We start from the raw sequence: 61031 nt of genomic DNA on the forward strand, positions 1-61031 counted from the left end.
CAGGGGGTCCCAGGACCAGGATTGAGAACCAATGGTCTACATAACCTATTTCCAACTGCTTTAAAAAATAATAGTAAAATCAAGTGATGATAATGCAAATAATAATAGTCTTCACTGCAGGACTGTCAGCATGAGGATCTGCTGGATTGTTCTGGCTGTGACTGTCACTGCAGGTAGGAGATCAGGATTCTCTGATTGTTTCTTTCTTTTGCATTAATAAGCACATGACCAGTGGTGCTGCTGTGTCTCAGTCTGTCTCTGCACTGTGTCTCTCAGTCTCCTCAGATCCCGTCTCAGTGTCAGTGAGAGTCGGGGACTCTGTCACTCTGCCCTGTGATGGATCAGCTTGCAGAGGGACTCCTGAAGAGCAGCTCTACATTAAGTGGCAGACAGTGGATCAGGATGTCTATGTGTTCAGGAGAGGCACAGTCCACCCCGGCCCTGGGTTTGAGAACAGAGCTGAGGTTCCCCTGGAGAGGATCAGACAGGGGGACTTCTCTCTGACCCTCCAGCACACACTGCTCTCTGATGGAGAGATATACGAGTGTTTCTGTGAGGGAGAGAGAAAACAGGATGTTTTTCTTGGAGATGTCAGTCTCACCATCACAGGTAAGAGTGTGAACGTCTCAATTTTCCTGTCCTAACCTGTCAAAACTCACAACCTAGTTCATATTCATTATAAGGAACTCCCAATCACATTTAATGTTTCAGTATTAAATAATACAATGTGTATTTTATGTTAATACAATAACATAAGTCAAGGGAGTCATGTCAGTCTCTAGCGCTCATAGTGTTGTTTTCTGTCCTTGTTTTTAAAACGAAATGCAACACTATCCCACAATCGCTCTGCCTCTTCCCACAACAAGGATGGGTTTTATAAAATTAAATAAAAATTATAAAATAATATAATGACTTAAGAGAAGTTTTGATATGTTCCACATTGTCCTGTCCTCTCTCTGCAGCTCGTGAGGAGAGCAGCTCTGTCTCCTATGGGCAGCCCCTGAGCCTCCGTCTGTACAGCAGGGCAGCTGTGACAGTGCGGTTTAACCCTGCGGGCGCTGGAGCCTCTCTCCCAGTGTGTGCTGTAGAGGGCGGCACCGTGACCCCTGACCCTGCCTATGGGCCCCGAGTCTCAGGGCAGGAGCAGGAGGTCACACTGTCTGCACTGACCTTCACTGACCAGGGCTCCTACACAGTGCTGGACTCCCAGAGCAGAGAGACCATCAGCACTGTGAACGTCACTGTGACAGGTAGGACAGGGGCTACACTAGATTTCTCAGCTCCAGGTGTTCATTGTCATTAACCATGTTCATTTTCTGTAAAATACATATATACATTATGATTTAAATGGAAGTCAGTCCTGATCTAAAATTAATCTATTCTCATTAAATCCCAAATCAGATTTGTTCGAATTGCTGTTTCCAGCCGTATTGATGGCCTCCTGTCTCCTAATGTCTCTCAGCTCACAGTGACGCCCTCACCCTGCCGTCTGGCACAGACCTGTGCGTCTCTCTGCTCACTGCAGAGCCGGTGGAGGTGCTGTTTGCTCCTGTGGGAGACCAAACCTCTGTCCCAGTGTGCTCTGTGGAGAGGGACACTGTGTTCAGACCCGGCCCCGGGTACCAGCCCAGAGTGTCAGTGCAGAACGGCTCTCTGACCCTGCGCTCACTCACAGCAGCTGACCAGGGAAACTACACACTGAGGGAGTTAGACAGCAGCAACACCATCAACACCGTCTCTGTGTCTGTCACTGCAGAGGGTAAGTGTCCCTTTAATAACACTGTTATACACTGTATAGGGTGTGTCTCAGATCTGGTCCTTGGGGAACATTGACCTGATTTTACCTTTTAATTTATTAAAACATAAAGGCAATGTATTCGTGTAATTGGGTAATTTGAGAGTTTGGGTGGAACAAACAGCAGCAGGACAGTGAGCCCCAGACCCGGTCTGAGAAGAACTGCACTGTGTGACCAAACAACACTGGGACTGGAGTCCAGACTGAGGGCCCTGACATCAGTGCAGAAATGTGCTGAATGGACCTCTGTGCTGCTGTCCCACTGAGAGACCTCTACTGCAAGTGACAATATTAATTTTACATTTTTTTTCTTCTAGAATCACTGTGGGTTGGCCTGGTCACAGGGATCACTTTGCTGATCTTAGCAGTGCTGGGACTCGCTCTGCTCTATTGGTACAGACGGTGTCGTCATAAGAAAGTGCCCCAGGTGCACAGTGTGCAGCCCACAGACGAGGACTGTAATTCAGACCAGGAGGGCTCAGAGAGCTCCGCCCTGAAGACAAGCAGGCCAACCCGAGACATAGCCAATGGGAACAGGAGTTTGATGGGGAGGGAACACATTGTGTAGATTGTGTCTGTGCTGTGTGTGTATTTCTCACTGGTGCTAGTGGTCTTATCAGATTGGAAGAGTCATTATTTTCTTGTATTTTCCAAGATCAATGTGACACCTGTGGCTATATTTGTATCATCTTGTATCATCTGTACACTTGGAATTCATTTTTATTTTCTAAATCACTGCAATTGTACATATTTTTTAAATTATATATTCACAGTACACCTATAACTAGTTTCTCCAGGGCTGAGGTGCTGGTGGCTTCCGCTCCTGAGACCCACTGCAGGACCGTGGGGATGTAAATATATATTCACTTTAGTCACAGTTGTGTTTTTAATGATTGTTTTGTATTGAACCTGAATTGTGCACACTCACAGAAATGTGTATTTAAATGTGATGCCTTTTGAGACAACTAGATACATTTCTTCCACTTCCTATGGTTTTGTAAAATAAATGCATTCTCGTTTGTTTTATATGAAGTGTAGTGTGTGCGGGTTTGTGAGCCGATAACCTCACTCTGCATGAATTTGTAAATTCCCTCTGTTATGAATGTCTCATCTTACTGCAGAATTACAGCCACAGCCAAGATGTAACAAGATTATTGATTTAGTTCTACATATAAATTGTCCCCCACTTCACTTTGCTACGTGTATTGACCTCCTATAGCTGAGTATTTTGACTCATTCTTGTTTTGCATGTGATGTAATCGCTCCACACAGCCCTCTGAAACAGCAGCGATCAAGAGAGCAATTTTAATTAGATCAGCTTTTCGTAGGGAACGAGTACTGAGAAATCACAAATATAATTTGTTTCATTCATGTTTTGCCATTTGAGCGCTACAGATTCAGTCGTCAACGTATAATGTACCTAACTTGCTTTGACAGTAACGCAGACTCAGTTCAAAATACCGGCAATGCTGCTGCTACAAGGTTATATGCAATTTAAGTAACAGGTAATCCTATCGTTATAGTTTTATAAAATACATTTTTATCCATAAAGTCATTGTTGCTGTACAGATCCACATCAAGGCACATCAGGACCAAATGAGGCAGATTTTGTGAACGGGAAATCATTTCACAGCATTAATGTACAGATGCTTATGACTTTAATGACAATTTGAACGACAATTAGACCTATACAATGCCTCTTCTAGACAGTAGGGTATCAGATTTTGGATAATACTGTACACCATCCATGACTTGACCTCAGTTATTCCTATGATTTGTGAATCCACCTGCCTCATTTCAAATATTGAACCCAAGTGCCCAGGCTCTGTGCATGATTCTACATTGTGTCAGAGATTCGAGGAAGGTGTAGGAAACAAACTTATTTGTCAGAAATCATTGCTTAAATATTTATTTTTTGAAGTGATCTAATAGTGTTCATGTCATAGGTCAATGTGATGGGATGTCCTGTTAATTTGGCTAAAAATGCAGATGCAGATTAATTAACAGATTAATTAGTCCAACATAATACTAAAGTATTATACATTTAAAATCAGACACCCAGATAAGAACTTCATAGAATTTATACAGAATATCATTTAGAGATGTTACTGAATTGCGTTCCTCAGACAGGGTAGAAGTGCCTGACTGCTGGATGTGTACAGCTTTTCTGGTGATAAATTCTCAGTCGTTAGGGGGGCTAGTTTTGTGTTGTTGATGAACCGTGCCGCTCCTGCAAACCCCCACCGCGGTGCTGAGAGCAGGACGTGCTGCTTGTGAAGCCCCTCCACTGCAGTGTGATCCTGTCAGGGCATCAGTGGGATGACTGTGTGAACTGTTTCGGTGAAGCAAATTCTTAATAAAACGTTCAAATATTCAACTGTGTCGGTTTGGTCTTTATAACTCACCCTGTTATTATGGTTATTTATTTATTTATGTATGTATTTTCTATTTATTTTTTATCGGTTTTCTCTATTTCTAGCCCATCTCTCTTTTTCTGTGCCTGATTGTTTTGTGTTAACCCTATCTCACTACAGACTTGCTGGATTCACGCATGATCCGGTGTGACTCTAGTGTGACTGTGTCTCCCTGCGCTTGTCTTTCGCTGTCGTCTCTAAGGTTGCTGCTCCCTCTGGCCTCTGTCTGTATTGTGTTTATGTGCTGCTAGGTAGGTCTCATTACTTGAGATGCTGAGACTGGAGATTATTTTTCTAGAACAAGTATAAATCTACTTAATGAATACACATACCTAATGAATACACATACTTAATGAATGATACATATTTAATATGTCTAAAGTTACTTTAGTATTTTTTAATTTATGTTTTTCTTAACATCATGGGGTGCATTCTTTATTTCTGTAAGAAAGTTACTACTATAAGGCCTCTGTTTGACCTTGGAGAGTTATCTAACTAGCAAAGAGAGCTGTGCTCAGTTAAATGTCAGTTATTTACTGTATTTCTTAAGTTAAATAAGTGTGGTTTAGTTTCATTTACTTACTGTCATTATTAAAATTGTGTTTTCGTTCTTTATGTCTGTACATAAGTTACTAGTGTGTTGTACTGAAGTCTGTTCAAATGTCTTACTGTCAATACAACCAAGACCATTAAGGTCTTCAGACTGCACCCCCAAGCTATTGTAATGTGTAAATTATATAAATATACATACACACATAGGTTTTTGCTTAAATCATATTGTGTATTTACTTTTTGCATGGATTACATTAGATATTTATTTAAAATAATTTGATGTTTTGTTACTAATATTATTACAAATGCTGATTTTATTGAGTTGTATTGAAATTTCCCAGTTTCTACATATATAGTCTATGCTTCTTTTATAACATATATATTCTATAATTCTTCTTTATTTAAGGATTTCTTAACTTAACTTAGTAACGTTACATTTCATTTACATTGCACGCTGTTGTGAATACACACACACACCTTTAAAACTTAATAATTGTATTTATTCAATCTTTACATTGTATCTGTTCTTTAAATAATACATTTGATATATTCTGAAATGCAAGAAAATATTGGTCTTGGGTTGGTGTAGTATTTACTGAGATTATGCTGATTACTGAAAGTTTTAATTTACATTTTCTGTATTACATTTCTTTTCATTTTGCTCATATTCAGGATTTTCTAAAGTTCAGTCCATCTTGTGTCTCTCAAGCTGTCCACAGCCCCCACCGCTTCTACAGATCGCTATCTCTCAACACTATCCGGGGCCCGGGGGGCCCATCGCCTCAAATGTAAACAGAGCCGCTTCTGAAATTGAAAACAGACCCCAGCTGTCATCAGTGCCCTGTCAACTCCGCCCCCAAATATACAAATTCTTCACCGATCCGAGGTTACTAAAGACGTAGACATCTCCTCGCCACCCCCACTAGCTCAAAAAGCTCCAGACTGACATAACCCTTGTCCATTTGAAAGAGGTAACTGCTTTGGCCCTGTTGAAGAGACAGCCTCGCGGATCTCGCTTAAGTAGAAGTATCTGTGTTACTAAAGAATCGGGAGGGCTTTAATAGAACTCTTTTGGAGCTTCACTCGCGTAGGGAAAAATATCTATGTTTTCTAAAGAATCTGAAGGGTATACATAGCGCTCTTTTGGAGCTTCACACGTATAGAGAAAAATAGCTATTTTACTAAAGAATCAGTCTGGCTTAAAGACAAATCTTTTGGAGGGTTTGAAAAACAGTTGAAGACCCCCACCACCCTGCACATTCCTTCGGTGCCCTGTCAACTCCACCCATCAATATGGTAATTATTATGTGACGCGGTACAAGCACCCCCACCCCCCTAGGAAGACACCCCCCCCCCCCGAGTTCAACTCAAGCTTAGGTCAAAGGTCAAATCCCCCGCATCCCCCCCACTCCGAAAAAGTGCCCTATATTACTACTGAGGCGCAGCTACACCTAGCAGACACTGAGCATAAGGCAGGTTGTTGCCACAGCTAACTGGAAGGTAAGTTTCTGTACTTCTTTTGGAGAAATACCAAAATAAAGATCAGACACCTTAGATATGTATTCCACCAGCTGCCTCTCCTTCTCAAAAGGAAAGATCTGTCTTTTCTTAATGTATCCAAATGATGCTGTTCTTCTCTTTATGTCCTCTACACTGATCTTTTTGCAATATCGACATGTGACAACCAGCCCCAAATTTCATGTGACAACTTGCCTCAATCAGACTGTTATGCTAACTTCATGCTGACTACCTGACATGATGTAGCACAGCCTTCCAGACAAAGAATCAAAACATAACTGAGTCCTTCCTTTATTCCAGTTCTATTTTTTGAAAACCCCAATGTCACAGAGTTTTATTACTAACGTAGTGGGACACCTTTCCTTTCTTGGTGGTAAAACATGAAAGTTGTGCTCACCTCAATGTTTTGTGACTTTCAGTTGTAATAACACAGTCATTGACCTCAGATGAAGGAGACACACTTTTTGATGTTACATTTTTGTGTCAGAGCCCTCTAGACTGGTAGATCAACTTAACCATATGACAGCCAGCTCTGTTCTCCCGGTTATTGTTTGTAACCGTTGATGTAGGTGGTTGCTGGCACACCTGTGCTGAAGATAAAGCCAACACATGCTGTTTCCTGTCTGGTTTGCACTAAAGGAAAATGGCTACTGAGTGAGAATACTACTGAGACATACTGAGAGGATATTTGGGTTGGTGAGTTGGGACACGGCTTGATCAGCAATCGCTGTGTGTCTTATTCTTGTGTTTGGTCATCCTCCCACCTCAGACTTTCTTCTGTGATTTACGTTGGTGTGTTTTATTGCTGTGCATCACACATGCACTGCTCACTTTTAATTTACTTTAGCTCCGCAGTGTTTAAAAATAGGATTGCGTACCCCTGCCTAGTATTTTAAATGACCTTCGTTGTCCAAATTGTCTATCTGGTTTTATTCTATTACTGTTCAGAGTATGTGAAAATTGAGTATCTGCAGTAATTGTGCCTTAGGCTTTTCAGTGACATGTATCTATTTATTGATTTACTTACTGAGATCTGTGTACAAGATTATCAATTTATATTGCTGTTTTGGCTTCAAACCTACTCACATCTCCTTATGAGATTATAGATGTGTGTGTATTTATAAATATGTTGTTTATTCACATTATTTAATATTCATTCTATGATACTGAATTATTTGTGGCTCTCTGGTATTACCCTGTTATTTCAGACTCTTGAATCAGTAAATCTGTTTTGCTAATGTAAAGTATTGGATCTTTTAGGACACTGTAAGGACAATATATTAATGGTGTGTGTATAATAAATAAGTTATTTGCCATAATTGTTGGCTTGTTGTCCTGCATACAACCCTGCAGTCACTCTTGTCTCACCCAGTTTGAGATCTAGGAGGTCATGAGAGGTCACTCACCTTTTTTAAGGTGGCATAGTCATTTGCATATTCTAAATCATTTGAATATATAAAGAGTAGCATGCTTCACTACACTTACAACTTCTGCTTGTAAAACATTCTTACTCTGATTCGTTGTCTGGCTGATAGAGGGGTGTGGACTGGCGTACTATCATTTGCCATTATCTATGCTTTCCGGGATCGGCTCCAGTGATCCACATGGATAAGCGGTTTCGACGATGGATGGATGGATGGATGGATGTAACAGACCTTAAAAACAGATGGAATTATGAATCCTTGATTCATGCTGGGACACAGACAGGTTCATATTCAACAGCTTGTCCTGCTGGGTCTTTTAATAATAAACCTAATACACATTTAAGGAAAAGCCCTGCAAAGTTGCAAATTCAGTTATATTTTACCTGTGACTGTGGAAAATAAATGAGAATCCACAAAAACTATTAGTTTCCCCACACAGACTTAAACCTATTTCATAGTACTCTATTCAATACAGTCGTTTTAGGATTGCATAGGATTATTGTATAATGAACCCTCGTATAAATCCCCTCTTCCTCTCCCACTAGCCATCTTTCTCTCTCAATTACCTGTGACTCCACCACCCTCTATCCTCCTCCTTCACCACCACAAACTTAGATCTGCCTCGATCCCAATCTTTCATATTCGATATATATCTTTCCTTGCATGTGTCTGCCATTTCATTCTGATCAGTGGTTACAGGACCCATTTTCTCCGGACTGTGTGACTAAACAATAATATTCAAAGTAATAATAGTCTTCTCAACAGGTGTCTCAGCATGAGGATCTGCTGGATTGTTCTGGCTGTGACTGTCACTGCAGGTAGGAGATCAGGATTCTCTGTCTTACTCTATCTTTTCCATTAATAAGCACATGACCAGTGGTGCTGCTGTGTCTCAGTCTGTCTCTGCACTGTGTCTCTCTGTCTCCTCAGATCCTGTCACAGTGTCAGTGAGAGTCGGGGACTCTGTCACTCTGCCCTGTGTTGGATTAGCCTGCAGAGGGACTCCTATAGAGCAGCTCTACATTAAGTGGCAGACAGTGGATCAGGATGTCTATGTGTTCAGGAGAGGCACAGTCTACCCCGGTCCTGGGTTTGAGAACAGGACTGAGGTTCCCCTGGAGAGGATCAGACAGGGGGACTTCTCTCTGACCCTCCAGCACACACTGCTCTCTGATGGAGAGATATACGAGTGTTTCTGTGAGGGACAGAGAAAACAGGATGCTTTTCTCGGAGATGTCAGTCTCACCATCACAGGTAAGAGTGTGAACGTCTCAATTTTCCTGTCCTAACCTGTCAAAACTCACAACCTAGTTCATATTAATTATAAGGAACTCCCAATCACATTTAATGTTTCAGTATTAAATAATACAAAGTGTATTTTATGTTAATACAATAACATAAGTCAAGGGAGTCATGTCAGTCTCTAGCGCTCATAGTGTTGTTTTCTGTCCTTGTTTTTAAAACGAAATGCAACACTATCCCACAATCGCTCTGCCTCTTCCCACAACAAGGATGGGTTTTATAAAATTAAATAAAAATTATAAAATAATATAATGACTTAAGAGAAGTTTTGATATGTTCCACATTGTCCTGTCCTCTCTCTGCAGCTCGTGAGGAGAGCAGCTCTGTCTCCTATGGGCAGCCCCTGAGCCTCCGTCTGTACAGCAGGGCAGCTGTGACAGTGTGGTTTAACCCTGCGGGCGCTGGAGCCTCTCTCCCAGTGTGTGCTGTAGAGGGCGGCACCGTGACCCCTGACCCTGCCTATGGGCCCCGAGTCTCAGGGCAGGAGCAGGAGGTCACACTGTCTGCACTGACCTTCACTGACCAGGGCTCCTACACAGTGCTGGACTCCCAGAGCAGGACCATCAGCACTGTGAACGTCACTGTGACAGGTAGGACAGGGGCCGGGCTCTACTGGAGATCAGGGCTGTGATGAGAGACAGGACTCGGGCTGATGTTCTCCTGTTTCATCCTCTCAGCTCACAGAGACGCCCTCACCCTGCCGTCTGGAGCCTCGCTGTCTCTCCCGCTCTACTCTCCTGGGCCGGTGGAGGTGCTGTTTGCTGTTGCAGGAGAGGGAGCCTGTGTCTCAGTGTGCCCTGTGGAGAGGGACACAGTGTTCAGTCCTGGCCCCGGGTACGAGCAGAGAGTGTCTGTGCAGAGCGGCTCTCTGACCCTGCGATCACTCACAGCAGCTGACCAGGGAAACTACACAGTGAGGGAGTCCAGCACAGACCACACCATCAGCAACGTCTCTGTGTCTGTCACTGCAGAGGGTACGTGTCCCTATAATAACACTGTTATACACTGTATAGGGTGTGTCTCAGCTCTGGTGCTTGGGGCGCACTGACCTGATTTTATTTAATTAAACTTAATTGAACTCACAATAATCATAAGCAGACATTTTACATTATCTGAAACAGTTGAACATTAGAAGTTAGATATAAAATGATAAGGCACTTGTATTCAATAACATTTTGTAAGATTAACAAATTAAGAAGTCAAATTATGCAAATTATGAAATTAAGTATCTGAATACTAGAGCCAGCAAGTCCTTGGGGCTTGGGTTCATTAATGTACCTGTTCAATGGTACCCACAGTACAAAGCAACGTACACTTTTATAGGGCTACACTATATCATGGCAAATGTTCTTTATTAAAGCAATGTATTAGTGTAATTGGGTCATTTGAGAGCTTAGGTGGAACAAACAGCAGACAGTGAGCCCCAGACCCGGTCTGAGAAGAACTGCACTGTGTGACCAAACAACACTGGGACTGGAGTCCAGACTGAGGGCCCTGACATCAGTGCAGAAATGTGCTGAATGGACCTCTGTGCTGCTGTCCCACTGAGAGACCTCTACTGCAATACTCAGTGACCAAAGTCATTTTACTGCTTTGTTGTTTCTCTTCTAGAATCGGTGTTCCCGGTTGGCCTGATCACAGGGATCTTAGTGCTGATCTCAGTGCTGGGACTCGCTCTGCTCTGCTGGCACAGATGGTGTCGCAATAAAGAGCGTGTGAGGATCACCGAGCCCCAGGTGCCCAGTGTGCAGCTCACAACCCAGGACTGCAGCTCAGAGCAGGAGGGCCCAGAGATCTCCACCCTGATGAGGAACAGACACACCCCGGCCAAAGCCAATGGGAACGGGAGTGTGATGAATCAGGTGGTAAATTCAGTCCTTTAGAAACTATTGGAGCAATTATCTCAAAATCTACGGCCTCCTGAGGGAAGAATTCCCTTCTCTGACTTGCTTAATTGATTAAACGCTCCCATGTGTTCCCAGTATTTAGAAACTGGTGATTTAGGGTGACCCACAAGATTAAGTGGATTGGGGCTCTCCAGGACTAGGGTTGGACACCCCTGGTGTAGATTGTGTTTGTGTGTGTATTTCTTCCTGTTTCTAGAGGTCTTATCAGATTGGAAGAGTAATAATGTTCTTGTATTTTGCAAGATCAATGTGGCACCTATGGTTATATTTGGATATATTATAACATATAACATAACCAGTTTCTCCAGGGCTGAGATGCTGGTGGCTTCAGCTCCTGAGACCCACTGCAAGACTGTGGGCATGTAAATATGTTCACTTTGTCACAGTTGTGTTTTTAATTATTGTTTGGTATTGAACCTGATTTTCCTAACCCTGTTATACAGTGAGGGAAAAAAGTATTTGATCCCCTGCTGATTTTGTACGTTTGCCCACTGACAAAGAAATGATCAGTCTATAATTTTAATGGTAGGTGTGTTTTTACAGTGAAAGACAGAATAACAACAACAAAATCCAGAAAAACGCATTTCAAAAAAGTTATAAATTGATTTGCATGTTAATGAGTGAAATAAGTATTTCACCCCTTCGACTTAGTACTTGGTGGCAAAACCCTTGTTGGCAATCACAGAGGTCAGATGGCCACCAGGTTTGCACACATCTCAGGAGGGATTTTGTCCCACTCCTCTTTGCAGATCCTCTCCAAGTCATTAAGGTTTCGAGGCTGAGGTTTGGCAACTCGAACCTTCAGCTCCCTCCACAGATTGTCTATGGGATTAAGGTCTGGAGACTGGCTAGGCCACTCCAGGACCTTAATGTGCTTCTTCTTGAGCCACTCCTTTGTTGCCTTGGCTGTGTGTTTTGGGTCATTGTCATGCTGGAATACCCATCCACGACCCATTTTCAATGCCCTGGCTGAGGGAAGGAGGTTCTCACCCAAGATTTGACGGTACATGGCCCCGTCCATCGTCCCTTGGATGCGGTGCAGTTGTCCTGTCCCCTTAGCAGAAAAACACCCCCAAAGCATAATGTTTCCACCTCCATGTTTGACGGTGGGGATGGTGTTCTTGGGGTCATTCCTCCTCCTCCAAACACAGCAAGTTGAGATGATGCCAAAGAGCTCGATTTTGGTCTCATCTGACCACAACACTTTCACCCAGTTCTCCTCTGAATCATTGTTACCAATTGTTTCTTTGGTGACTATGGTCCCAGCTGCCTTGAGATCATTAACAAGATCCTCCCGTGTAGTTCTGGGCTGATTCCTCACCATTCTCATGATCATTGAAACTCCACGAGGTGAGATCTTGCATGGAGCCCCAGACCGAGGGAGACTGACAGTTATTTTGTGTTTCTTCCATTTGCGAATAATCGCACCAACTGTTGTCACCTTCTCACCAAGCTACTTGGTGATGGTCTTGTAGCCCATTCCAGCCTTGTGTAGGTCTACAATCTTGTCCCTGACATCCTTGGACAGCTCTTTGGTCTTGGCCATGGTGGATAGTTTGGAATCTGATTGATTGATTGCTTCTGTGGACAGGTGTCTTTTATACAGGTAACGAGCTGAGATTAGGAGCACTCCCTTTAAGAGAGTCTCAGCTCGTTACCTGTATAAAAGACACCTGGGAGCCAGAAATCTTGCTGATTGATAGGGGATATACTTATTTCCCTCATTAACATGCAAATCAATTGATAACTTTTTTGAAATGCGTTTTTCTGGATTTTTTTGCTGTTATTCTGTCTCTCACTGTTAAAATACACCTACCATTAAAATTATAGACTGATCATTTCTTTGTCAGTGGGCAAACGTACAAAATCAGCAGGGGATCAAATACTTTTTTTCTCCTCACTGTAATCTGGCCCTTATTCTGCATGTTTTCACACTCTGCCTTGCGTGTTGTACTGGGATTTCCCATTGCAGTCCTCAAATTGTATATTATTTGATTTCCATATAAAATACTGCATTATTCTAATACTTATACCACTTCTAATAATTATAATAATACTACAGTAAATATATGTACATGGGGCTTTAATAGATTATTTGTATTATTATTCAGTCGTCACAACTCTGTGCTACGAATCCTGGTAAAAAAATACCCTACATACCTAATTTCATTACCTATAATATAGCATATTGTCTATGATTTGATCATGCTTTAAAGTATTTAACCATGTGGTTTCCCTTTTTAATACTGTACTATACACTCACCTAAAGGATTATTAGGAACACCATACTAATACTGTGTTTGACCCCCTTTCGCCTTCAGAACTGCCTTAATTCTACGTGGCATTGATTCAACAAGGTGCTGAAAGCATTCTTTAGAAATCTTGGCCCATATTGATAGGATAGCATCTTGCAGTTGATGGAGATTTGTGGGATGCACATCCAGGGCACGAAGCTCCCGTTCCACCACATCCCAAAGATGCTCTATTGGCTTGAGATCTGGTGACTGTGGGGGCCAGTTTAGTACAGTGAACTCATTGTCATGTTCAAGAAACCAATTTGAAATGATTCGACCTTTGTGACATGGTGCATTATCCTGCTGGAAGTAGCCATCAGAGGATGGGTACATGGTGGTCCTAAAGGGATGGACATGGTCAGAAACAATGCTCAGGTAGGCCGTGGCATTTAAACGATGCCCAATTGGCACTAAGGGGCCTAAAGTGTGCCAAGAAAACATCCCCCACACCATTACACCACCACCACCAGCCTGCACAGTGGTAACAAGGCATGATGGATCCATGTTCTCATTCTGTTTACGCCAAATTCTGACTCTACCATCTGAATGTCTCAACAGAAATCGAGACTCATCAGACCAGGCAACATTTTTCCAGTCTTCAACTGTCCAATTTTGGTGAGCTTGTGCAAATTGTAGCCTCTTTTTCCTATTTGTAGTGGAGATGAGTGGTACCCGGTGGGGTCTTCTGCTGTTGTAGCCCATCCGCCTCAAGGTTGTACGTGTTGTGGCTTCACAAATGCTTTGCTGCATACCTCGGTTGTAACGATTGGTTATTTCAGTCAAAGTTGCTCTTCTATCAGCTTGAATCAGTCGGCCCATTCTCCTCTGACCTCTAGCATCAACAAGGCATTTTCGCCCACAGGACTGCCGCATACTGGATGTTTTTCCCTTTTCACACCATTCTTTGTAAACCCTAGAAATGGTTGTGCATGAAAATCCCAGTAACTGAGCAGATTGTGAAATACTCAGACCGGCCCGTCTGGCACTAACAACCATGCCACGCTCAAAATTGCTTAAATCACCTTTCTTTCCCATTCAGACATTCAGTTTGGAGTTCAGGAGATTGTCTTGACCAGGACCACACCCCTAAATGCATTGAAGCAACTGCCATGTGATTGGTTGGTTAGATAATTGCATTAATGAGAAATTGAACAGGTGTTCCTAATAATCCTTTAGGTGAGTGTATACTAATACTTATTGCACTTCTAATATATACTATCAAGGTCTCACCTACTATTCCTTCAGCTCACCACCAGAGGTCTCTCTCTCCCGAGTATTAATCCCGGTGCTTCTTTCTCTCAGTTCCCGCATCACTCAGTCACATTACATTCCTTCTATTCACGTGCACTTGTTCTGTCTTTCCCTCTCCCCATTGGTCTTTCACCCTTTACCCAGTCATCCCTTTGTCCCTTAGCATAATCGCTAAGTCTTGTCTTCTCTCCTGAAACATTTCTGAGCATTATTCCTTGTTTAGACTCCTGTCTTCCTGTCCTTGACCACCTCTTTTGGATCCCCTGAACTGTTCCTGTTTTCCCTTCTCTATTTCCCCTCTTGGATTGTTTGCCTTTCTGCTTTGCTACTAAAGAGCCTGCACTTGGATCTATACACCTTGCCTTTGAGAAACGTTACATATATATTACATTAATCTTGTTTAATACCGTTTTATATTCTAATATGCATTCTACTTCTACAAATAATTTATACTACATTAAATTAATTGAATACTGTATTATAAACTTACTTATTTAACATCTAATACTAATAGAAATACATTATTTTTGTTTAATTTTGTTTAATACAGTTTTACATACTAATACATATTAGTACTTCTACTAGGCTACTAGTAATAATGATACTACATTACATTTAGCTTTGATACAGATTCATATTATTCACTACTCATACCTACATCTCAATTAATTCCCTGTACATTATACTGTATATACATTTTATTATACCATAATATACTATAATACACATTTATACCATATTACACATTTATACCATATTACACTTTTATACTATAGCATACTATAGTATATTGTACTTACTACACTACTACATGTACATACTGCTTACTATACTCACATATACTTTCACATGCAGACAAAGTTTCTTAAGGAACTTCAGCATTCTAGTTTAGTATAGTAAACTTAAAATACCTACTTTTATAGAACCTCATACTATTTTCAGACACTAAAACAATAATGCCAACAAGTCAGACTATGTATGTTGGGCTTGGTTTTAAATGTGATGCAGCTTCATCTGCCCCCCACACAAACACTAGAACAGTTGTGAAGTCACAGTTCATATTCAACCTTTATTTCACATTGCGCCCTTCGGGAACCAATTGACAGGGTGCTATTCAGGATTCATGTAGACATGATGTACATAGTGGTGAACCATTAGGCACGGAGGAGAGAAAAACAAAAACTCCTGGCGGAGAAAATAAATCTCTGGGGGTCCAAGGCCTAACGGTTTTGCCTCCCCTCTAGGCAGAGTCACAGATTGTGTAGGTGTGGTATGCGTGTTGCGGTGAAGTGTCTGAGCCGGCCGTCCAGTACAGCGTTTAAACCGCAACAAGGTGAAATCCATTGTCCAGGCGTTCAGGAACATGGATCCAGTCTTTGGGGTCACTCTGTCACAGGTCCACGGCCGCAGTAACCATCTCTGATCCGCCAGTACAATCGGAGCAGGTTGCTCAGTGGGACAGGGCATGCAGGCGAGAGAAAAATAAGTGTAAATTAAAGCAGTTAACACTCTGCTCTCACAATTTAAATAACTCAAATTCCTACATTCCTCTATCCATTTGCTGACCTATTCCCTTGAGAATCTAAACTTTGCAAGTAATTTTGTTAATAAATACATAAATAAATAAAATAAAAAACATGCAGACACACACATAATAAACTCACCCACTCTCTGGTACAGTGCCCCTAAATTAAGGATATTTGGGAAAACATTAACAAGGCAATAACAAACTGCAAAATGACTATATACATACCTTTATTTGCTCCTGCTCACTTTGGTTTTGTGTTTTGGTAAAATAATGCATTAAAATGTATTATGAGGTAGTATAAACAAAATTGCACATTCAATTTACCCATTTGATATCAGTTATTTCTATATAGAAAAGACAAGTTTTTTTAGTGTTAGAGTTAAGTTATATTTACCAGTTTACAAGTAGTAAATTGGGTTTTTGTTGTTTTCATGCCCAGAACATTACTTGGGAAGCAGACTTGGTAAGATCCTGATTACAGCGTACCAAACTGGACATGAGATTGGAGGCAATATAAGGCACCACTGTCAATCAGACAGGTTATGGGGGGTACCAACTAAAAAGTATTCATATTCATATTCTGCCGTTGCCGTCAATGTCACGAAGACTTGTTTTCCTTAGAGCCACTTTGTACATTTTCCTATGCAGTTCAAAATTATTGTAAAATGGTGGCCATCTATGGTGTAGCTATTTTCTTTAGACTGAGAGCAAGACTTCTTAACCAAGTTGTAGATTAATCCACATTATCAGTATTATTTTTCCACCTGTTCAGACCAAGTTTGAGGTACAGCGCAGTCTGGACTCGGCTGATTTTTAGTCCAATTAAGGTGCACTAAGTCACCAGTACACTACAATCAACTTGTTTGTGGCAACTCATTACACATACAGTAATTAACTTTACTACTTGGCTAATATGTGTATCAGACATGAGCATGGCACAACAGAAAAATATCTGAAATGCAGAAATGGATCACCAATGGCCCTCACATATAGGGGGTGTATTCGTCACTACAATAAGGAAAAAAACACAGAACAATGTAAATGATCAAAGACAGGGGCATTCAATCTAAGCCAGTGGTTCCCAAACCAGTCCTGGGGGACCCTCTACCCTGTTGGTTTTTGTTCTAACCGAGCTCTCAATTACTTAATTGAACCTTATTTGAAGTAACAATCTGCTTAGATTAATATTTTAAATTGTGTAAGAAAATAGTTGTTTCTTCATGACATTTTTTAATATAATTATATACTTAACTTAAAACCCTTACGGTTTAAAATAATTAAAAGTCTCTAATTTAGGGAATTATTAGTTCAATTAAGGTTTAAATTAAGTAATTAAGAGCTCGGTTGGAACAAAAACCAGCAGGGTAGGGGGTCCCCCAGGACTGGTTTAGGAACCACTGCTCTAAGCCTTTACCACTGGAATGAGACCTACACAATTGATCAGTTACACTCATAGGTGGATATATCTATGTTTGCACTATATGGTGTCATTATTGCATACGAGGTTTGTTTAGAGCGAGGCTTCATAGTTTAGCCGTTGACAAACTGCTTTGGACATTTTTTGATGCGGTCACCAATTTGAATGCAAGTTCATGTTTCCACTGCTTAGTAAATAAACAATCTAAATAGGATCAGCAGATGTATTTAATAGCTGAATTGACATATTTGAATAGTCTTAATGAGAGAGTTTATTGGATTCTGACTTCTGCTGCTTAGACACACATTACACAGAAATATTTACATGTTCAGGGGAGAAAAAAAGTCTCAGGGTCAATAGTCAAGTTCAGCAGTACACTTATAAAGGAGTATGGACAGACTGAACAGTAGTGGGGAAAAAGGTCACGTTAGAGCACAGATAGGTGAAGCATTTTCATCCCTTAGGGGTTTGATTAATCAAAAGGCAGAGGCAGAGAGATTGAGTCTTCACAGGAACATGGGATCTGGGGTGGAGAGAGAGAGAGACACACATGACTCTAACAAAAGGCTCAGGGCTACAATGCAGAAAACCAAACAAACACATGGACTTCTTTTGAAGCTGGAATTTTAAGCAATTTGAAATCCATTTCCGTAGGGATGATACTGGTTGGTTTTAAATTGGTTTTCCTAAAACATTTGAGACAAAGATAGCATTTGCACGAATAACACTTTTTCCAAATTATAATGGTTTCAGGGATGATATCCGTGAAAGTTGGAGTGGACTGCAAAAATAGTTTTTAAATACAAGGGTTTCAATTTTAGGAGAGAATATAGATTGGGCTCCATCTTGGATCGTGCAGGAACAATTCACACATTGTATGAACACCATAATCGGTCACGTTTTGTTTTCCCAAGAGAAGCAATTTGAGTGATTTTTTTTTTTCCCCATTATTCGGTTGTCCCTGGGAGCTGGTTGGTTGGCAGTGAATACCCCTCCACCCCCAAAGCTATGTCACACACAAGTGTTTTAAAAGGAATCAGCCGAAGTCCTACAGGTACAGTGTGGGGACTACCATTTTTACTAATACCCCCCCACACACACTGCTTATTTATGTGTAAATAATACACAGAATTAGTATTGCCATTATGGATTTTGCCACTCATTGTAGTGCTTTGTTCCCTTTTCTCTGGCTTTGCAATACAGTTCTGTAGGACACGGTCATTCAGGGCTCACTACTTTAACGGCCTGCATCAGTCATGTGCTTATTGGGCATCAGACCTGTTGAGATTCTATCCATCTCTCTCTCACTCTTCCCCTGAAACACAGTCTGTGCCCAATGATCACTGCAATCCCAGTGACAAGCAGCAGCACTGCCACCACTGCCACCACTGCCACCACTGCACCCACCCTGGACCTCCTGAGAACCCCCGACCCTGCAAGACAAGGGTAGGTAAATTCAAGGGGGGTAAATACAATCAGCTTCAACAAGGGAGATAAAAAGCCTCAGGGGTCAGTGAGCAGCAGCCACGGCTGTGCTTCAGCTCTTCAGTGATCTGTGGACTCTAGTGGGACTCACTATCACATAACAGGCTCTTACCTCTCACAGTGTCACACACAGACACAGAGACGTTGCTGACAGTGCGGTTGTTCCCTGACTCCCTCAGTGTGTAGTTTCCCTGGTCAGCTGCTGTGAGTGAGCGCAGGGTCAGAGAACCGTTCTGCACTGACACTCTGTGCTCGTACCCGGGGCCAGGGCGACTTGCTGCGTCCCTCTCCACAGCGCACACTGAGACACAGGCTCCCTCTCCTGCAGCAGCAAACAGCACCTCCACCGGCCCAGGAGAGTAGAGCGGGAGAGACAGCGAGGCTCCAGATGGCAGGGTGAGGGCGTCTCTGTGAGCTGAGAGGATGAAACAGGAGAACATCAGCCTGAGTCCAGTCTCTCATCACAGCCCTGATCTCCAGAAGTGCCCGGCCCCTGTCCTACCTGTCACAGTGACGTTCACAGTGCTGATGGTCTCTCTGCTCTGGGAGTCCAGCACTGTGTAGGAGCCCTGGTCAGTGAAGGTCAGTGCAGACAGTGTGACCTCCTGCTCCTGCCCTGAGACTCGAGGCACATAGGCAGGGTCAGGGGTCACGGTGCCGCCCTCTACAGCACACACTGGGAGAGAGGCTCCAGCGCCCGCAGGGTTAAACCACACTGTCACAGCTGCCCTGCTGTACAGACGGAGGCTCAGGGGCTGCCCATAGGAGACAGAGCTGCTCTCCTCACGGCCTGTGGAGAGAACATGTTGTACATAAGAAACCAGGTGTTTGTGTGTGTTGGGGTAGGGATGGGAGGACATGCGAATCAAGACATTCCGATTCTTACCTGTGATGGTGAGACTGACATCTCCGAGAAAAGCATCCTGTTTTCTCTGTCCCTCACAGAAACACTCGTATATCTCTCCATCAGAGAGCAGTGTGTGCTGGAGGGTCAGAGAGAAGTCCCCCTGTCTGATCCTCTCCAGGGGAACCTCAGTCCTGTTCTCAAACCCAGGACCGGGGTAGACTGTGCCTCTCCTGAACACATAGACATCCTGATTCACTGTCTGCCACTTAATGTAGAGCTGCTCTACAGGAGTCCCTCTGTAGGCTGATCCATCACAGGGCAGAGTGACGGAGTCCCCGACTCTCACTGACACTGAGACAGGAGCTGAGGAGACTGGAGAATGGAGAAAAGTTGACATCATACTGCAAAGAGGAGACCTAGAGAATATTGTCTTAGAATAAGGAAAACTGCAAAAAATAAACAAAACATGATTCAAAAAACCTTGTCTGAAAGTATTCATATTCTTCAAATGTACACAATCGTATTGACATATACAGCTCTGGAAAAAATTATGAGACCACTCCAAGTTCAGAAACCAATGTTAAGTGGTCTCTTAATTTCTTCCAGAGCTGTAGATTACTAATTAAACCATACATATTCAACAACTATATTTTTCATAGTTTGTTAAATACTTGTTCAGTTTAGAGAAAACAATCTTAACTAAAATATCTAAGACAGGATTTTGTCACTATACTGAAATAATCAAATGAAAATAAAGAAAAATAACCTTCCTTGCCTCCAGTCATAACTCCAGCCAGGACAATCCACTGAAGCATGATTCCCAGGGAAAATCTGATCCTGGGAAGTCAAATATATCATTATTAAATAAGGCTTACATTTTCATTATAAAACACAGGGTTGCAGAGTGTTGGGTAAGAGCCATGGTTAAGCTCATGTCTTCTGGTTATTGTTCCAGATAAGTGCTTGGGTACATAATCAAACCCTTTAACTTTAATTTAATACACCTATAAACAGCTGACAGCAATTAAAAAAGGTCAACTGATATGTTAATCACTCTTCTACTTGTGTTATTTAGCTCTCATCTGGAACAAACCCCTGCAGACATGGGGGTAGGGCTGGGCTGAATACCACTGTTGTAACATTTATGCATACATGAGTGGGAAAGGCAGATGAACAGTGGCGTACCACGAGTCTCTGGTGCTTGGAGATCGATGCCTTGATCCTCAGCCGAGGATTCGTCCTGGGTCTTCAGATGGATCCCACGCTAGGGGGATGATTAATGTACACTTTTCTTACTGCATTTTGTCTCCAGCTTTACAGGACCTGGGTTTGGTGTGCAGAAGAGCCTCTTCCAGTTGTGTAGGGCATCATTGGGACAGACTGTTGTGGGGAGAGAAGTGATGTTGTGATTCCTTGTTGTATTGTTATTTATGAGGAGACCTCATCGTATAAGGAAGGTGATAATCATTGCTTTGGGCTAGGCTTCCCATATACTTCAGTTTAATAGAAGACCTGCAACAATATTTAAATTTAGTCGAAACAGAAACCCTACTTTGTATTACATTCGTGTTTATTACCTGAAGTGTTGAGCAGAGAATGTGTTCGTTTACTCTTTAAATAAACTAATAATCTGCACTGACACAAAGGGGTAGATGTACTAACAAAGTCACTACTCAAACATATCCTCATTGCTTTTCTGGTGTGAAGTCTCAAAATAATATAGCGTTTTTATGTTAAAGACCACAGCAAATGGTGATTTAAAGATAAGTAGCATCATTGTGAGGAGCATTGCATGAGCTTTGCAATATTTTAATACATTAGCTTAGCAACGCTAGCACACAATACCATTTAAATGAAAACGTGCACCTTATTATAGGTCCTGTCCCGGCAGAAGCCATTCATCCACCTGATATCAATTAAACTAGTTTAGCAGCGCCGGGACAGAAGCAAGAAACCGGGCTTAAATTCAGATCAAACTGGGGGTGGGGGGTATAGATCAGAAGCGGTGAACGAGAGCCTGTGTTTTACAGTTTGATTGGTTTTTATTGAACATGCATTTGGTTTTATGAATTCAGAGTTCTTCAAATTTGTTTTACCATTCAGGTCTACTCTATGTATGTTCCCGTACTGCGCATGTCTACCAAGTCTCCACAGCCAATTTCAAATTGAATGAAAACAATGACAAGCTGCTGCAGATTCAGTAATTTGACTTAATTTACCCAAGTTCAGTTACAAACACAACTGTATTCCGTCGTTGCTGTGTTTTAAAGCACATGCATGATGCCTTACTTTCGGTTTTGTATCCGGTCAATGAATAGGCGATTCGTAAGAGCCACACATATACCGTGAACCTGACATTTAAAATGGATTTCACGATCAATAAATCAGACTGTTGAATATGTACGCGCGATTTCATTATTCTTATACTTAAATTACAACTTTGAATACTTCTGGCAATGCAGATCAGATTCATGTTGATTCATGTTGTCTTCTGTTTAACTTTTTATTCAATTGTATAACCATTTAATATTTATGCATTTCTTTTCTCTGCGTTTCACAATAAAATTGTTGACTTTATATTTCAATACTCACGGACTTGTGCAACAAGGTGCATTTCTACAGACACAAACAGTATCCTTTACATGATGACAGGCCGTTTGTGTGCTAGTGCTTTATTATTGACTGGATTTGAAGGAGCATCATTGGCTGATACTGATCCAATGGGCTGCGTCCAAAATGTAACTCTTCCGTTATTTACATATGAAGTAGCCAATACAGGGCAGCGCTCATCCCATTGGATCAAATTGTAAGCAGCAGTCAATGACACTAATTTCAAATCCATTTAAACTTTTAATCGCCACTTACTACTTGTTCTCGTGTAAAGGGTCGTGTTTGTGTCTGAAGAAATACACCCTGTTACACAAATCCGTGAGTAGAAATGTAAAGTCTATATAAGTACTGTTGTGAAGTAATAATTAAGAGAAAAATACTTTTGTTCATTTTGAATTTTGAGTGCACATGCAAACTAGACCAGGGGTTTTCAAACCAGGAGAACCCCCTGCCCTGCTGTGTTTTGTTCCAGCTTAGGTCTTAATTACTTAATTGAATGGTTTGTTGCTTTGTTAGGTCAATTAAGGATTCAATTAAGCAATTAAGTACTCGGTTGGAACAAAAACCAGCAGGGCAGGGGATACTCCTGGACCAGTTTGAAAACCACTGATCTAGACAATAATAGATAGATCATTAATCGGTACAGTTTTCAATATTAAGTTAACTTCTTCTTAAAGTATTCTATTCACTATCAAACTATTTATCCCACAGCAATGAACACATCAAATCAAATAAAACTGTTTTCTTTCCATGCAATAAATGTCTTACTAATTTCCAGCAAATCAACACATTCGTGTTCGCTGTGTTTTAACCACACCTACCGTTCTTGCCGTTCAATGTATGATTTTTTTTAAAGATTTTTTATTTGAGCATTCAATTAAGTAATTACGAGCTCAGCTCTTAGCAAAAATACACCAGGGCAGGCGGTCCCAGGACCAGGATTGAGAACCAATGGTCTACATAACCTATTTCCAACTGCTTTAAAAAATAATAGTAAAATCAAGTGATGATAATGCAAATAATAATAGTCTTCACTGCAGGACTGTCAGCATGAGGATCTGCTGGATTGTTCTGGCTGTGACTGTCACTGCAGGTAGGAGATCAGGATTCTCTGATTGTTTCTTTCTTTTGCATTAATAAGCACATGACCAGTGGTGCTGCTGTGTCTCAGTCTGTCTCTGCACTGTGTCTCTCAGTCTCCTCAGATCCTGTCTCAGTGTCAGTGAGAGTCGGGGACTCTGTCACTCTGCCCTGTGATGGATCAGCCTGCAGAGGGACTCCTATAGAGCAGCTCTACATTAAGTGGCAGACAGTGGATCAGGATGTCTATGTGTTCAGGAGAGGCACAGTCCACCCCGGTCCTGGGTTTGAGAACAGGACTGAGGTTCCCCTGGAGAGGATCAGACAGGGGGACTTCTCTCTGACCCTCCAGCACACACTGCTCTCTGATGGAGAGATATACGAGTGTTTCTGTGAGGGAGAGAGAAAACAGGATGTTTTTCTTGGAGATGTCAGTCTCACCATCACAGGTAAGAGTGTGAACGTCTCAATTTTCCTGTCCTAACCTGTCAAAACTCACAACCTAGTTCATATTAATTATAAGGAACTCCCAATCACATTTAATGTTTCAGTATTAAATAATACAAAGTGTATTTTATGTTAATACAATAACATAAGTCAAGGGAGTCATGTCAGTCTCTATCGCTCATAGTGTTGTTTTCTGTCCTTGTTTTTAAAACGAAATGCAACACTATCCCACAATCGCTCTGCCTCTTCCCACAACAAGGATGGGTTTTATAAAATTAAATAAAAATGATAAAATAATATAATGACTTAAGAGAAGTTTTGATATGTTCCACATTGTCCTGTCCTCTCTCTGCAGCTCGTGAGGAGAGCAGCTCTGTCTCCTATGGGCAGCCCCTGAGCCTCCGTCTGTACAGCAGGGCATCTGTGACAGTGTGGTTTAACCCTGCGGGCGCTGGAGCCTCTCTCCCAGTGTGTGCTGTAGAGGGCGGCACCGTGACCCCTGACCCTGCCTATGAGCCCCGAGTCTCAGGGCAGGAGCAGGAGGTCACACTGTCTGCACTGACCTTCACTGACCAGGGCTCCTACACAGTGCTGGACTCCCAGAGCAGGACCATCAGCACTGTGGCCGTCACTGTGACAGGTAGGACAGGGGCTACACTAGATTTCTCAGCTCCAGGTGTTCATTGTCATTAACCATGTTCATTTTCTGTAAAATACATATATACATTATGACTTAAATGGAAGTCAGTCCTGATCTAAAATTAATTTATTCTCATTAAATCCCAAATCAGATTTGTTCGAATTGCTGTTTCCAGCCGTATTGATGGCCTCCTGTCTCCTAATGTCTCTCAGCTCACAGTGACGCCCTCACCCTGCCGTCTGGCACAGACCTGTGCGTCTCTCTGCTCACTGCAGAGCCGGTGGAGGTGCTGTTTGCTCCTGTGGGAGACCGAACCTCTGTCCCAGTGTGCGCTGTGGAGAGGGACACTGTGTTCAGACCCGGCCCCGGGTACCAGCCCAGAGTGTCAGTGCAGAACGGCTCTCTGACCCTGCGCTCACTCACAGCAGCTGACCAGGGAAACTACACACTGAGGGAGTTAGACAGCAGCAACACCATCAACACCGTCTCTGTGTCTGTCACTGCAGAGGGTAAGTGTCCCTTTAATAACACTGTTATACACTGTATAGGGTGTGTCTCAGATCTGGTCCTTGGGGAACATTGACCTGATTTTAATTCCAACCAAACTCTCATTAATTGAACTCACAATAATCCTAATCACACCTTTTTAATGATTACAGCTGGGCTTTTGAAGTTCAATATAAAATAACACACTTGAATTCTATGGAGTGAGTTCACTGACAAAATAAGCGAGCACAGAAATACAACTTGTACGTGCAAAACTATACTTATGTTTTTTATTTTAGGCTTACAATTAAATTCTGTGCTCGTTCAATATTGTTTACACATTTGCAGGTTCGTTTACATATTTGCAGTTCTCGCTGCGTGCTCACGCTTCTTGCTGCGCATGTGCAGTTCTCTCTACACGCTCGCAGTTCTTTTTGACAGTGTTTTCACACTGACTAGTAACAACGCATAGATCAGGCATCCTAGATGATCATCAATCTCCATTTTCATCACACATGGCTGACCACATGGCAGCAGATGCAGAGTCTAAAAAAACCTTAACATGGTTTAATGACAAGACTGACACTTTCCAAACTGTTACACAAAGGATTGGATGTTAAAGTGCCGTGTTAAGCCCTAGACAGACGTAATTGTGCTTAATGTTGAACTCAAATGGTTTACTGTACTTTCAGATGTAACCATTTATATTCAAACTTTATAATTAACAAGACTGGCACCACCCAGGCTGATAGACACAATATGTAATGTTCAAATTGATATTAAAAGCAAAAGTAAAGTTAAGTCTTGTTGTAGCCAAGTGCAGAAATGTGCTGAATGGACCTCTGTGCTGCTGTCCCACTGAGAGACCTCTACTGCAATACTCACAAGTGACCAAATTCATTTTACTGCTTTGTTGTTTTTCTTCTAGAATCGGGGTTCCTGGTTGGCCTGGTCACAGTGATCTTAGTTTCGATCTTAGTGCTGATCTCAGTGCTGGGACTCGCTCTGCTCTGCTGGCACAGACGGCGTCGTCACAAAGACTGTGTGAGGATCACCGAGCCCCAGCTCGCAACCCAGCACTGCAGCTCGGACCAGTAGGGCACAGAGAGCTCCACCCTGATCAAGAACGGACACCCGGCCAAAGCCAATGGGAACGGGAGTGTGATGGGGAGGGAAATCACTGTGTAGATTGTGTCTGTGCCGTGTGTGTATTTCTCCCTGCTGCTAATGGTCCTGATTGGAAGTCATTATTTTATTGTATTTTGCAAGATCAATGTGACACCTTGGTTATAGTTGTATATCTTGAATCATCTGTACTTGTACAAAACTTCATTTTTCTTTTTTAAACCCCTACAATTGTACATATTGTACAACTATAACCACAGTTCCTGCTGGCTTCAGGACTGTGGGGATGTAAATATGTTCATTTTGTCAACTAAATTAATTTCTGCTAAATGTTTTTGTATAATAAAATGTAATTTGTTTTATATGAATTATAGTTTTGCAACCTCATTGCACACACGTGTTAATTCCCCGATTGCTCATTATGAGGTTCACATATGTGCGCTGCACCAGGAGAAGCATTTGATTGAAATTCGGGTTTAAGGTGGACCAGCAGATAAAGGGCTCTCGTATTTTCTGACACGTTTCTTGCTCGATCATGTTTGTTAATTCATAACTTTTACTCGCATATTTCGGTGGTTTCATGTGCGTTCAGAGTACAAGAGAAGCAGAGCTTTTCATTAACATGCGTCTGTTGCAGCACTTTGGGGCGTTGTGCTGGATGTACACGGACACTGTGGCTGGGAGATCGCAGCTCTTGCTTGTGTAGAGGGGCTGGGGCTCACAGGACACTTCACACAGGGACATTTCTGGACAGAACCGAGTCATTGGATGGCTGGCAGAGCAGTGTGGACAGGACCCTCGGAGCACTGCAGATCCCCCCACACACACCTGTTGTAGTGAAGCCGGTAAAGCCGTGCTGTGGCTTTTAAGATCTAAACCAGGGTCTGTCTATTCAGCTACTTATACTGCTTTTTATCTGACCGCCTTGTTTTCCTGCCACTGTTTCATCTGTCCCTTTAGACCCTGAATGCTTTTACGACTGTTGCCCAAGTTAATTCCTGTCATTGTTATAATGTATTGCTAATTGTCAATTAATTACCTGAATGCTTGTTCTGGTTACTGCCATTATACATTCTATTGACCAACATCTGGATCTGTGATTATGTTTAAAAATCCAACAAAACCAAATTGCTGGTCTATTATTGCTATTGGGATTGGTTTCTCCTCATAGCGCCCTGGCTTTATGGATATAGTTGCAATGGTTTGCTACGGTGTCCTAGTGACCGTTTAGAAATAAAAATGGTCAATTGTGGTATTTGCCTTTTACCCCAGAAAACCATTACAATGTAATATACCAAGTTTCAGGAAGTTGGCGGGGGCGCAATCTTAAAAATATGAATGATGAATCCTTGATTTGTGGCGGCACACAGACAGGTTCACATTCTGAGTAACACCTTGTCCTGCTGGGTCTTTTAATAAACCGGTTTCCCACGGGTCATGGCAATCCTGCAAAAGTTATGGAATTTGAAATGAAATGTTTTGAAATATCATAAACTATCCATAAAGTTTGGGAAAAGTAACGGCAATTTTAAATGGACCTGAAATGATCATGATCATTTTTTTTTCATAAGCTTATCATTCATGTAAATGTTCATCTAAATTAACCCTTTTAGGTGGCGAGTCTCAAAACAGCCAGCTGTGCCCACTCTGATTTACTGATTTACACATTTATCCACCAACTCCCACACACATCTGAAGTCTACATTATAGTGGTTTTGACTGCCTCGTTTAAATGCACAAAATGTATACTCATGGAAATTGTAGTAAGAAGTTATGGAAAAGTTTTCAAATTTCAATGGTAGAAATGAGTGGGAACCCTGAAAAGACCTAATAACAAACCTTACCTGCATCACTTGTAAAATGTTGGAAAAAATGATTAGACAGAAAATAGAGGAGCATCTTAATGAAAACCATATTCTTGGAGATTGTAAATATGGGTTTAGAGGAGGCAGATCATGTCTTACTAATTTATTTGAATTTTTTGAACATGCAACTGTGGCAAAAAAATGAGAACCAACATAAACTGTTTGTTTTCCACACAGACTAAAACCTATTTCATAGAACTATCTTCCAGTAGTGATTATTGGATAATGAACCCTCATATACATCCTTTCTTCCTCTCCCACTAGCCATCTTTCTGTCTCAATTACCCGTGAGTCTGTGCTGGTGAGCAAGGTGGGGAGGGCAGCAGACTGAGCTCTGTCTCGATCCCGGTCTTTCATACTCGATATATACCATGTAAACGCCCCAAGAACAAGCAGGAACTAAAGACACTGCGGTGCAGGCCTGGCAGAGCATCACCAGGGAAGAAGCCCAGCATCTGCTGATGTCTATGGGCTCCAGACTTCAGGCAGTCATTGACTGCAAAGGATTTGCAACCAAGTATTGAAACTCACAATTTAATTCATGATTATGTTAGTTTGTCCAATTACTTTTGAGCCCCTAAAATTGGGGGACCACATATAAAAATGGATGTAATTCCTACACCGTTCACTCAATTGGGATGTAACTACCCTAAAATTAAAGATGAATGTCTAAACTTAAAGCACATCTTGATGGTTTCCTTTCAAATTAATTGTGGTGGCTTACAGAGCCAAAAGGATGACAGTTGTGTCATTGTCCATATATTTATGGACCTAACTGTATTTCCTTGCATGTGTCCACCATTTCTCTCTGAGCACATGTCTACAAAACCAATTTTCTCCTGACTGTAAGACTAAACAAAAGTATTTGAAGTAATAATTGTTTTCTTCACAGGTGTCTCATCATGCAGATCTGCTGGATTATTCTGGCTGTGACTGTCACTGCAGGTAGGTGATCAGGATTCTTGGTTTCTTTCTTTTGCATTAATAAGCACATGACCAGTGGTGCTGCTGTGTCTCAGTCTGTCTCTGCACTGTGTCTCTCTGTCTCCTCAGATCCTGTCTCAGTGTCAGTGAGAGTCGGGGACTCTGTCACTCTGCCCTGTGATGGATCAGCCTGCAGAGGGACTCCTATAGAGCAGCTCTACATTGAGTGGCAGACAGTGGATCAGGATGTCTATGTGTTCAGGAGAGGCACAGTCTACCCCGGTCCTGGGTTTGAGAACAGAGCTGAGGTTCCCCTGGAGAGGATCAGACAGGGGGACTTCTCTCTGACCCTCCAGCACACACTGCTCTCTGATGGAGAGATGTATGAGTGTTTCTGTGAGGGAGAGAGAAAACAGGATGTTTTTCTTGGAAATGTTCGTCTTAACATCACAGGTAAGAGTGTGAATGTCTTTGATTGAATGTCTGCTCTGTTTTCTGTGTGGCTGTTTACCTGATATTGTTCTGCACAAATAATGGCAATTTCAGGTTGTTTCTGTTTTAATGACCCAAGTCTCAAACTCTTCCCCATACAAGAATCCTTCTGTCCTCTCTCTGCAGCTCGTGAGGAGAGCAGCTCTGTCTCCTATGGGCAGCCCCATAGCCTCTGTCTGTACAGCAGGGCAGCTGTGACAGTGCGGTTTAACCCTGCGGGCGCTGGAGCCTCTCTCCCAGTGTGTGCTGTAGAGGGCGGCACCGTGACCCCTGACCCTGCCTATGGGCCCCGAGTCTCAGGGCAGGAGCAGGAGGTCACACTGTCTGCACTGACCTTCACTGACCAGGGCTCCTACACAGTGCTGGACTCCCAGAGCAGAGAGACCATCAGCACTGTGAACGTCACTGTGACAGGTAGGACAGGGGCCGGGCTCTACTGGAGATCAGGGCTGTGGTGAGAGACAGGACTCGGGCTGATGTTCTCCTGTTTCATCCTCTCAGCTCACAGAGACGCCCTCACCCTGCCGTCTGGAGCCTCGCTGTCTCTCCCGCTCTACTCTCCTGGGCCGGTGGAGGTGCTGTTCGCTGATGCAGGAGAGGGAGCCTCTGTCTCAGTGTGCGCTGTGGAGAGGGACACAGCGAACCACCCTGGCCCCGGGTACGAACACAGAGTGTCAGTGCAGAGCGTCTCTCTGACCCTGCGCTCACTCACAGCAGCTGACCAGGGAAACTACACAGTGAGGGACTGCAGCACCGGCCGCACTGTCAGCACCGTCTCTGTGTCTGTCACTGCAGAGGGTAAGTGTCCCTTTAATAACACTGTTATACACTGTATAGGTGTCTCAGCTCTGGTGCTTGGGGCACACTGACCTGATTTTAGTTCCAAATAATTGAGCTCTTAATTATCCTAGTCAGACCTTTTTAATAATTAGAGCTGGCCTTTTCAAGTTCAATATGAAATAACATGTTTGAATTCTCCAACATTTTATAAGTAAAATACTGTTTTATTGGTGTAAGTATTTTACATTTCAATAATAAAAAAAATCAAAACAAATTTTAATACTTGTGATAAAAATTTTAAAAAAATCAATTCGTAAAATCACTTAAAAAATTTAAAATCTTAGTGATTAACGCAAACAAAATATTGAACTTCAAATAAACAAGTGCATAAAACAATAAAACAAACTAGTGATTAAAGCAAAAGCTGCAAACCAACAAAAAAGGTCAAATACATTGAAATTAACTGAAAATGCACCGGACAAATCAAAAAACAAATAAAATGATAAAAATAAAAAACAAACCAAAACAGTCAGATGCATTTAAAATCAAAATCCTAACGGCCAATGTATTTGACAAACGAAAAAAACAGAACAAAACTAACCAAAAAACCTAAACAACAAGTGCTTTTAAAAACAACTAAATCTTTAAAAACAGTTAAAATTCGATTTTTAAAATTCATTTTAAAAGGCAATCATTCATAAAAGGATTAAAAGATCTTGGACTCGGGCTCCAGCAGGGGGGGATGACCGTCCCCGGAGGTGGGTCCCATCATGGGATCCTGAGCTCCCCCAGATCTTGTATCTGCCAGTTCTTAAAGGCTTCCTCCTTGCCCCTCTGATGGACCTCCAGATTGACATAATCCCTCACAAGTACCATGCCCCTCCGTGCGATGACAATTGGGTACAGCTCCTGCTTGTTAAACAGACAGATGTTCCGTCCCTCCCACAGGGCCTGTTTCACTGCGCAGACGACACGCTACTAGCACCTCAGGGTAGAAGATGTCAATCCCCTGGCTGGACCATATAGGATCTGCTGGGCAGTCGCCCGCACAGGAACGGCAAACCTGTGGAGGAACGGAGAAAACAGGAGCCAGACCCTGTAGGCGGAGGGGCAATCCCTAAAGATATGAGCCTCCGTGTCCTTCCCCAGGCAACCCTTGTAGGGGCAGATGTCATAAGGGGCTAGGCCCCTTCTGTGCATGAACACTCGGGTGGGGAGACACCGACTCACAGCCATCCAGGAGACATCTTTCTGCGTATTTGTGAGGCAAACGTGCATAGCGTTAGCCCAGATAAACCGGCAGGTTTCGGGAGGGAAATCTTCTATCCGGCTGGTCTCCTGGGTAGATCTCATCTGGCTACAGATGGTCTTATAATCCCAGGAGGCCAGCACGACTTTATGGAGGCCTACTTCTAGCGCAAAGGCTCGGAGCACCCTGTAGAACGGCGGGGGATCCCACGAGTGCGGCCTGGTGTTATCCATGGCGCAGAGGCCGAATGGTCTCAGGCTGCTGGCAAAATAAAAGCGGTTCATAATACTCACAGCAGCCTGGATGTTCTTGACCACGTAGGCCAGCCCCTGCGCCTTTATCAGCCGCACAACGTCCGGGACCCCCCTGCCTCCATCCAGGGTACCCTTCACCATCTGCACTCTTTTCAGCCTCTCCATTTTGCTCCCCCAGACAAACCGAAATATGATCCTGGTCACTAGTTTTGCGACGACCTTGTCTGGGGGGAAGATCATTCCTACGTAGAGGAGTATCGGGAAGAGGATGGCCTTTACGACCAGCACCTTACCGGCCATCGTCAAGGTCCTTGTGCTCCAGCCGTGGATCTTTCTTTGGACTTTAGATAAAGCCTCCTCCCAACTCCGGGTGCCCGTGTTGGTCCCGTCGATCGTGATCCCCAGAACCTTGATGGACGGCTTCACAGGGAACACGGTCGGCGGGCCCCGGCCGACAGGCCATGCTCTGTAGAGGTAGACCTCGCTCTTGGCCCTATTGACAGCGGCCCCCGTCGCCCTGCAGAAGCCGCCCAGCAAGTTCCTCAACCCTGGCCATGGACGGCGCGTCCGTGCAGACCACAGCCACGTCATCCATATAGGCCATGGCTTTCAGTTGCTCTCCGCCGGAACCCGGGAGATGGAAACCTGTCACCCGGACGTCCCGGTGGATCGCCTGCATGAACGGCTCCAGACAGAGGACGTATAGCAGGGCCGACAGGGGACAACCCTGTCGGACCCCCGACCTGACCGGAAATGGTTCGGTCAGGTGGCGGTTCACAAGGACCCTGCTGCTTAGGCCGCTGTAGATGATCTTAACCCACTTCCTCAGGCCAAGAGCGAGACCCATCCTCTCCATGACGAGCTGCAGGTATTCGTGGCCCACTCTGTCGAAGGCTTTCTCCTGGTCCAGGCTGATTAGGACCAGGGGAAGCCCTCTCTCGTTCGAGTAGGCCACGACATCCCTGAGCAGCATGGCGTTGTCGGCCGCCGATCTCCCCCGGGCACCGCAGACCTGGTTGGGACCCACGACTTGAGGGAGTGGCCGCTGCAGACGGAGCGTCAGTGCTTTGGCCAGTATCTTGTAGTCGGTGCACAGGAGGCTGACCGGCCGCCAGTTCCACAGATCCTTTGGATCTCCCTTCTTATGATGAAGAGAGAGGATACTCCTCTTCATAGAAGGGGCCAGTTTACTCTCTCTGTACATCGACCCCAAGACCTGAGCCAGATCTTCCTTAAGCACCTCCCAAAAGATCTTATTGAATTCAGCAGGGATCTCATCGGGACCCGGTGTCCTTCCAGAGTTAAGACTATCACCTGGGAGAGTTCAGTGGTGGTGATCTCTGGATCCTCCTCCGCCTCCTCGTCCCCCTCGTTGCGGGACTCCAACAGGGACAGAAAGTGATGGATCAGATTTTGATCCACCACCTTCTGATCGTACAACTCCCTGTAGAAGTCCCACACTACTGTCTCAACAGCCTCTCTGCCCTCCACCTCCTGCCCCGAGGAGTCGATCATGGAGGACATTGCAGGCCGCCTCTCCTTCGTTTTCTTGCGGCTGCACTTCTCGTCGTCCTCCATGATGCGGACCCTGGAAAGGACCTTGATCTTCTCTTGCTCCTCCCGATAGAGGGCGGAGAGACTCAGTTTGACCCGAGCCACCTCCTCAGCCAGGTCGACTCAGGCGCTGGAGGCGGGTGTTTAGATGGGAATATCACGAGCTTTCCTTTTCCCTAGCTGAATGAAGTAGCCCTTGGTCCTTTTCTTCACCATCTCCCACCACTCTATGGGAGAATCAAAAAGGTCCTTCAGGGTCCTCCACTCCTCGAGGCGTCTGCTAAAGGTCTTAATAACATGAGGGTCATCAAGCAGGGAGGTGTTGAGCTTCCAGACCCCAGGGCCCGACTCCCGTGTGCTCGGGATGAGCACCTCTGTCGTCAGGAGCCTGTGGTCTGAAAAGAAGACCGCCTCCGAAGACATGGCGGTCCTCTCCAGTGGCTTACTGAGGAGGACGAGATCTATCCTGGAGAAGGATTTATTTATTTTAATGTATTTATTTTACTTGTATTTAAGGTCGAGGCTGGCCAACCTGCCCGCCTCTATCACCCTACATTTTTTAACTTCTATGAATAGGTTCTTCAGGAATACGGCAATCCCGTCCGCTTGGGACACGTTGGACCCCGACCAGAAGGATTCACCTAGGGTCCAAGTGTCCCGGAGATCTTTATATTATTTTTGGAACGGGATGCCGCACTCCTGTAAACAGATAATATCTGCTTTCATACCAGCCAGAGAGTTTAAAACATCGGCCCTCTTTTTCACCTCAGCAATGCTCCTCACGTTTATAGATATAATAGTTAAAGCCATAATGGCAGTGAGGACAATTACCCGCTCCGTAACAATCATGTAAAGAAACCCTCCTCTTCCCCACTTCTCTCTTCTCCCTCACCTAGCTTAGCGCTCGCACCCATCATTTCAACCATTTGCCTCACCGCTTGATCCTCTAGGAAGACTATGTGGGGGGCTCGGCTCCCGCCACCCGGTAAGGCTGGCGAAACTCCACTGGGCTCAGGGCCCGCGGTGCTGGAGGTTCTCGCTGGTTCCCTTGTAGCCGAGGCCCGAAGAGCAGATGGCAGGGCAGAGGCTTTGTGTGCGACTGAGGAGAGGACTGGATAGACCCCGCTAGTCGTTCTTTTAACTAATGGTGGGGGAGGGGGTGGTCTCTCCCTTCCCGGCTGTCTGCTGCCGCAGGCCTCCTCCCTCAGCACCAGTGACTCCGCCATTGCGGCCCTGAGGTCTTCTTGGCAGAAGACACTGGCGCTGACTCTCCTCTCCTGAGGACCTGCGGCTCTCCCACTACTGCCGGGAGGGCATACCTCCCCTGAGAGAGTCTCGGTCGTGGGGCTGGAGGGATGTTACTATTATGGGGCCTGTCCTCCACCAGACTGCCCACTGGGGGGAGTGGAGAAGGCCCACAACTCTCCGCTCCGGACTCGGAGTGGGGCGTATAAAACTGAGAGGGAGAGGTCTCAGCGGGGGGGGTAGCTGGCAGGGGGGGGAGAGCCAGCAGAATTAAACCTCTTGCTCTTCGCACCCCCCACACCCATACTCCTCTTCTCTGTCCTTCGCCTCTTCCCCGCCACAACTGTCCACTCCCCCTCTGCCTCCACTTCCGACCCAGAGTCGGAGAGGGAGCTTATGAGACTCCTGAGGACTGTTTCCTCTCTACCTCTATCTAGGGAAATCTCCGTTGGAGGAGCCTCCACTTGATTTTCTGTCTCTCCACTACACCCGAGGGCCCGCGCCCTATTTGCATAGGAGGAGGGACAATTCCTGAAAAGGTGCCCTCCCCCACCGCACAGGTTGCAGGCCCTCTCCTGCTTGCAGGCCCTGGTCAGGTGTTCCCCGCCGCAAACCTTGCACTTAACAACAGTGCAGGCTGCGGCTAAATGACCCAGGGCCCCGCAGTTCCTACACAATTTGGGCATGCCATGGTAAAAGACAAGCCCCCTATTTGCACCTAAAACTACGGTGCTCGGCAGGTGGCGTACCTGCCACCGTCGAGCACCGGTCCAAACCCCATCCTCGTCATTGACTCTCTTGCTTTCAGACAGGATCTCACAGTGTCTCCTCAGCCATACCTCTACATCATACTCTGCCACTGCTTCGTTATAAAACTGGATGGTAACAATTTTTATTTCTCTATCGGTCAGGGCGTCGACCACAAAGTCACTCAGGGGCAAACATTCCTTTTTTTCTCTATAAATGTTCCAAAAACACTCCAGCACTTGTACTGGAGTAAGTACTTATTAAGTAACTTAATTTAACCATGTTGATACAAATTATAATAATAATAAAAACTTAAATATAACGCTGTTCATACTTACCTCAGAAATATGAAGCTCTTCACTCACTGGCAGACAGCTCTTGTCCATCCGCAGCGAAGCCCATCTGGACCAATGAGAGCAGGGCCGCTGCCGCAGTCTATATAGCGCCTCTCACAGCCAGTGCTTCTATACATACGGGCAAAGCAGCCTTCGGTGCCATATACAACCCCAAAGAACAATTTTGCACACTGAGACAGCTCGTCTGAACAAGGAAGTCAGAACAACATAGGCCACAATGCGGGGCTGCAGTAACAGTACAATGCAATGCGCGCAGCCGAGGGATAACTAGACAGCAACTCGGTGCAATTAAGTGTACAACCACAATCAGCTATTTATAGATTTGTACGTTACAATTAATTTGTCTTCCTCGGAGTACCATATGTGTGTGATCTGTGTCAGGGGTGACAAAAAAACAAACTATCAAGGTAAGGACCCTCCAGAACTCTTCCCCTCTAGGTGGGTGTGCAGCCCCCCAGTGCGGAAGCTGCTCATCCGCCCTAGAGCCCCAGTCTCTCCAGTGCAGTCAGTGTCTGCTGAGATGGACGGGCTGGACAGCAGGGCGGCTCTGCTCCTCTTCCTCTGTGAGTACTGCGACTGCCGGATAACTTTATAAGATTTTAGTCAAAGGAAGTGAATGACACTAAATACAATTATGTATAATAATAATAATAATAATAATAATAATAATAATAATAATAATAATAATTCCATCACTGTTTCCGATTACAAAGTCTGAACTGATCCGGGTATTCATCAATTGAAACGATCACACAGTACGGGACACCCAGGACTGTCGTACAGGACAGGCAACCAACTCGGCCTCTAATACAACACAAACTTCCCATCAAAGAACAGGGCTTTGAAGAAACAATTCATGGCTATTTTGCAAATTGCACATATTTCGACGAAATGCGTGTTACGGTAAAAGCTCAATAGTTCAGTAATCACGACTATTTATTGAATAATGACATTTATTAATGTATGTATTTATTTATTAATTAATTTCTTTGCAGACGATTGTTTTAAATACGAAATACCATTTAAAGCAAGCATACAATCTCGTTGGGTTTCAGTGTTTGGAAGAGTTTATATTTGTGGATAGACTTGTACATAAATAACACTATAATAACATACATACAATGTAATAACGATATATCGTTAACTACTTTACAGATAATACAATTACATTATAGACAAAGCACAACAGTTTTCAAAGCATTTCAAGTTTTACATTTTGAGAGAACAGCAAGAAACAGAAAGATAACTAATTGATTTAAGAAAAATACGAATTATAATTTAATTTAATTTTTATGGGGGTTGATTAATACTTTCATTGTAATTTAAAAATCGAAATGCAATCGTAAGATTTGGATAATTTATATAAACGAACAATTACGCACTGTGTGAAAATAGCATTCCGGTCATGTTTTACATAAGGAATCCTATACCAACGTGTGCATGTAATAATAATATAAATAGCCTAATGATAATTTATGAAGCGCATTTCAATATTGACGCAAGGTCGTACAAAAAAGGTAAAACATTTAAAATGTAATAAAACCAGCTTGCAAATAATACAAGCAAATAATTTCATGATGATAATAATGTGGCCTAATTGAGTTTAAAACAAGACATTAATTTCATTTAATACAATAATCGGAATCTAATCGAATATTTTGTGCAATAACAATTTAGATTGCATATACTTATATGTATTTAATATGTCAACGTTTCGGCGACAAACGTTCTGAAGCGTAGCATAATTAAAGGCGATTTATATGATTAGGCTTTTTATAATAATCTTTTAAATACTATTTATACTATACTATTGTAGTGGTGTCTGTCCTGAGCCGCTCCTCTGTGTCCCGCTGCTGTAGTGGTGTCTGTCCTGAGCCGCTCCTCTGTGTCCCGCTGCTGTAGTGGTGTCTGTCCTGAGCCGCTCCTCTGTGTCCCGCTGCTGTAGTGGTGTCTGTCCTGAGCCGCTCCTCTGTGTCCCGCTGCTGTAGTGGTGTCTGTCCTGAGCCGCTCCTCTGTGTCCCGCTGCTGTAGTGGTGTCTGTCCTGAGCCGCTCCTCTGTGTCCCGCTGCTGTAGTGGTGTCTGTCCTGAGCCGCTCCTCTGTGTCCCGCTGCTGTAGTTCTGGTCCAGCGGGAGAGTCTGTGTGAAGCGGCCGAGCGGCGGACTGTCAGAGCCGGGGACACCGTCACCCTGGACTGCGGTGTCAAACACGAGCGGGAAACCGTGTGGTTTGGACAGCGAGGCGAGGAGGCTCCGGTTGTGGTGGTCGCAGTCAGTACACCACTGCCCGGAGAAGATGCTGGTTTCCAGAAGCGGACTGCAGCCTCTGCTCGCTTGTCTGCGCAGTGGAACTCCTCGTCCAGCACCTTCAGTCTGCGCATCCACAACATCAGCGACTCAGACCTGGCGCTGTACTACTGCGGGGGGAGGGCTAATGGAAGTTGGCGATTTGGAAATACAATCAGAATCGTCTTTACCGGTAGGAAAGCTGAACAAATCTTCGAAAATGTTCGTTAAGTAATTAAACTATTATTTCGTTAAAATAATAAACTCCGCTCGATTATGTAGTTTCACAGATAGTCTCTGACCAACCATAGAAAAAACACTGCAAGGAATTGAACTGGGTGAAGAACTCTCTCTCTCTTTTTGTTTGGTTTGGCTTCAGTAGAAGAGCCCAGTGACCCTCCCGTCTCTCCCCCTGCCCCCTGTGTGCTGAGCTGGGCGCTGCTGGGCTGTGTGTCTGCAGGCTGCCTCCTGCTCTCCGGCTGTCTCTGCTGTCTCTGGAGCAGGAGAGGTGAGACACTGAGTTGTGGTGCAATTTTGCAGTCTGATGCACTAGTGATGGTTGGATACATAAACATTTTGATTTATCTATTAAACATACAAACTGAAAACTGAAAAACACTTGCATTTTCCTTGTTGTTTGTTAAAAATGCATAAAACAGTAATTGAGGCAACTGCAACACTTACAGCAATAGTTGAATACATTGTGCTCCCCTAACTCTCTGTCTGTGTCTCTGTGTCCAGGTGGTGTTCAGTGTGTCGGGGCGCAGAGGAGTCCAGGGCAGAGCAGGAGTGAAGGAGCAGCGCAGGTATTGTGTACAGTCCTGATGGACACACTGTAGAGAGAGGAGCACACAGGGGAGCCGCTCGACACACTGTAGAGAGAGGAGCACACAGGGGAACCACTCGACACGCTGTACAGAGAGACGCACTTATTATCAATTGAAAAATTGGACACCCTTTGGCAAGTGGGCAATATCATACACATGGGGTACAACATAAAACAATTCAGCAATACGATCAATAGAGTGACTTAGAAAAATGCAGATGTTGATGTATTAGTAGTGCTGGACAATACACCAATGCAAGTCGATTGTAGTGACCTGTGAAGAGCTACAGCTGTTAGACACCAGAGTTATTACACACTTACCACCTGCTTCCTAGGATATTACATTAATACATAACATGTTTAAAAATGTTGCAATTTAGCTCAGTGCTGCTAATATCAATTGTCTCCAGGGCAGTGCTGTGGGATACAACTTTCAAATTAAATTCTTCTTCCACTTTATACTGATGTCTCGCAGGGGGAAGACAATGATGTGAGTTACACCCCTCTGGAGATCCGTACAGAATCCCGATGCCAAAGCACACATCCTCAAGAGAAGACAAATATTTGCACTTTCTCTGAAATTCTTTATGTTAGAAAATACTAAATGCAATGGTATCTTCATAAATTATAATTATTTAAATGCAGTTGGCATTCTTGAAAACTGCCTTGCAATTCTGGGCGAACAGCAGTGTCCAAGTGAAAGAGCTGAGATTGCCTTTGACACAAAGCTTGCTCTGTGTGCGAGTAATTTACAGCGGATATTGAAACCGTGCACTCTCTCTGTAAAATAATCTGATTTTGTATCACTGTTAACTGCGATGTGAACTTTTAACAAACTATCGAATTAAAATGGGGATTCACTGCCCCAGATCTTTAGATTCCTCCCGCAGTGCTTCACTCACTATAATTAAAACAGTTCAGTGGATCCCACCAGGACAGCCACAGCTCCATGAATGAGTGTAATGGAGACCTGGACAGTGAACTCCATCTGTATTGGAAAATGTAAACACATAAATAAATAAATGAATAAATAAATAAATAATAAACAACTGAATGAACAGCATTTTTTTAATCCAGGTTTCACAGTTTTCAGTTTAAATTGTTAACTCCTCGGCAACCATAAGAATGTTAGCAACCAATTTTGTCACGATGTACTGTGGTTTACTTTTGTTATTTGAAATCTTTGCAACCGTAGCTAGTGTGCTAACTTTGAACCCCTGTAATTTGTGGAATAGATCTGAGTAAAATCCTTGTGAACCAAATGAAGCGAGAGAATTAAGATAACCACCAGTATAAAGCCTACAGATGCTGACTTGCAGACAGTCCGCCGGAGTCTATTTGGCTGAGCTGCTGAATACATACAACACACTAAACAGGTTTTATACTAATAATCAAATCACATTATTATAACTCAATGTGATTTCATATAATGTACACCTGTGGACAAAGTCAGTTAGTCTCTGATTTTGATGCATTAATATCCTGTTTTAAGAAGGCTTAAGAACTGCTTTCTTACAGTGCACCAAAAGTCTGAATCAAAATCATAAACCTCCCGCGAAGGGGTGCCCAGAAAGCAGACCGTTTTGAACACAATCTTTTGTATTGATGTGTGATGTTTGAGGTGCAGTGTAGAGCCTCCCACAGACATCTGAGGCTATAGGTGAGAGATGCTTTCCTCTGAGTGTGTAGGTATTCAGTGTTTGTGAGAACTGCACAACACCTGGTCTAGTCCTGCGCTCTTATACACCGCAATCAAAAGCCCCCCACTCAGTGTGACAGATACTGGCGGCTGTGGTGTTCACTCACACTTGTGCACACACACACATGCAAAAAACATTTCCATTAGCTCTGAGCTGATCTACCAAAAATGAAACCAAGAAAACAAACCAACAAAGAAATTGGTTGTGCGTGCTAATCCGAGTATGTTATCGATGTACATGCCTGTGTGTGTCAGTTGGTGATCATCTGCAGCTCTTGGTTTGATCAGTAGACTGTCTGGTTCCAGAATATGTCATAATTGTGAATATTTTCTGAGATTTTGTATTCCTACTCAGACCAAGTATCCCCCCACCCCCCCATTTCAGAATGCGGAGGGGGGGGTGGGCATAAATACGGGGGGGGGATAAAAACCACATTTTACCAGAGGGGTTTATCAGTTTAAGGGGTTAAATTTTGTGTAACTAAAATGATTCCATGATTTCTTTTTTATCTCCAATTGTTTATTTGTTCTATGCTTTAATTTCAGAGTACACCGAGACATTAAACTGCGTACATTTAAATAAAAACTGGAAAAATGTAGGTGTTCTAAAACTTTTGGCCGGTTGTGTACCTGCACATCGCAAATGACAAACTTGTGCCTAGTCACGTTTTGTTATGTATAGAGTAGTAGGAAGTGGCCCCTGACAACAAAATGAACCCTGACCAGGTGTCTGTCTGGTAGCTCAAGCTTTTTATGTGGTGTAGGCCTCAATGAACGGTTTCAGATGCGGGATGTCTTTTGAATACAGCCGTGTGAAACATTGTGACAACCAGCATGAGAGTCTGCTAACTCGCCCATGGCTTCCCCTCCTCTCTCAACAAGTGGACGGCCACAGGAAACTCTGATGCTGGGGAGTCAAAATGGACACTGCTAGTGTGTTAATCCACAGGGCAAGCCTGAGTACAACAAGCAAACAAACACCTCTACAAATAAACACATGCACAAATTGTTTATAGCCATGTATATGTTTAATCACTAACCTCTTAAGACCAAGGTCTTGTTTATAAGAATTGTACCAGAACAGTTCTCAGTTTTATAGCTGGTTTAAAAACCACCTTCCTAACCAGTCAAATGGGGGGTCGTTAAAGGATTAAATCCAGCAGTCAGTAAGAGGGTCTGAACAGAGGAGGACACAGATAAGGGCATTTGCCAATAAATAAATAATAATAATATAGACACTGTACAGCCTTTCAAAGCAAATATAAGCAACAGCCATGACATAACATCAGTATGAGGTATTCTGCACTGGGGGCTTTACTCAAAAAACTGGATCCGTTAACACTTGACTTTCCTAATGCGAGATTTTTTTTTTATGTCACACCTTTCAGCCTTGACCAATCAGATGTCTGAATTCATGGTTTTCATGCACAAACATATTGTCTTTCAGTGCATCCTTCTTGCACATGCTTTGCAGGGTCAGCTCTTGGGCCTCCATGTGTCTGAACCCTGCCTTCCTCCCCAAAGTCCTGTCTTTTCCTTTTATAAACAGGCCAGTGGAGCTGATGGCTTTCCATCCTACCCCTTTTCCTCTGCTGAAGAGGAGAGACTGCACCTGCTTTGCTGTCTGGACTTTGCATTCCTATATGAACAGGACTTGGGCCATCATACAAAATGACTGGGTCAATGCTATTGCTTTGGTGTATGAGTCCACTGGCCTTCCTGTGCTGGAAAGCTTGGTTGCATATTCTACGCAGGGATGTAGCTTCTTTGAGGGCCCTCATTATGGGGTGCCCTTGAGTCAATTTTGTGCAGTGGAAGATGGACTCCCCTACACACCTTTATTAGATTTTACAGGTTAGACAGTCTGAGCTCAGCTCAGTCTCTTGTGCCGCCTGTTTTGGGTCCTTCTGAGCAGGTTTGAGTTTCCCTTCACCTCATTACTTTATTCTTCATTTTTCTCTACGCTCGACCTGGTCCTTTGGACAAGGTGCTCCTCTGTTCCATTACATTTTTCTTGCGAGTTTTTTGCTGTTTGTCCTCCCCCACAATTGTTTTGGCACATAGTAAAGATTCCAAAATGAACCAGAGAAAGAGATGCAGGGTCAATAAAAGGAATTTATTAGGAGCAGCAGCAATGAAGACCATTCATGGGGCCGTCCAACATACAGTCCTAATGAAGTAAGAAGTACAAGCATTTTTATGCTGGCAGAAAAAGAGATAACAAGAATCACATGCTGTCCTGTGTAAGTCTGCCTGGTAACTCCGTCAGAGTACCCATATGGTCAAGTACATGGAAACTTAAGACATATGTAATGTTTTATATTAGGAGGGCTCATGTGATGTATTATCCCAGAACTGCTAACTTCTTATCAGACCCTGTTCTTCTGGGTCTCAATGTTGAACTATGGCACAGTACAGAAGCACAGCAAGGCAGTGACCAAGTTCACAGACACACGGGGAAAGCATGCAGTTCTTCACAAAAATCCCATAATCTCTTTTTGGGATCTAATTTCAAATCGAAAGATAACGCTACAGGTTGTGGATAACCTCTGGTTATCTGAAAGAGAAAATAGTTCCCACGTTTGCGAGGTTACTCTATAGTACTGTGTAGGGCTCTGGTATGAGAGGAGTTATGCTGTGGCAGGAGAGGATCCAGCACATCACAGCATGTGTCGGCAGCTTTGATACAAGACTTCAGTGCTTCCAGTGCAAGTTGTTTTATCATATCACACTTTATACCACTAATTCATAAAGACAGTGGAAATATAGAAATCTGGTCTGTTATGCAGTCAGATGATTTGGTAGAATTATTCAAATCTCAAAGGACCAGAGCTCCCCTCACTGAGCACAGAGACTGAACTGGTGGCAATTTTCGAAGCTGCATTGACATGGCACTTCTGTCTTTCATTTTTCTTCCTTTGCTTGTTTAGCAATTATTACTTGTTGAAAGTCACCTTTTATGTGACCTTTGAATTATCAATAGGACAACATATAATTATAGATTTTAGAAATAAATGGATTTTAAGTATTTAATAATTATTATTATTTTATTTTGAATAATTGTCCTGTATTGTAGACTGTCAGACATGTATTTACATCCATTACACAGGGGGTCAGGTTTCTATGGAGGGTGATCAGTGCCAAAATTAAGATGAACTTGATTATGAACATGAAGATGATTATGAAGATGAACATGAAGATGATTATTAACATGATTATGAAGACGAACATGAAGATGATTATGAGCACTGGATAGGACAATACGCGCACTGGTCCCGCCCACCAGCTCTGATTGACAGAGTTCAATGTTTTGTCACATCGAAAAAAAAAGAAACACAAGAGACGTTATGAAATGTAGAAGCGCACTGAGACAAACGGGAAATAAATAAATATATACATGTTGAAACTAATGAATGTATAAATACATGTTGCAACGCTGGGCTTCTCTCTGCAGTGTCTCACTGTTATAACACAAACCCGCACATCTGTATCAAATCCCTTCAGTTGTGAATTTCACGTTGTTTTTAAAAATACTTCCTAACACACCAAAGTCGCGTTCTTTTATCTCAGATTTCAGCATTTGCGCAGATTTCCAGCGCTCCGATTGGTGGAGTCGCGCATACCCGCAGACGTCTGCGCTACTGGAACAGCCGCTAACCACGTAATGCGCATGCCTGGAGCAGAGCCACTTCGTGTGCTGGCAACTGTCTCTTCCTCATTGTAACTGCTGTTCAGAAGCAACGAGTAGAGAATGTCTCACAGGAAAACACTGACCCGAAAACCTTATTCAACGTGAAGAATTTAAATCCGTTTATTTTTCCGTGAGTACTGAGCACGTTTATTTATAAAAAAAAATCTGCAATGTTATATATTAATTTGTGATTAAATAATATTAATATTTCAACGCTATTAGTAATGAATATCCATTGTTCAGACAGAAGTGGCTTAATTTTAAATATAGTATAGTCATACGTGCTGTGACGTTGGTTCGTTATAGTGCTGTTCATCCTAAAAGCTATTTTTATTGTAATGTAAAAATAAAATAAAATCCATCCAGTCGTTCTAATGTACCGCGCGCGGTAAAGTCTGGTTTCCTCCGCCGCGTCAGAGGGGCGTGGCCAACTCGGATATTTATTTTATATAAAAGTCCCATTACTGTCTCTGCCTTCCTAAAGTGATTGAGATTATTCAATTAAAGTCACGTCGGTTTCTGTGGGATCCAGATGTTGTTTAAAGCGATTAGCTTAATTATAAAACTTTAATAATAATAATGAAAATACGTATTATTATTATTATTATTATTATTATTATTATTATTATTATTATTATTAACATATTATTTATTTATATAGGTATTGTTTATATTAAATGTAAATGTCCCATCGGTTTCCTTGGGTTCCTGACGTTGTTTTAAGTGATTCATCATAAAACATAGCCTACATAATAATAATAATAATAATAATAATAATAATAATAATAATAAGTATTCTTCTTCTTATTATTATTATGGATATATATATATATTATACCATTTAATTACATAGGTATTGTTTATATTCATTTTTTTTAATAAGTTATGTGAACATGTGAATCCTAAGAATCATTTGTGAAAAACCGCATCATCCCTCAAAATTGAACAGTGACGGGCTGATGGCTTGATATCTCTAATCACAGACGCCAAATTAAAACAAATCATACAATAAAAACAGGTGTCACGTGGTTCGTTTTGTTTAGCCTCGTCAGCCCACACATAAGTAGTTATTGAAACCCATTCTCATATTAGAGAAATAAATAAGACTGTGAAATTATTATTATTATGAGTTATCCGTACAAGGATTCACATATAAAACTGTGAAACAATTCACATTATAGGTCATCTTTAATGTAGAGTTGTTGTGAGAACGCTATCTGTTGTGTTTTGGAATAACATACTTTTACTACAGTACATATCGTTTCATTTTTTTGTTTTTGTTTTTTACAAAATATTCTTATGATTCACATGTAAAACAGAGACTGTGAAACAATTCACAATTTGTATTCTTAGCATTGGTTTGAACGTTGGTTTTAGTCTAGGTGCTGTGGTTGGGGAGATAAAGCAATTTAACGCATGTTAAAGTGTGTATGTGGTATGTTATTGTTTTTCACAAATTATTCACAGTTACAACAGAGGCAGTGAAACAATCGTCAATTGGTCTTTACATTGAAAACGCTAGAGGTTGGGGAGATACAGCTGTTTTAATTCACGTCGGGAGTCGAATATTAAGCGAATATGGAAAGTCAAGCTAACTTCACCACGGTATTTAACCGGATTTCTTTGGTCTTTCTTCTGTAAGAGTTACAGTGAACAGTTTTGGACAGATTGTGTCGCCTTCACGTAGAGTCGGATTATTGATGTAGTGTTGTGGTGATATTTAATACGAGTTATGGGTTTGTATATATGCATTGAGTATGCTGGATGAAGATGGATGCACACATGCATAAAAATACGTAAATTAAAAGGTATTCCAAACATTAACCATTTTCAGTGTGTGCAACTAAAAGTGAAAAGTGTGCAAAGAAGTTTTAATTAAACAAAAAAACTGTTCATGCATTCTCTTGTCTTTACCACATAATTTGAATACTGCCCTCCACCCATTATTTTCATAGTACACCTAATCCCTGCACAGCAGTACAAACGGATTAAGAAAATATCACAAATAGCCTAAAAAGCAAGCGTCCTTGAAAATGTTACTGAATCAGTGTCAATCAAAAAAAACTCATCAACATCATAAACAATTAGGTAAATAGGAGCTATTCAATATGATGATTTCCCCCGTGATACTAATACAGTAAAAAACTGAATATGAGAGTCCAGTACAACTAGCATACATTAAATTATTATTTTTTCTTTGTTTACTTTGACATTGGAAGTGTGGTTACATTTAACATATAAACACGAAAGGTACGCATGTGGGAAAGCATATTTGCAAAAATAATTGAACCTACTGTTATAATTTAGAACTCGCTTAAAATATGTGGATATTGTGTATAGAGCTGGTAGAAATATACCGTAAAACGTGTATTATTCGCCGGGCTCTAATAAACGTCGGGTTACGCGTTTTCATTGCATTACTGTTAATAGTGATTGTAGTTAACTGCCATTGCGACTGAAACCTGAGATTGGTGTGTGAGTTGTGTAGCAGCGTTTTGTCTTTTAGTTTTAGCGAGACTTCACAGTGTCAATCCGGTGTATAGCCTACAATTCATTGAATGTTGTTTTGCTTTCATTCGATTAAAATGAAACTAAAAGCCTGTGCCTACTGCTGCAATGAAGCAAACTATTCCATCGCCTTGTTTTTCATTTTCGTCATACATCTGTTTAATAAAGTAGCAGCACATTATGCCGATGCGGAGATGCGATTGTATGTATACGAAATATCGGCAGTTCTAGTGTTAAATAGCTTGTTCTAAATCTACTGTGTAGGCATACCTGACGTAACGAAAAAGTGGTTCAAGACAGTTAATTAATGTACAAGGACACTTGATTTTATTTTCAAAAGTTAATATGCCGTGGGGAAACACAAAGCAATGTTTCCATCCAAGCATTTTCATGAAATCGTGAGCATTATCTAATTAGAATAGCTGGATGGTAACAAAACAATTCGACAAAACTATCTCTTTAAATTTGTGGATAAAGCGTTTATGCGACCATAGGCGATGGAAACGCGTCTGCCTAATCAATAATAATGTGGCGAATAGTACATGATATTACATGTCTGTAAATCTGCAGCATAACTTTCCCCAGAGCTGGCGACGCGCGTTGTATATTCAGTGAGTCCAGGCGTTGTGTGTGAAGATGCCGCAGACACGAGTTGCTTGTTTGTGTTATTAGCCACACATGTAACTTAATGGCTACAGGACAGAAGGGAACTTTCACATAACTATTTAAAAAGAGCCCAATACTGACAATTCAAAATTCAGTTATAACAATGAATACGGCTTATTGAATGTCTTTACCGTTGTTTTTTGTTCATCTGTTTACAGAACAGCGGCGTCGCCAGACATTTTTGCTGTGGCTGCGGCCCCGAACATTTTCAGTGGAGCCCACAATATAATTTGACCGTTAGCCCCCCGTCTTACTGGAGGAAACAACTTCAGCCCCCCTAAAACCAGCAGTCTAGCGACGCCCCTGATCTGAATTGAGACAGTCGTGTCCAGATGATTCAGGAACTCAAGCACCGAGAAGCAAGATCAGACGTTTGTCGTTTATTCTTTTAAATGTTTCATTTACTATTTGTGAATAAAATGTGTGCATATTATTCCTTAATAATGCCTCTGCTGAGTGATTTGAATACGATCTTACTGTTGTGTTTTGATCTGGCGAACTGTAGTTCTCCAAGTGGCTAATGCACATTTAGTTATTTAATATTAAATGCGTTATTTCATTAGGCTTGGTTCTGTTGAGTATATGTATAAGATGCCAGCTTTTTAAATAACTGTGTGTATTGGATAATACACATTTTAGAAATACTCTTAAGCTTCCCGCATTCGTACCTCTCAGGGAGAGAGAAATGAAGCAGCATTGACAGTGTGACTGTATATCTGCTCTTCTGCAATATATTTCTACAAGATCAAGACCGAGCTCTGAAAACACCGAGGGTTACAGGACGATACAGGATACATTGGGGGACATTGAACATTTGCAGGTCAAAACACGGCTGGACATCGTCAGGGAATCCCTTGCATAGGAAATGTAACATTTGCACTTCGTGAAGGATATAAGACCTGTTTTAACACTGTATGATCTGTGATTAGCACAGTGAAATGAGGTATTGTTTAATTTAACCCTCATCCAGAGCGATTTACAATTATACAGCTGGGTATTTCACTGAAGAAATCTCAAGGGTACAACCGCACTGCCCCACTACTCCACAGTGCTGTATTAGTAGTGCTGAACAACACAAACGCCTTATGAGTTCACCAACAACCTGCATTAACACACCAGTGCAAGTCAATTGTATTGACCTGGGAAGAGCTACAGCAGTAAGACACCAGAGAGAATCCACCCAGGATTTGAACCCACAACCTTTGAGTTACAATTCAATACTGAATATACTGGTGTAGCGGTGCTCAGTCCACTTTTTCCTTTGTACTAAGCGCCTTACTTGGTTTAAAAAAAAAAAAAGTTCTAAAAATAAAGAACATTTACCTTATGTTACCTCTTACCTTATGGCTGACGGTGTTTTATCCGATAATCCGGTAATTGAGATTAAACATTTTTTGTTTGCTTATTTTTGTTAGCGTGTGCTTTATGATCTGTTCTGAACTGGACCACCTGCCAGATCAAACAAATCTCCCCGCTGAGCGGAGATTATAGAGTTTAGTAAGATATAAACTCCGGTGGGTGTGGAGAACGGAGATAATTATATTAATTATAGGCTAAATGGATCAACTTCCTTTCCTAATATGAAGGAGACATTGGATTCAAAACCCATAGGCAACTTTGAAAACCAGTTATTATTATTATTATTATTATTATTATTATTATTATTATTATAAAATACTTAATACATCTGTGCCATACTGTACAATATCATCACTATAACTGGACTGCCATTGGTCGAGAGCCGCGCATCACTCAAACGTCGCGTCACAAATTGCTGTGGGAGAAATCTTGACGCGACGCGCCGGTGTGTCGCGGGCTTTGGAAACGACAACATGGAGATATTATGATTCCCTGAATTGTCAGGGTTCACAGTTAGTCAGGGTTCACATTTCTACATCTACCTTGGCGACCTGGGCCATTTAATATATCAATTTCACATTAGATGTCTGGACATTTAATGTGAAAGTGATATTACTTTTGAAATACGGAAGATTGAGCGTAAGGGATAATATCATATTAATAATAAACTTAATAAAATACATTTAATGAAAGATCCCTGTCAGTTTAACTGCAATGTGGTAAATAAATTAAAATGCACACAAACTAAAACGTTTCCCACACAAACACACACAATTACGTCTAACTACATTTACTTGTGTTGAATTACAGTATATTAAGAGTGTATGACAATTAGATAATGACACCACATAGACATTCCTTCTTCCTCACCTCTACTGAGTTTTCTATCTCCAGTCCCCTTGGCTCTGCCCCCTCCAGTGAAAACCCTGATCCGTCTCTTCAAAATTTATCTCCTGGCACGCTCTTGCCATTTATTTTATTAACTAATAGCTCCAATAATAAATATATCATAATATACATAATAATGATGATGAACATAATAATCATACTACTACTAATAATGTCTTCTTTGTAGGTCTCTCGGCATGTGGATCTGGTGGATTGTTCTGGTTGTGACTATCACTGCAGGTAGGAGATTTTCTGTTTCTTACTCTTTTTATGTTATTTTATGTTAACAAGAGCATGACTAGTGATGTTGCTGTGTCTCAGTCTGTCTCCCTCTCTATCTCTCAGTCTCCTCAGCTTCTGTCTCAGTGTCAGTGAGAGTCGGGGACTCTGTCACTCTGCCCTGTGATGGATCAGCCTGCAGAGGGACTCCTGTAGAGAAGATCTACATTAAATGGGAGACAATAACACATCCCGTCTATGAGTTTGTCTATGGAAAGTCCTATCCCAGCTCTGGGTTTGAGAACAGGACTGAGGTTCCCCTGGAGAGGATCAGACAGGGGGACTTCTCTCTGAACCTCCAGCACACACTGTTCACTGATGGAGAGATATACAAGTGTTTCTGTGAGGGAGATGGAAACCGGGACATTCTTCTTGGAAATGTTAGTCTCACTGTCACAGGTAAGAGAGTGAATGTTTATTTTTCCCTCAGCAGAATGTGGTTCTTCCTTTATATCCTTTGTCAAGGCTACTCATTTTAATATTGCAGGTGCCTCCACTTGTGCCCTGTTTCCACTGGTGTCTGTGGCCAGTTTTTCTGCCTCTCTTTACTCTCTGCTAACCTAGCAGAAGCAGACAGCCCACCAACAAAGGAAATATGCATACACACACACACTTACATACTTGTCTGCATTTCACTTTTCACACTTTCAATGGCCATTTATATTGGTAATACCAGAAACTTTCTATGCAGGAACCTATTCTTTCAACCTATTCTTAATTGATCTACTCATTCAAATTAATGAGACTGTGAGCCTGAATCAATGTATTTACAGAAGATACAATAACACCCTCTTTCCATTTCATATGATTTTACCATTTATTTAAAATATATATTGCTACTGTTATAAAAATGTGTAGTTCTGCAGTTGCCGACTTTTTAAAACCGACAAAGTATAGACGGTTGGTTTTCAAATGCAACCCTGGTTATCTGAAAAAGGAAGCAATGCTCAAGGGGGAGGGGTTTCTGCACACTTCCGTTTGAACCCGATCAAAACGTCACTCTATCAAAGCTGCCATTGGCCCCAGCACACGTTACTCAAACATCTCCATTCCAGTTTCTGTTTGTATAAAAGGTGATGTCTGCACAGGTTCATCCTCTTTTGCCGGGTGCTAGGACTCCCGCATGACCTTGCAACCCTTGGGCAGTGCTTCCTTTTTCAGATAACCGCAACCTTTTTTGCAACCTATCATTTTGGTTGGAAGCACTGGCCAAGGGGGAGGGATTACTGTATAACAAAACCGTCGCAAGGGAGGAGGCAGCGAGCTGATAAGGGAGCCTGCCCCGAGGCATACCAGTAGGGGGCCTTGGCAACATAACTCAAGACAGTAATTCCAGGGCCCCATAGGGCCACACCCGAGCCGCCCAGGTGCGAGGACCGCAGTCATACTCTTACCAGGAACTGTCTGCAATCAGCATATAGAAAGCAGGGCTACAGAGGTTAAATCTTATGGCCTCCGCTTACAATAGCAAGGCCGGCTGCTCTACCAGTGCAGCTAGGAGCAAGGCCATATATCTACTTGCACAATATGTGGCACAAGGCTATCAGGCACAGGATTTTTTTTGTGCACTATGTACTATATAAGTCACGGTGTGCAGGAACCGTCTCATGGGCTGTTGGAGCCTTCCAAATAGCATAGCTAATGCAAGGCAACTACAGCTCTTACCGTGTCAATAAATGAACTATATACACAGTGGGGCACTGGAGAAGCTCAAAGTGCCCTCAGCTGGACAACAATAGCAGCGGTCCCCTGCTCCATGGCGTTTACACAGCAAGAGCGGGCCACAGACCTGCTGACCAAGGAACTATATACACAGCGAAGCAGCAAGAACAGCTTGAGTGCCATCAGCTGGGAACAGCGGCAGTGATGCTCCTGTCTACTATATCAAGGACAGAGCCACAGACCTGCTGTTTACACAATATCTGTACATAGCGGGGTACAGGCCAGACACTGTCACAGTTCAAAACACATCCCCAGTTCTCCACTAAATGTCGCCATTAACTTTCTTTTCCAGTCACTTCTCCCAGCTCCAATCATTCAGTCAACATTCCTGAAACCCATGTGAACTTTTGCAATCACCCTCTTCTTCGCCCTGCACCTCCTAACTTGGTTTTCTGTTCCACTTATAAACCCTTCACTAACTCCCAGCCTTTGCAAAGTTTTGTCAACTCTATCTACAATTCCTAGCTTTCTCCCCGTGCCTTGTTTAGCCTTGTTGTTGCCTTGTATCTTGACCTCCCGCTTGACTTCCCAACCATGACCTTGATCGTCCCGATTGCTTATTTGCCTGATCGCCAGACCCTTGCCTGTGACCACGACCACGTCTTCGCCTTGTCCTGATTTGCCCTGTTCTGCCGTTATCCGACCCATGCCTGTCTGACCACCTCTACTATGCACCGCAACTGGGTCCCCTGTTCCTGTGCCCCACGGTACGTTACAGACGCATGCGCCATCGCATGGGTGCTCGACTGGAAAGCATAGTTTGGTGGAAGGGAAAGACTTGGTTCAAATAGATCCATCCAGGATATTCTAACAGGTGCAGGTGCAGATGACAAATCCCGCAGGCTACTGGGGCTCGACTGCAGACAACACTGGGTTCCCAATGGAAGGGACTGGTCCCGTCACATCCAACCTGTAGAACCGGACAAATGTTAGCGGCGAGGCCAAAGCTGCAGCTGCACAAATGTCTGCCAAGGGGGCACCATGGAAAAGGGCCCACGATGTGGCAACGCCTCAAGTCAAGTGGGCCACCAGCTGTTCAGGCACCGGGGTCCCGGTGGACTCATAGGCCATGGTAATGGTGTCCACAATCCAATGCGAGAGGCGCTGCTTTGAAAGCACCTGGCCCTGTGTGTGACTCAACTGCACCGAAGAGAAGGGAGGAGGATGGAAAGCCATCAACTCAGTAGACCTGTTGACATGGAATGGAGACTGCATTTTCGGGGGAACGCAGCGTTAGGTCGTTGTGTGCAGGGTCATCTCCCATCTCTCGCAAAACAGACACACGATGGGTGTATGGACAGGGCGTGTAACTCGCTCAAGTGTTTTGCAGAGGTGATTGCCAGAAAAAATGCAGTCTTAAGTGACACCAGCTTCAGCTCAGCCGAGTTCAATGGCTCAAATGGTGCTTGGAAAAGTGCGTCCAGGAGACTTACCCTGGTCCAAAAGCTCCTGTAGAAATTGTAATAGGACTGGGTCATGACCCCTGTCTTGGCACCAGGTCCTAAACGTTTGCCAGCACTAGGAGAACTGCAACCTCATAGAGCAGAGGTAGTCAATTACTTTGTGTCAGGGTCCAAATTTCTTGGTCAAGGTATAGTTTAATATAGGTATAGTATATAGTTTAATATAGGTATAGGTTAATATATATATTAACCAACATTGTGCAGGCAAACTAGACACTAGGTTTCTGGTGCTTGTCAATCACATATCTGTGTTGGTGGGTCTCTGTAATTGAAACTTGTGAGGATGCACAACTCTCGATGTATGTGCTGCTAGAAATATGCATCTTCATTGGAAATCTGCTTTTTCCACCTCTGATGTAGGAGCTTCTAGGTGAATACAAACTATGACACTGTTCATTAAAATTATTCTCCCAGTCCAGTCAAAAGTGTCTGGCGGTCCGGATTTGGCCCACAGTCCGCCTATTGACTACCCCTGTCCAAGAGCTCTCGCCGACTGCATAGAGGCTACTACCGCATCTGACAGACCCCAGGCCATCAAGCGATCCCGCTCAGAATCCAGGCCCAAAGCTGGAGTAGGCCTGGGTTGGGGTGCCAGAGCATGCCCTGCACCTGGGACAACAATTCCACTCGTAGTGGGATCTGCCAGGGCTCTCTGTTCAGGATGGAGGTCAACTCTGTGAACCAGAATCTGGTTCAAACATGGCAATGGAATCGAGTGCCTGCTGAGTTGGCGTCAGGTGGCTCCTCTCTAGATTGACCCGGAGGCCCAATTCGGAAAGAGACGGACGAGATGCAGGTTCGTGTGGCTCTGATCCTGCTCCCTGGAGTGAGAACAGACCAGCCAGTCCTCTAGATAATTGAAGACGTGGGCCCCCTGGGAACAGAAAGGGGCTAACACGATGTCCATGCACTTGGAAAAAGTGCGTGAGTCTAGTGACGGGGAGAACAACAAACTGAAATGCTCAGCCTTTGAAGGCGAAGCGGAGAAACTTCCTGTGTGCCTGCGCAATGTGGATGTGAAAGTACACCTTTCAGATCCACCGTGGATCGCCCCACAGTTTGGGAACTACAGAGTTAAGGTATTATTAGGAACATGGAGTAATGTCAACACAGAATGATAATAGTAATTGAAAGAATGATAATAGGTTCTCAAAGAACCTTGTTTCGGACGTGCTGCATTTAAAAGGCACTCTACATGGTTAGCTTTTATGGAAGCTTTCTAGTGCCAAAATACAAACAAATACATATGTTGTAATATAAAAGTTATCAGGGTATTGCATTATGGGATGCTGTGAAATTGTGAATCATAGTATTTTAATGCCACACATAAATGTAATACTAATGCTTTACATTGCTTAAAGCACTGCGATGGTAGTGACTGAATTAAATGTAATACACACATTGCATTGCAGTGCGTCAGTGTTTTATGCGATGGCTCTGCGTGAAGAGTGCCCAAATCAGATACAATGTAGGGGCGGAGACTGGATCCGATTAAAATCCTGGGGCAGGATTATACAAGAATACAGATATACAAAAACATAATTTAGTGACGAAACAAAGATACGTCTGAAAACATATGCTTTATTCCAATTTAAGTCAGCAGGTAGTCTTCGAACTTCAGACTTCTCAGAACAAACTTGCCACAGTTTTACTTAAGTTTCTGCCAGCACATATTTGAATACTGATAATTTCAGAGATCTTGGGTGGTTAACTGTGGAGGACAGAGTTACTATGTTTAAGGTAATTGTAGTGCACATTATTGTTTCAGTGCTGGTCCAAGTTACGTTGATGGATATTTTACAGGAGTTAGTGATTCTCATAACCATAGAACAAGAGCCAGTGAGACAGACAGGTTAAGGTTTAGCTTCTGTCCTAATGTCTCTCAGCTCACAGAGACGCCCTCACCCTGCCGTCTGGAGCCTCGCTGTCTCTCCCGCTCTACTCTCCTGGGCCGGTGGAGGTGCTGTTCGCTGCTGCAGGAGAGGGAGCCTCTGTCTCAGTGTGCACTGTGGAGTGGGGTGCAGCGAGCCGCCCTGGCCCCGGGTACGAGCAGAGAGTGTCAGTGCAGAGCGGCTCTCTGACCCTGCGCTCACTCACAGCAGCTGACCAGGGCCAGTACACAGTGAGGGACTCCAGCACCGGCCGCACCGTCAGCACCGTCTCTGTCTCTGTCACTGGAGAAAGTAAGTCTCCCTGTCCCCAGTCAACCCACTGTTCTACTAATTTTTTTCAAACCGAGCTCTCAGCCGCGACTGGGGAGGAGTTCGCTGAACTCAGTCTTCCTACCCGATACTACACACCCGAGCCATGCCAGGCCAGGCTCACTAAAACCTAAATCTAACTAAAACACTACGTGCACCGTGTCGTCTGATCCACCTGGGGGAAGTGTAGAACTACAGTCAACTAACTACGGTTTATTATACGGTAGTATACGGTTTATTATAAAAAAGGGTTTATTTTTTAGAAGAACTGCACTGTGTAACCAAACAACACTGGGACTAGTGTCCATACTGAGGGTCCTGACATCAGTACAGAAATGTGCTGAATGGACGGACCTCTGTGCTGCTGTCCCTTCTGAGTGACCTCTACTGCAATACTCATAAGTGACCAAATTCATTTTACGGCTTTGTTTTCCTTCTAGAATCGGTGTTCCTGGTTGTCCTGATCACAGTCATCACAGTGCTGATCTTAGTGCTGGGACTCTCTCTGCTCTGTTGGCACAGACGGTATCATCACTGCCCCATGTGCCCAATGTGCAGCTGGCAACCCTGAAGGGCACAGAAAGCTCCGCCCTCATGATGAACGGACACACCCCAGCCATAGCCAAGGGGAACGGGAGTGTGATGGGGAGGGAACTCACGAAGCTTGCTGTAGATTTGCTTGCGTTGTTTATTTCTCTCTGCTGCTAATGTCTGTTGTCAGATTGGAAGAATTTTTTTTTCTTGTATTTTCCAAGATCATTGTGATCTTGTAACCTTTAGGTATCTTGTACGATCTGTACACTTGGAATACATTTTTATGTTTTTCAAATCACTAAAATTGTAGACATTTCATATTTAATATTCAGAGTACAACTAAACACTGTTTTGTGTATCTTGTAATCTCAAATCAGTCTTCAATGTGTAACCGATGGGGCTATTTTAGTTAATGAGCCTTCATTATTACACCATATGTAAGTTTGTAGAACCCACTTGTAAAGCTGTAGGCTATACCTTTAAAACAAATCCTTTAAAACTAGTGTCAATAGTTAACACCAGCTGCTTATTAAGGTTTGAATTGCCTTTTCTTTTGTGAGGTATGTGTTTTTAAGAGGAGAGAATCACTATGCAGGGTGTTTCCCAGAGTGTGGAGGGAGTGAAAGATGCTAATAGTGGATCGGGCTGTTGTAAGTGTTGGAAAATTGGCTTCTGTGTAACTACATTGAAACACTATCTCGGTTTATGCTGGCAGTACTATTTGGGACTCAGTGATCCAGTTGAAGTAATTGAGATAAGCATCCCGTTTAGATGCTCTTAAATAACTTTGCCATCCATGCTCCGTGTCAGTGCAATGTGTGTCTGTATTGTGCTTTCTGTGTAGAGTAAATAGCTAATTTTAAGGTTGTTTTCAACAAGAACATTATTTTAAACCTAATGCATCACAAAGGTTGTTTGTGTATGGAGTCTTGTATAGCTGAAAGAGGAAACTGATCTGGTAGTTTTAAACACCACTCACTTAGGACTGAATTAATTTTTGCTATTGGTGCACCATAGGCTTTGGATTTGTGAAGTTTCTTTTCTGAAAGTGAATTTGTTTTTCATGATTGGGATGTTCAATTTGGTGTTTATTTTGGTTTGAGGTTTTGTTGTACACTGTTGCTACTAAGGGCAGGTGTTATGATGAATCCGGCACCCTCTCGATATCGTGCATCCTCTAGCAATCACTTTGATTTCGCACATGCGCAGAGATTGAGGGCGCTCCAGGGCATGCCAAATATTACGGCAGGGATGCTAAAATATTTGGCACCCCATGTTGTCTAAAGGCAGATGCCAAATATTTCCATGTGGTCGTGATAATGCATTTATTGTGGATTGAAGGAAGACATCGGGATGCAAAACTGACAACCAAGTTCATGTTAATCATAACCAACTCCCCAGTCGCGTTTAATGTCTCAGTAGTAAATAATACAACGTGTATTTTGTTAATAAGTCTAAAGCTACTGTGGACCTGTGGACATCAGACCTGTGAATGGGTGCCAGATTCATCATAACACCAATTCTGTCTTGTGTAACCAAACCTTAGTGTCTTTAAAACCGTTGCTGCTAAATTAAAACGAACAACATTGCTGCTTTTTTTAAATGAACAACAGTGCTGCTAAATTGAAATGAACAACAGTGCTGCTAAATTGAAACAAACAACATTGCTGCTATATTAATCCTAATGTGTTTTTAACCATTAGTATTGATATTCATGTATTTGTACTGTTGACTTTGCTGCTATAATTATGCATGCATTTTAATCAGTTGCTGTATTGATGTATTGCTCCATTTCATTATTGAACTTGACATTGAAGTAATTGTTATTAATCACTAATGCACTTTTCCTTGCTGCTGTTACCTTGTAACAATTACTGTCAAATTAAATTACTTTCTATAAATAACACTTTGAACTTTTATGTGGTCTTTTGGTCATGTGTTTGGGAGTGATGCTGCTATAATTCATTGCTTAATTAAAGAACCTTAATACATACATTAAATATTAAGTGATAGGTTAAAAACCTGGTTACAGAATTGAACTCATTAAAACCAAAATTGGATCTATTTTTCAAATTGCTGTTTGCAGCTGTATTGATCGCCTCCTGTCTTAATGTGTCTCAGGTCACAGATGCCCTCACCCTGCAATCTGACACAGACCCTGTGCGTCTCACTGTTCACTGCAGAGTCAGTGGAGGTGCTGTTTGCTGCTGCAGGAGAGGGAGCCTGTCTCAGTGTGCGCTGTGGAGAGGGGCGCAGTGAGCCGCCCTGGCCCCGGGTACGAGCACAGAGTGTCAGTGCAGAGCGGCTCTCTGATGCTGCGTGAAGGACATCCAGGTTTAGTGACAGTGCTGCTTGTCTCTGGGGTGTCCCGGGTGAAGAGTGGTTTGAGAAACAAAGCGAGAGGAGTGAATGGATCTCCACAGGTCTGATGTCCAATATCCAGACAGTTTATGAAGTAAGCCCTGAATGACTGTGTCCTATAGAACTGTATTGCAAAGCAGGACAAGCCAGAGAAAAGTGAATAAAACACTGGAAAGAGTTGCAAATCCACCAGTTCTTATCTAGAAATACTAATCTTGTGTATTTGTACATACCCCAACCTGTACCTTTAGGACTTCGGCTGATGCCTCTTAAAACACTTGGGCCTATAGTGTGTGGTTTAACTTGGGGTGGGAGGGTCAACTGCCACTGATCCAAAGAATGCAGCCCAGTTGGATACATTTTGTTTTGGCCTTCCTCTGTGTGAGAGCCTGAGTGAGAGTCTGACTCGCTTGTTGTTCTCCTTCCATGTCTGATAATCACACACACCCCATTAAAGAATCTCAATCCCTGCTGTCCCACTCACCACAATGCTGCTTCTGCTACTGATGCAGTCAATAGTGCGAATAGTGCGTCCTGCGCGTCACAGCGCTGATTGGCTGAGCAGGAGACTCTGAGAGCCGCCGCCGCAGAGAAGCCATGTGTGACATAAGAAGGTGTTTAAAATGCATCTCCTCATCCACAAAACGCATTTGTCCACATAACTAGTATTTTGTCGCTCGAACTGCACATTTCGTGAACATAATTCACATTTTATCCCACGAAATGCCCATGTATTTCGTGCTTGGCAATTTTGGACAAAAGGTAAAATGTACTTTGCTTTCCGTGGACGGAATGAACAATCAGCATCATGATCAAACAGCGATGATCAAGACATTGATCCAGAGACCCGGGTTTACAACATGATCAGGATTGAATTCCAAAGGAAAGTTGCTGAGCCGACCAGACGAGCGCTATATCAAGTGCAAATCTAATGCTACGTATTATAGCTCATTTATTTTGAGGAGTTTAACAGCAGAAACGCCATATATGTATCTAATTCAAATATATAGTAACATATAAGAATGGATATGCAGGAGAAATTCACACACGCAGAGACTATGTATGTGCTAGTGTGAAGTCTCTAGCCAACTATAGCAAGACAATAGAGATCTGCACATACAGGATGCAATTTGTATGTGTGTGTGCGTGTAGTTTCTGTAATAATAATAATAATAATAATAATAATAATAAAATAACGTCATTAACAGTAGGTGTTAATTTACATCCACACAATCCTAGGTGCACATAGATACCGAGTGTTGTGTCTGTATATTGATGTTAATGCGACACTGTCCCCTATGCACGCGTCTCTTACGTGCACTATGTTGGCAGACACCGCGCATGTGCGCAGAGACGCAGTGTAAACCAGCCTAAAGAGGGATGGACTGAGCTCTTTGAGGAGAACAGGGGAGAGATTATCTGGGCTGGTTGGCTTTTGATATGGAGGTTCTAATTGTAAGATCCATGACCCTTCCTCCCAGAACTAATGCAATAAGGTTTTAACCTAAGCTCTGTGTATATTTGAAAGGGTGTCTGACAAGGTTTTTCAGACTGTGATTTATTCAGTTTGAGCTCCGTGGGTGACTGCTGTCTGTAATCACTTCAATGCTGTGGGCCAGTGTGCGTACACTGAAACGCATGGTTAGGCTTCCTGGGCCAACCAGAATCTAACTAAAAAGATAGATGTACCGTGTCGTTTGATCCACCTGGGGGAAGGGGCTATATATAATGTATTTATACACGTCTATTGAGCAGTTGCGAACATTTTAACCTGCACCTGGAGGACTTTCTGAATGTACTTGGTTCATTGCAATGGTGTCGCTTTTGGGTAATTTCAATTGACATTAAGGGTGCAATATTGAGTGTAATAAGACTTGCTAACAGCGACCAGCAGGTGGCAGTGTCAATCTGTTCTCACAGCCCTGTCTGCGTCCTCTACGACAAACCGCAGCCACCCTGTGTCAGGCTTGTCTGTGTCATTTCATGTCATTTTCATTTCGGTGTCATTTCCTGCTCGGTGTTGTGTTGCAAATGTATTCCCTTTCCACAGTAAGACGACAGGGCTGAGTGTGTGTATATGTAGGCCTCTTGTATGTATGTGCAGCTGTTGATGTATTACATTACATTATTTGTCATTTAGCTGACGCTCTTATCCAGGGCTACTTTCATTTTTATTATGATGATTATTTTTATTTCTTGGCAGACGGCCTTATCCAGGGCGACTTACAGCATAAGTGCAAAATAGTGAAGTACAAGCCATCAATCATTACAAATTCAATTTAGCTAAAACCGCAATTCAGAATAATACATTTTACAAATTCCAATTTACACAAGTACAGTAAGTGACTTCCTACATCCTGGACGGTGAAAGCTAATTTATACAGCTGGGCATTTTACTGGTGCAACCTAATTGAAGTACCTTGCTCAAGGGTACAACCGCATTGCCCCACTACTCCACAGTGCTGTATTAGTAGTGCTGAACAACACAAACGCCTTACGAAGCCAACATACCTGTAACAGAGTTCACCAACAACCTGCATTAATCTGTGACCTGTGAAGAGCTACAGCTGTAAGACACCAGAGAGAAAATAAAGTTATTACTGTTACCACTCTAGGCTGCTTCCTAGGCTATTACATCAATGCACAACATGTTTAAAAAAATTGCAATTTAGCTCAGTGCTGGTAATGGCAAAAATTATTCTTTTACTTCGTATCGATGTCTCTCAGGCTGAAGACAGTGATGTGAGTTACACCTCTCTGGAGATCCGTACAGACGTCCGGTACCAAAGAACACAACCTCAAGAGAGGAAAAACATGTGCACTTACTCTGAGATTTTTTATCATAGAAAAGACTAAATGCAATAGCATCTTTATAAATTATTTAAATGCGACTGGCATGCTTTAACATTGAAAACTGTCAGGACCTCACCAGTACAGCCACAGCTCCACGAATGAGTGTGTT

General features: G+C 42.9%; 6 protein-coding genes across 13 annotated transcripts in view; 5 read left to right on the plus strand and 1 right to left on the minus strand.

The window, feature by feature from the left end:
* The window catches only part of LOC136772085 (uncharacterized), an 8226-nt gene extending 4060 nt beyond the window's left edge, over positions 1-4166 (plus strand). Inside the window, exons 4-7 of the mRNA XM_066724776.1 lie at positions 277-609; positions 963-1250; positions 1463-1759; positions 2113-4166. Coding sequence (XP_066580873.1) covers positions 277-609; positions 963-1250; positions 1463-1759; positions 2113-2363 — 1169 coding nt within the window. The 3' untranslated portion in view covers positions 2364-4166. The remainder of the gene's footprint in view (positions 1-276; positions 610-962; positions 1251-1462; positions 1760-2112) is intronic.
* A 2676-nt stretch (positions 4167-6842) lies between these two features.
* LOC136711090 (uncharacterized) lies at positions 6843-11392 on the plus strand. Its single transcript, XM_066687082.1, has 6 exons — positions 6843-6975; positions 8469-8521; positions 8634-8957; positions 9311-9595; positions 9683-9979; positions 10617-11392. Exons 2-6 carry the CDS (start codon positions 8479-8481, stop codon positions 10886-10888), a joined length of 1221 nt encoding a protein of 406 aa, XP_066543179.1. The 5' UTR covers positions 6843-6975; positions 8469-8478; the 3' UTR covers positions 10889-11392.
* A 5827-nt stretch (positions 11393-17219) lies between these two features.
* Positions 17220-22433, minus strand: LOC136711091 (uncharacterized). Of its 5 annotated transcripts, none has more exons than XM_066687085.1 (7): positions 22327-22433; positions 20920-21114; positions 20510-20571; positions 19774-20106; positions 19390-19677; positions 19000-19302; positions 17220-18835 (listed from the first exon to the last, which is right to left on the minus strand). In XM_066687085.1, the coding sequence occupies exons 3-7, from the start codon at positions 20547-20549 to the stop codon at positions 18675-18677; spliced, it is 1125 nt and encodes a 374-aa protein (XP_066543182.1). In that variant the 5' UTR covers positions 20550-20571; positions 20920-21114; positions 22327-22433; the 3' UTR covers positions 17220-18674. The 5 variants fall into 5 exon arrangements, 4 of the variants coding, with proteins under 4 accessions (XP_066543182.1, XP_066543180.1, XP_066543183.1 ...); XM_066687083.1 differs by having other exon boundaries at positions 20501-20571; XR_010804702.1 differs by lacking the exon at positions 20510-20571.
* Positions 22434-22560: 127 nt separating this feature from the next.
* Positions 22561-26490, plus strand: LOC136711093 (uncharacterized). The gene is made up of 6 exons (XM_066687088.1): positions 22561-22662; positions 23385-23437; positions 23541-23873; positions 24227-24511; positions 24724-25020; positions 25926-26490. Exons 2-6 carry the CDS (start codon positions 23395-23397, stop codon positions 26093-26095), a joined length of 1128 nt encoding a protein of 375 aa, XP_066543185.1. The 5' UTR covers positions 22561-22662; positions 23385-23394; the 3' UTR covers positions 26096-26490.
* Positions 26491-28883: 2393 nt separating this feature from the next.
* Positions 28884-57612, plus strand: LOC136711094 (uncharacterized). Of its 4 annotated transcripts, XM_066687089.1 has the most exons (5): positions 44102-44218; positions 49697-49749; positions 49855-50187; positions 54860-55156; positions 55615-57612. In XM_066687089.1, exons 2-5 carry the CDS (start codon positions 49707-49709, stop codon positions 55743-55745), a joined length of 804 nt encoding a protein of 267 aa, XP_066543186.1. In that variant the 5' UTR covers positions 44102-44218; positions 49697-49706; the 3' UTR covers positions 55746-57612. The 4 variants fall into 4 exon arrangements, 2 of the variants coding, with proteins under 2 accessions (XP_066543187.1, XP_066543186.1); XM_066687090.1 differs by lacking the exons at positions 44102-44218; positions 49697-49749 and adding an exon at positions 28884-28932; XR_010804704.1 differs by lacking the exon at positions 54860-55156.
* LOC136711095 (uncharacterized) lies at positions 36052-38734 on the plus strand. The gene is made up of 4 exons (XM_066687091.1): positions 36052-36151; positions 37706-38065; positions 38255-38380; positions 38614-38734. Exons 1-4 carry the CDS (start codon positions 36109-36111, stop codon positions 38709-38711), a joined length of 627 nt encoding a protein of 208 aa, XP_066543188.1. The 5' UTR covers positions 36052-36108; the 3' UTR covers positions 38712-38734.
* Positions 57613-61031: the final 3419 nt, after the last annotated feature.

The sequence above is a fragment of the Amia ocellicauda genome, chromosome 15 (assembly GCF_036373705.1).
Source record: "Amia ocellicauda isolate fAmiCal2 chromosome 15, fAmiCal2.hap1, whole genome shotgun sequence".
NCBI classification, from domain to species: Eukaryota; Metazoa; Chordata; class Actinopteri; order Amiiformes; family Amiidae; genus Amia; species Amia ocellicauda.

Bases quoted from the DNA above. Each gene is read 5' to 3' on its own strand.
- LOC136711090 (XM_066687082.1), top strand. From the start codon at position 8,479: ATGAGGATCTGCTGGATTGTTCTGGCTGTGACTGTCACTGCAG. The intron at 9,596-9,682 runs GTAGGACAGGGG...TCATCCTCTCAG, and splicing joins TGTGAACGTCACTGTGACAG to CTCACAGAGACGCCCTCACC. The intron at 9,980-10,616 runs GTACGTGTCCCT...TTTCTCTTCTAG, and splicing joins TGTGTCTGTCACTGCAGAGG to AATCGGTGTTCCCGGTTGGC.
- LOC136711091 (XM_066687084.1), bottom strand. From the start codon at position 20,549: ATGCTTCAGTGGATTGTCCTGGCTGGAGTTATGACTGGAGGCAAGGAA. The intron at 20,107-20,500 runs GTTATTTTTCTT...TCCATTCTCCAG, and splicing joins TATGACTGGAGGCAAGGAAG to TCTCCTCAGCTCCTGTCTCA. The intron at 18,836-18,999 runs GTAAGAGCCTGT...CTTGTCTTGCAG, and splicing joins TGTGTGTGACACTGTGAGAG to GGTCGGGGGTTCTCAGGAGG.
- LOC136711093 (XM_066687088.1), top strand. From the start codon at position 23,395: ATGAGGATCTGCTGGATTGTTCTGGCTGTGACTGTCACTGCAG. The intron at 23,874-24,226 runs GTAAGAGTGTGA...CTCTCTCTGCAG, and splicing joins TGTCAGTCTCACCATCACAG to CTCGTGAGGAGAGCAGCTCT. The intron at 24,512-24,723 runs GTAGGACAGGGG...AATGTCTCTCAG, and splicing joins TGTGGCCGTCACTGTGACAG to CTCACAGTGACGCCCTCACC.
- LOC136711094 (XM_066687090.1), top strand. From the start codon at position 28,890: ATGCAGATCTGCTGGATTATTCTGGCTGTGACTGTCACTGCAG. The intron at 50,188-54,859 runs GTAAGAGAGTGA...AATGTCTCTCAG, and splicing joins TGTTAGTCTCACTGTCACAG to CTCACAGAGACGCCCTCACC. The intron at 55,157-55,614 runs GTAAGTCTCCCT...TTTTCCTTCTAG, and splicing joins TGTCTCTGTCACTGGAGAAA to AATCGGTGTTCCTGGTTGTC.
- LOC136711095 (XM_066687091.1), top strand. From the start codon at position 36,109: ATGGACGGGCTGGACAGCAGGGCGGCTCTGCTCCTCTTCCTCT. The intron at 36,152-37,705 runs GTGAGTACTGCG...CCGCTGCTGTAG, and splicing joins GGCTCTGCTCCTCTTCCTCT to TTCTGGTCCAGCGGGAGAGT. The intron at 38,066-38,254 runs GTAGGAAAGCTG...TGGCTTCAGTAG, and splicing joins AATCAGAATCGTCTTTACCG to AAGAGCCCAGTGACCCTCCC.